General features: G+C 49.9%; 3 protein-coding genes across 39 annotated transcripts in view; 1 reads left to right on the top strand and 2 right to left on the bottom strand.

Moving 5' to 3' along the window:
* SNX11 (sorting nexin 11) overlaps positions 1-8524 on the bottom strand; it is a 10100-nt gene extending 1576 nt beyond the window's left edge. The window contains exons 1-7 of one of the 2 annotated variants that reach the window (XM_008271354.5): positions 8314-8485; positions 6205-6264; positions 5207-5261; positions 4678-4764; positions 4266-4366; positions 840-935; positions 525-737 (exon numbers count right to left, since the gene is read on the bottom strand). In XM_008271354.5, coding sequence (XP_008269576.1) covers positions 525-737; positions 840-935; positions 4266-4366; positions 4678-4764; positions 5207-5248 — 539 coding nt within the window. In that variant the 5' untranslated portion in view covers positions 5249-5261; positions 6205-6264; positions 8314-8485. Of the gene's footprint in view, positions 1-524; positions 738-839; positions 936-4265; positions 4367-4677; positions 4765-5206; positions 5262-6204; positions 6265-8313 lie in introns of both variants that reach the window. The other variant, XM_002719318.6, reaches the window with a different exon arrangement.
* Positions 8525-19378: 10854 nt separating this feature from the next.
* Positions 19379-43235, top strand: CBX1 (chromobox 1). 6 transcript variants are annotated; one of them, XM_051825606.3, is made up of 7 exons: positions 19399-19520; positions 20943-21113; positions 26080-26157; positions 36603-36779; positions 37094-37271; positions 37856-37950; positions 41738-43235. In XM_051825606.3, exons 3-7 carry the CDS (start codon positions 26138-26140, stop codon positions 41880-41882), a joined length of 615 nt encoding a protein of 204 aa, XP_051681566.1. In that variant the 5' UTR covers positions 19399-19520; positions 20943-21113; positions 26080-26137; the 3' UTR covers positions 41883-43235. The 6 variants fall into 6 exon arrangements, with proteins under 6 accessions (XP_008269577.1, XP_089174230.1, XP_051681566.1 ...); XM_089318104.1 differs by lacking the exon at positions 20943-21113 and having other exon boundaries at positions 19381-19520; XM_017349170.4 differs by lacking the exon at positions 26080-26157.
* Positions 43236-50400: 7165 nt separating this feature from the next.
* NFE2L1 (NFE2 like bZIP transcription factor 1) lies at positions 50401-62329 on the bottom strand. Of its 31 annotated transcripts, none has more exons than XM_089318089.1 (6): positions 62231-62329; positions 59662-60653; positions 54933-55148; positions 54462-54551; positions 54088-54246; positions 50401-53515 (listed from the first exon to the last, which is right to left on the bottom strand). In XM_089318089.1, the coding sequence occupies exons 2-6, from the start codon at positions 60169-60171 to the stop codon at positions 52154-52156; spliced, it is 2337 nt and encodes a 778-aa protein (XP_089174215.1). In that variant the 5' UTR covers positions 60172-60653; positions 62231-62329; the 3' UTR covers positions 50401-52153. The 31 variants fall into 31 exon arrangements, with proteins under 31 accessions (XP_089174215.1, XP_008269581.1, XP_069916907.1 ...); XM_008271359.5 differs by having other exon boundaries at positions 62107-62280; XM_070060806.2 differs by having other exon boundaries at positions 54933-55115; positions 62107-62280.
* Between the last annotated feature and the right edge of the window lie 6450 nt (positions 62330-68779).

Below are 68779 nucleotides of genomic sequence, written 5' to 3'. Positions count from 1 at the left end.
ACACACTACTTGGTGGGTAACCTTTGAAAACACACTAAGGGAAAGGAGCCAGCCATAAAAGACCACACACTGCGTGACTCTGAATTTTCTAGAACTGGCCAATACGCAGACCCAGAAGGCACTCGTGGCTGCCAGGGGCTCGGGATCTGGGAGGAAAGGGCAGTGACCCCTCAGGAATACAGGGTTCTTTTAGGGCAATGAAAATATTTTAAAATTGACTGTAGTGATTGACAGCTGACCAACTCTGAATATACTAAAAACTATTGACTTGTCTTAAGTTTTATGGTATATGACTTTTATGTCAATAAAGGGGAGGGTAAAGAACAGAACACGTTAGAGAGCTCGCCCTGTCTTTCTTCTTGCGATTTAACAGGAGTCCCTACAACCACATGCTGGGTTAACACAGACCCACGTCAGGAAAGGCCGCCGGCGCTGTGACGTCACCTCCCCTGAGGGGATGCCCCACGGTACCGGCTACAGGTTACAGTAATCCTAGCTCAGGGGCATCAGAGTGTTTCAGTTACCTCCTGGGCTGGTCTCCTGTCGCCAGGTGAGAAGAGCTCTGCCTCTCTTCTTGGGCCCAGCCACAGTTTGACATAGCATAGCGCAGAATGGCTTCAGAAACCGTCACCGAGCTTCGACCTTGGACGCAGGCTTCTATCTCGGGCACCGACAGCTGGCTTTGCAGGAAGAGGTGCAACTGGCTGTCTGACAGGAGGACCACACTCTGCAGGACCCTGGGAGCACGACACAGAGCGTCACCGAGGGGCTGCCCCAGCTCCTGCAGGGCTGCAGGCTTGTATGTGCAGTGCCAGTGCCAGCCTGGCAGGTCCACTCACTTTTCGAGGAAGTGCTGCAGCCCTTGGCGTCGCTTCTCAATGAACTCATCTGAGCTGCCAAAGAAGGCTGACTTCCCAGGAAGTTCAGGTACAGGCCTGTGGAGTCACATGTAGGACCCAGGATAAGTCTAACACCCGAAACAGTCCCTCCAGCCCCTGATCGAAGAGGCCCAATCAATACAATGACCTTTTACTAAGGGGGAAGTCCCTTAGTCCCAACACTGGCTGGCTGCATGCCACGTCAGGTCCTGTGCTAAATGTTTATGTTTAATCCTCCCTAAAAACCCCAGGAGAAAGACATTAGTGTCCCAGCTTTAGAAGATCAGAGAGGTTAAGTAAATGTCCCATCATCAAACAGCGAGTAAGGAGAAAAGTTAGCATTTGAATCAAAACCTATGCTGTCACACTACATTGTCTATGACATCACTCCAAAAAGGTAAAAAAAAAAAAAACTCCAACATGGAGAATCCTGGTGCTTCTCTGTCAATTATAACTATCTACTTCAGTCCCAGGAGCTCATAGGCTGAAAGTAGTTGGGTCGCTGGAAGTCACCCTCCAACTGTAAACATCTCTTTCTTTAAAACAAAACACACACACACACACACACACACACGCACACACACAGGTAAAGTGACAGAGAGAGAAACACAGAAAGCAATCTTCCCCCAACTGCACCTACAACCACCACGGCGGCAGGAACCCACATACTTGAGCCGTCACCTGCTGCCTTCCCAGGTGCATTAGCAGGAAGCTGGATCTCAAGCAGAAGTGGGACTTGATCCCAGGCATTCCGATATGGGATGTGGGCATCTGGGTAGTGGCTTAAGCCATTGTGCCACAACACCTGGCCCCTCCCTTACCTTTCTTATAAAGTACAGAACAACATTTTAAAAGCCAGGCCAGGCTGAAGAAGCCAGGATTTACCAGAGGAAACAAAGGAGTTTCAACCAGCTTATGAGGACCTGCCTCGCGGCTACAGCCTCATCAGTCCCACAAGTCAGCCCGCTGGCTGGGGCACTCCTCCAGGCTGCCGTCAGCTCCGAGCCCTCAGTGACCGCCGTGCAGTGGAGTCACTGCTCCCAGGTCTCACTGAGGAGTGTGAGTGAGCAATGAATAGCAGCCTTGCCTGAGGCTCTCGGTATGGCTCTGCAAAAGAACTCTGTACTAAAAAGGAAAAAAAAAATCACAATTTTCACATGTCAGATGGGCAGGAACATTACCTACCAAATAAGTTCAAGTGCTTAAAATTTTCTCATAACCAGTGATAAGCACATTTAAAATGCTAGCAGTATATTTATCAAGCACTAGACTAAGATACATTAAAAATTTTTTTTAAACATTTTTATTTACTTGGAATGCCTTTGTGCTTTTTGTTAGGTTTATTGTTTTGAAAGGCAGGGAAACAGGGGCCAGTGTTGTACAGAGCAGGTGAGGCCGCCACCTGCAGCGTTAGCATCCCACATGAGAACTGGCTGGTGTCCCAGCTGCTCCATTTCTAATCCAGCTCCCTGCTAATGGCCTGGGAAAAGCAGCAAAAGGTGGCCCAGGTGTCTGGGCCCCTGTCACCCACGTGGGAGACCTGGAAGAAGCTCCTGGCTCCTGACTTCGGCCTGGTCCAGCTATTGCAGTCATCTGGAGAATAAACCAGTGGATGGAAGATTTCTCTCTCTATGTCACTCCCTCCTCTAACTCTTTCAAATAAATAAGAGAATCCTTAAAAGGAAAAAAAAAGTAAGAAAGGCAGGGAGATGGAAAGAGAGAAAGAGAAAAGATCTTCCATTTGCTGGTTCACTCCCCAAATGCCCATAACAGCCAGGGCAGGACCTGGCCAAAGTCAGGAGTCAGGAGCTCAACCAAGTCTGCTACATGGGGGCAGGGACCCAAACCCTTGAGCTATCTATCACCTGCTGCCTCCCAGGATGCACTAGGATGACCCAGAAGTGAAATTAGGACTTGAACTTAGGGACTCTGACATGATACAAGTGTCCCAAGCAGCATATATCTACCACACCAAACACCCACTGCTATTTTCTTTAAAAAAAAAAAGTATTTATTTGAAAGGCAGAAAGAGATCTATCCATTGGTTCACTCCTCAAATGCCAACAATAGCAGGGGCTGGGCCAGGCCAAAGCCAAGAGCCAAAAACTCAATTCAGGTCTCCCACATAGATAGCAAGGACCCAACTATTTAAGCCATCATCTGCTGCCTCCCAAGGTGTACATTAGCAGGAGGCTGGAATAAGGACAGAAATGGGACTCTAACCCATGTGCTCCAATATGGAAAGTGGGTGTCCCAAGTGGCATCTTAACCACTATACCAAATGCCTGCCCCAAAAAAAGAAAAAATATTTTTGATGTTTATAGGGCTTTGTTAGATCAAAATATTAGAAATGAGAGCTCTATCTTTACTTTTTTCATTTGCTTTATTTTTTTTTAAATGTTTTTGCACCAATATATATTTATTTTTTTTATTTTTATTATATTTTTTTATTATTATTTTTGACAGGCAGAGTGGACAGTGAGAGAGAGAGACAGAGAGAGAAAGGTCTTCCTTTGCCGTTGGTTCACCCTCCAATAGCCGCCGCTGCAGCCGGCGCACCGCGCTGATCCAATGGCAGGAGCCAGGATCCAGGTGCTTTTCCTGGTCTCCCATGGGGTGCAGGGCCCAAGCACCTGGGCCATCCTCCACTGCACTCCCTGGCCATAGCAGAGAGCTGGCCTGGAAGAGGGGCAACCGGGACAGAATCCGGCGCCCCAACCGGGACTAGAACCCGGTGTGCCGGCGCCGCAAGGTGGAGGATTAGCCTATTGAGCCACGGCGCCGGCCTTTCATTTGCTTTAAAAACATGATTTAAGAATGCATTTCCTAGGACAAGCACTGTGGTGTGGTAGGTTAAGCCTCCGCCTGCAGTGCTGGCATCCCATATGAGTGCTAACTGGAGTCTTGGCTGCTAGACTTCCAATCCAGCTCCCTGCTAATAACCTGGGAAAGCAGTGAAAGATAGCCCAAGTGCTTAGGCCCCTGCAACCCATGTGGGAGACCCAGAAGTTTCTGGCTCCTGGCTTCGGATTGACTCAGCTCCAGTCATCTGGGAAGTGAACCAGCAGATGGACGATGTGTCTGTAACTCTGCCTCTCTAAGAAATAAATCTTAAAAAAAAAAAAAAAAAAGATTGTCTTTTCCAGGGCCAGGACTACAGAGCAGTGGGTTAAGCTGCCACTTGCTATGTCAGCATCCCATTTGAGTGCCAGTTCAAGTCCTGGCTGCTCCACTTCTAGTCCCGCATGTGGGAAAGCAGCAGAAGATGGCTCGAATGCTTGGGCCCCTGCCAGCCAAGTGGGAGACCCGGATGGAGTTCCAGGCTCTTGGCTTCAGGCTGGCCCAGCCTCTATGAGTCTCAGAGCTGAGAAGGAAGAGTAAACTTACACCAAACCAGCGTTTCTCTGTAGCTGCTTTCTCAGCCACACAAACTCACGGTAGCGGCGCCGCACACAGGAAGTCTTGGCGGTGAAGGCCTTGCTGTTGGTCTACAAGAAGCACACGGAAAGGGTTTAGTGGGAAAAGACCACGTTTACGTGGCTCTCCCATCATCACTCTCACCGAGGAGCCAAGCCATCAGGCCACGGTCCTAAGCACAGGCCCCACCTGGAACCAGGCCACCAGGAAGCCCGACAGCAGCCCACAGGCACAGCTCTAGCTGTCTTTTCTCCCTCCCCCCTCCATCGTCCAAGTCTTCTGTCTCCATCTTGCCAGAAACACCCACAGACAGGCTCCAGCTTGGCATAAACCCTCAGCCCTGGATACTGCAGACCCCAATACAGAAGCCTGATGCACTCACATGAAGGAATATCTTATAATCCACGTAAGAATTCCAGGAGCCCTCATTCTGCACACGGGGGTCCTGAACCCGCACTGTGATCACCTCCTGGGGGTAAGAAACGCCGCTTCAGCTCAGCCGCACGGCTTGGCAGCTTTGGTGACGCAGGTTGCCAGACTGTCCCACTCAGCACCAACTTTCATCCATTTGTTCATTCATTCATTCAATTCAACAGGTATCTACTGCACGCTCACTATGTGCCAGGCACTCTTCTAGGCACTGGCAATAGACATAGAAAGAAACAAGAGTCAAAACCCATGCCCTGGCGAGCCCTACATTCCAGTACATTCCCACCACCGACAGGAGTCAAATGGAACCTCATTACCCAGCAACACCTCCGCCACTGACAGCCTTCTCTGGGCTTATTCTGAGCTCAAGAGAACCACTTATTCTGAGCTCACCAGAACTGAGCACGGATTTGTCTCTGCCCTCCCACCTCCTCGAGCCCCTCTCCGACGCCTACCCACCTGCTCCTGGAGACCACTCTTACCTCCTGCTCCTGGGTCTCCGACATCTTACACGAAAAGCCCATTGGAAGAACACATCTGATGAGGGACAGAGGACACGGGACAATCATGGTTAGTGTGCCTCTATTCTTAGCACTGTTGGCCTGGGCAGAACTGTGAAAGGTTTTCACAGATGTCTTCCTGGGGACACCCCGAGAATGTTTTTCATTCTTATAAAATGTAAAGAGCAAAGAAACAAACAAACAAAAAATCCCCCACAATAGCTGTGTGCGGAGCCCTGGGGGATTTGCCTTCCTTCTCAGACTGCTGTCAGGACCCTTCACCAGGTCACTTCCATGCAAAGCACCGTGGGGTCTGAGGAGACTTTGTCCCAGGCAGCCAGAGCAGGCAGGCTCAGTTATAAAAGTTTTGCCTCTAGGGCTGCGGGCACAGCAGCATGTCTGATGGGCACTGAGAACACAGCTTTGAGAGGGAGCCTAACAGCGCCCCCTCCCGGCTGCTCGAAGACAACTCTCCCCACCGGTGCTCCCGCGTCTCTGTTTCGCCAAGTGCCGTCCAGCTCCCCAGGTGAATCACAGAGCCAGAGTGCTTCAGGTGGCCCCTGAGTGGGCCGCTCAGTCGTGACCCTGCCTTCTCGAATCCGCTCTCTGGAACCTGGGCCAAGAGCTATAATGATTTCCTCCCGCAACACGCCTTCCGGTCTGTAGCGCTGCCCAAGCGCCCCACAGCTGCACAGGTCGACTCAGGCTGCGCTTCGCTCCTTTGTAAAGATTCATTAAAGACTGAGCTCCTGATGTCCCCCAGTGTGGCAGTTTACACGGAGAGCGACATCGCCCACTCCGCCAAGGGGACCATGAAGGTTGCAGCACAGGGTTACTCCAGTCCAAGGGGGCCCATGATGTCACCTTCTGTTAAAATACAGCACTAATCTTGTTACTCCTAGAACCACTCCAACAGCAGCCACCCCCTTCTCCTCTCCGAAGAGCGGAACAATAAGGTTTAATTTCCCTTTCCAATTTACCTTGAAATGAAAACTGATTTCAGCCAATATGTACTGCCAACAAATGATCCCGGCTGGCTCCTGGGAAAACAAGACTATCTCTAAGCGCTCCCTCTCCCCCACCCCGCCCCGTGCCCATTCGCAGACCCACTCATTCTTACAGTCCCACAATTAATTTTAAACACATTCTCTTATTAGTTCTGCCTTACCATTAGAAGGGTGTGTAATGAGTTTCCTCTGTTTTATGTTTTGCTAACACAAGGCTAACGTCTCAAAAGAAGGGGAGCTCATTTACGCCATGAAATTAGCAGAGCAAACAGCTTTTCCGATTCTTTCCAATATACCAGAAGGTCTCTCTACAGACAAACACTGCACGCAGAGGCAAAGCTGCACAGTGTATGACAAAACTGGGCCACACCACGCTGCAAACCCCAGGTTTTGCAACCTCAATGCCTTCTTAGACAGCATTCTTGCTGACAGTCGGATTGTTCACCTGATACAGTCTCCACCTCCAAGAGGTCCGAATAGAAAGTAGGGAATTCCAATTCCTTAACAACCCATGTATAATATTCCAGATGTGAGCAGGCAAACGGCCGTGACCAAGAAGAGCAGACTGACCTGCCGTTAACAATTAACCTTCTCAGATTAAAAAAAAAAGTTTTTCTTCTCTTTTCAGGCATTTGATAGACAGCAGAGTGAATTATTCTAAAGTGTCCTCTCACAAAAGTAACACCAGGAAAAGATGATGGCAAGAAAATCACAGTTCCCCACACAGCTGGTGCAGTGTACAGGCACACACATACACACGCACGCACACTCAGCCTTGAACAATCTGACAAATTCAGGACCATAACTGAATTCATATCTCTAATTTCAAAAAGAAGTTTGTATAGGGTCCTGCACTTCGCCATACAAGCCCTCCTTTCCTTTGGGGCCGACACCACCAGCAGCTATGCTGTGACTTAAAAAAAAAAAAAAAAAAAAAAAAAAAAAAAAAAAGATCCTGACAATGCTGTATCCTTAAATCTAAGGTTCAAAGGCACTGAGGAAGTTTCTGTTGTAACTTTCCTTAAAAACACTGGGACAAACACAAAAACCTGGACTCCAAGCAGTAATTTCTAGCAGCCTCCACTCTCTGGCGGCCTCCTTCCCCTGGAAACCACGTCTCAGAAGAAAATAAAACTCAGTTGCCTTCGGAGGACAAGCAGGAAGTTCACTTTGACATCTGTGTGTCATGCAGATCACGAGCCTGTGAAGGACGCCCTCCGCCAGTTACGCTCGCTAACTACATTTCCTGGGCCCTTCAATCACATCCGAGGCTCCCTGAACTTTCTCCACCTGCGCCAACACCAACAGCTCAGGTGAGAACCCGGGACTTTGCTGTTTACAAAGGTGGACTTGCGGCAAAGTTTTCTAACGTCATGCCGATTCAAGGTAGCAATCGAAGGCTTAGCATGTTCTCTCCCGTTTAAACCCCTTCGGGAGGCAGGGTAAAAAGCAAATCAAGTGCTGAAAGTAGATGGAGCCATGAGATGCTCATCCCTTCCAACTCATTCTTGAGCTCTGGGTGCCAGACGAGAGAAGGCAACCCAATAAGCTCTCCTTCCTAAACGCCCACGGGGCTGGAGGGAGCTCCCAGCGTGACGGAGCTGTGTGAGATTCCAAGCCAGCAGCCCGGCCCACCCATCGGTCCCGCGGGTGGCCTGCTCCCTCCCCTTGGGAGGTAAGTAACACCACAACCCAGCCTGAGTCTCTGATGTCTGGGTAAAACACCTGCCATTACCCCCTAGTCCTAGTCGCTAGAGTAAACGCCCCCCAAGCTCTCTGTACGACGGCCACACCCCCTCCATTCTTAACGAAGTAGGAACTGAAGAGCACCACAGCTTTCTTCTCCTTTCCGGATTAAGCCGGGGAAGGGGAGAGAAAGATGCGTTATACTTTAAAAGTAAGCTGAAATGTCAGGTTTGCTTCCTTGGATCTCGGGCGTGCCCTCGCCTTCATCCCAAGGGGTGAGCCAGCCCCCTTCCGGGATGTCAGGCACGGCCACCTCTCAGGTGCCACGACGGACGCCCCCGCCCGAGCCCCCGCGGGCAGCGCCCACGCCCCCGGGCCCCGCCCACGCCCCCTCACCTGAGAGCAGCACCCGCTCCCCACGGCGACACGGCCAGCGCCCCACCATACAGCCAGAGCCGCGGCTTCTCCTTCCGGGTGAGTCGCCGGGCCCCGGTGCACGATGGGAAGCGGCTCCCGGCACGCCAATCCCGGGAGCCCAGAACGCCCCGCCCCTCGGGCCCGGGCTCTCGGCGGCGACTCCCGCGGGCCTCGGTCGGGGCGCTGGAGGGTGGACGAGAGCGGGGAACGGGCCCCGACGTCCAGTCCAGGCTCGCGTCCCTCCCACCGTCTCCAGGTCCAGCCAGTCAGCGGCCAGGGAGCGTGGTTCTCGGCGCGCGAGTGGGCCCGGGAGGCGCGACGCTGGGGCTGCTGCCCGGAGCGCGGGAGCTTCGGTGAACCCGCTGGACTCCATCAGGGAGTGTCCAGCTCAGACTGAGTGCCAGAGCGAGAAGCGGACTGGAGAGTTGTCAGCAAGCCCAGAGAAGGCGCCTGCGGCTGGCGGGGCGGCCGAAAGCAGCTGAATATGTTGAGGTCGCTCGCGGTGTTTTTTGTTTGGTGCTTTTTTGAAATGCAGAGTTACAGAGAGAGAGACCTTCGGTCCTTGGGTTCACTTCCCAGATGGCTGCAAGGCCAGGCGGAAACCAGGAGCTTCTTCCGGGTCTCCACGAGGGTGCCGGGGTCCAACCAAGCACTTGGGCCATTACCGGGGAGCTGGCTTGGAAGTGGAGCGGCCGGGACTCCACCCTGGCGGCTTAGCCACGGCCCCCCGTGGCGGTGTCTTAAACAACCAGTTTGAAGATGTTAGCAAAGATATTACCAAGGAACAATACAGAGCCTGAAGTGCAGCACCCAGCAGTACACCGACCCCGTGTCCTTGGATTAGTCCTGCATCCTTGGAAGCCTGCTATGGCAGATTCTTCATGGGGGTAGCTCAGGAAGTTCCTGGTCTCAAGATCCCTTGGTTTATTATACTCGCAAAAAGTATTAAGGGACCCCCCCCACAGGAACTTTTTTTTTTCTTCAGGATACCAAAGTATATTTGTTTACATAGGAAAGGACCACAGTTGTGTACAAACTGGCAAATAAACACAACAGGGCCAGCAAACACCCCACTGAATCCAAACAGTGAGATGGAGGAAACACGAACATATTCAAGATTTCAAGCAGGCCGGAGAAGCGGGCTCATTCGGCCGAGTATAGGAAGGCAGAGAGGCTGCCCAGCAGCAGTGGGTCTCTCTAGAAGGGCAACAGGCAGAACCATGAAAGTTTCCATGGGTCTGTATCCCAAAATTATTCACAGAACTGAAATCACTACTAACGCATAAATCCAGGACATACTTGGAAAGCAGCATAGCACAGATCCATAGGACGTGAAGTCCTTTTCCCATGGGCTACTTTTGGTGTTTTTTTTTTCCTAATTTTTAAAATTTATTTATTTATTTGAAAGAGTTACACAGAGAGAAGGAGAGGCAGAGAGAGGTCTTCCATCGCTGGTTCACTCCCCAGATGGCCACAACAGCCGGAGCTGCGCCAATCCGGAGCCAGGAGCCAACAGCTTCTTCCAGGTCTCTCACGTAGGTGCAGGGGCCCAAGGACTTCAGCTGTCTTCTACTGCTTTCCCAGGCCACAGTAGAGATCTGGATCAGGAGTGGAGCAGCCAGGTCTCGAACCGGCGCCCATATGGGGTGCCGGTACTGCAGGTGGCGGCTTTACCCACTATGCCACAGCACCGGCCCCCATGGGTTACCTTTGCAACCACCCTCGAAAGTGGCTTTTTATGCAATAACAAACTGTAAATTCAGCAGTACTTAATCTTTTTTATATAGAGACCATAATTGTTCATCAAAGCAAATACTAGAAGAAATCTGAGACCACAATACTATTAACAAAGGAGAAAGGAAGCAATGACTTTCTTCTATGCTAATAAAAGGGAAAAAGCCAATTCTTGGTGTGCCAGGCTTTGTCCACATACAAATCACTGGGTACTGAGCTGGGCTGGGGCTGCTGGGCCTCGGACCCGAGGGGCCACACTCAACAGGGCAGAGAGCACTTGGGCCATTTTACTAAAGGACTTGGTTTTTGTTTGTTTGTTTGTTTTTGTTTTTGCTTTTTAAGAAGCATTCCAGATTTTCCCTTCCACATTACCAAACTTGACAAGGCGTCAATTTCCACTGTTCAGGGTCTCAACAACCCGTGCCGGCAGGTGGTAAGTGAGGTCCTGTCTTCCGCCCCCGGACCACGAGTTCTGTACAGGATCCAGGCGAGCCTGGCACGGGGGAGCCAAGGCCCATCCTTGAGAACCCACACTCAGGCCACAGGTTTGGAGAGCAGAGGAGGGGACAAACAAAAATGAAAGGAAAAACAAACCTCCAAAACTCATTTTACCTAAACAAAGTTAACAGTTCTGGCTGGCCCCATTTTAGTTGCGGATTCGGCCCTGCAGAGAGTTTGAGTAAGACAGGAAGTCACTTCCATGCAGGTCCTCGAGTTTCCCCAGTCTCTGCGACTGCTGGGTCTGGGGCTCACTATTCAACAGCAAATGACAGGATGGAAAACAGGGTGTCGCCCTCCAGGCCACGCCCCAGCAAGCAGCTGGCCACGCCCCCGTCTGCTGCTGGAACAGGTCGAGGGTGTCCCTGTCCTCTATCGCCAGCTGTGCAGGTGTGTCTGCTTTGTTAATTGGTTACCCATCAAACCTGAATCTAATTTGCCTCATTGACAAGCCCTGCCACTCCTGTAGGCCTTCATCAGCTTGCTTAGTGGGGTGTGCCTCTGTGCCTCTTGTTTTGTTTTGTTTTAAGATTTATTTATTTATTTGAAAGGCAGAGTTACACAGAGAGAGGAGAGGCAGAGAGAGGGAGAAGTCTTCCATCCGCAGGTTCACTCCCCAATTGGCTGCAATGGTCAGAGCTGTGCCAATTGGAAGCCAAGAGCTTATTCTAATCTCCCACATGGGTGCAGGTGCCTAAGGACTTGGGCCATCCTCTACTGCTTTCCCAGGCCATGGTAGAGCTGGATCAGAAATGGAGCAACCAGGTCTTGAACCGGCGCCCAGATGGGATGCTGGCTCTGCAGGCGGCAGCTTTACCTGCTACATCACAGCACCAGTCCCTTAAGCTATTATATCTTAATATTTTTATAAAACACAACTTTTCCAAAGGAAAAAATAGTATTCAGTGGCACTGTATTAGAATTTTGCAAATCTTGTTCATGGCTGGCTGGGTTTAAAGAAGGCAGCGGATTCTCATATTTGCTTTCCCATTTTCTCAAAACAATGACATGTTGTTTGCGTAGGTGAAAAAAATCCAAGTTGGGCAGGCTTTGGGGGGTTAGGTAGCGGGTTGGCATGGCATGGTGGCTCAGCAGGTAAAACTGCTGCCTGCAGTGCCAGCATCCCATATGGGCACAGGTTCAAATCCCAGCTGCTCCACTTCCTATCCAGCTCCCTGCTAATGTTCCTGGGAAGAGCGGAGGAAGATGGCCCAAGTGCTTAGACCACTGTACCCACATGGGAGACCCGGAGGAAGCTCCTGGTTTCTGGCTGGCCCAGCTCTGGCCATTGTAACCTTCTGAGAAGTAAACCCAAGATGGAAGATTTCTCCCTCTCTCTCTATAACTCTGACTTTCAAATAAATAAATCTTAAAAGAAAATCCAGATACACAATTGGAAAAGGGAGGAGTATTTTTAACTTTTTCTGACAATTGTGAATACTCTTCTTAGATACTATCAAAACTCAACAAATGGTAGTTTCTTTTTTTTAATATTTATTTATTTGCAAGGCAGACTTATAGATAGAGAGAGGTAGACAGAGAGAGATCTTCCATTCTCTGGTTCACTCCACAAATGGCCCCAATGGCTGGAACTGGGCCAATCTGAAGCCAAGAGCCAGGAGTCTCTTCCGGGCCTCCCACATGGGTGCAGGGGCCCAAGCACTTGGGCCATCATCTGCTGCTTTCCCAGGCCATAGCAGGGAGCTGAATCGGAAGTGCAGCAGCTGGAACTCTAAGCAATACCCATTTGGGATGCTGGCATTGCAGGCCACAGCTTAACCTGCTACACCACACCGCCAGCTTCTGCCCATCTCTATGTTTTTAAAACAGTAGTTTTGAACATTTCATATGAGCTCAAGCCTTATCATGTCTAAAATGCTACCTAGTGACATAAGTGCCTTTCCAGCAGTGATGCCTTTGCAAGAGAAAAACCAAGCAAAGTGAGGGCTTTGGGCACAAGATGTGAGGAGTGTACATTTTAATTAGAGTCTACTTCCTACCAGCAGATGGCCTTGGGAATCTGAGCAATGGAGATAAGAAAGAAGAAATGACTGTTAAGAATATTTGCATTTTAAAAGATGATGCTTGTTAACCTCAAAGGAATAAACTTAACAATAAGATTTTTAATTAGTAGTCAGAATGAAACAGAATCTCAGACCATGTGGAAGAAAATATTTTAAAAGATCTGTACTTTCCAGCCGGCGCCGCGGCTCACTAGGCTAATCCTCCGCCTTGCGGCGCCAGCACACCGGGTTCTAGTCCCGGTCGGGGCGCCGGATTCTGTCCTGGTTGCCTCTCTTCCAGGCCAGCTCTCTGCCCATGGGAGACCAGAAGTACCTGGCTCCTGCCATCGGATCAGCGCGGTGCACCAGCCGCAGCACGCTGGCCGCGGCGGCCATTGGAGGGTGAACCAACGGCAAAGGAAGTCCTTTCTCTCTGTCTCTCTCTCTCACTGTCCACTCTGCCTGGCAAAAAAAAAAAAAAGATCTGTACTTTCCCCACTCCTTAAATCACATCTGGGGAGCATGGTCTACTGTACTGAAAATAGTTATTTTCCACTGAGTGCCAGCTAGGTGTCATTCCCTTTATTCAATTACTGTTTATCCCACAGAAATGCTGCAAAGCAAGTCCAAAGCTCTGTTTTCATGTTTCCAGATTTGTGTGGAGGCTGTGGCTCAGAGAAGTTAAGCAGCTTGTCCAATGTTCCGCAGCCGGCAAACAGCAGAGACAGAAGGGAAGCCAGTTCAGCCTGACTGCCAAGCCCTTGTCCTGTTTTGCAACATCACACTTCCCTACCCCACATGATGGCACAGATACATTTCCTGTGGGCATGAGCGATGTTACTTCAAATACTGTCTTGAGCAGAATTATTACGATTATGCTGTTAACCCTAACAAAGGATGACTCAAGGGTCTGAATAACTTAAAATGTCACTGCTCATATGGGAGCAGAACTAAGCCCATTTAGTTATTCTTAATTTTCACATTGGATATATTTGTTTGTGAGTTTGATATCCACCCCAGCAGAATTCAGGATTAGCATAAACCAGTGGTGCCTGGCTATTTATAAAGAGAAAATACTCTTTGCTTTCCTTAATTCAAGAATGGCAGAGAGTACCAGGGCCGTGATGACTCAGCTTGGAAACATGGACCTAAGTCAAAGGACTTCAGGTCAGAGCCACAGATCTTATTGGCTCTAAGCTGAAAAGCACTTCCCTCAGCCCAGCTTCCAAAGTGACCACCGCAGCTGAGGGGACGGCCAAGTAGGGTCAGTAACATTGCAGGCAGAACTGTAGATTTCCTGTTAGAGATGCCACCTGCCTTCACCTGGCCAGCTCTCCTCCCAGGCCAGGTAGGTAATGGAAGTCAACAGGGTGCCTTCCCCAGGAGGTTCACACTTCCCTTAGGATGTACCCCATGTGAAGAGAGAGGTCTGGGCCTCTTAACTTACAAGCCTAAAGCCCACCAGATTGTTATCAAGCCCCTTCCGTCAGGTTCTATTTGCCTCTCAATCAGAAAACATTGTTGTGGCTTAGACAGCACCTTTCTTGGGTCCTCTAATAATGACTCTGTCCTTTGTTCTAGACCCTGTCTAGCCCACTTGGGTCTCATTCCTTTGTAATAACAGCCTCTACTCTAACATCAGTGGCTCTGCTCCCAGCCTGTGTGTACTGATGGTCCTCTCCCCCACATAATGTTGTATGATTATTCAGGATTTCTCTACAGACAAACCCCACTACCTGCAAAAGTTGAGTGGCCCTTCTCCTGGTCTTGGCTGAGATCAGATTTAAACCACGTCCATCAAACAATCCTCACAAGGGTCCAGAGACCCCCCTCATTTCCTCTCCTCTATGAAATCCTTTCATTACCTGGTTAGTGCCACTCTCAGGATCACTGGTTGCTATTCTCACCCTGACTTGTATACTACAGTGTCTGTTTAAGTGTTTACAGCAGATGATAATGGAATGAACCAAGGCCTTCAGCAACCAGGCAGTCAATCAGATGCTTCTCCATCCATACATGCCTGTCCCTGCGGAGCCCCAAGATACCCCCAGCGGGCCCCTGTAGATGACGTCCCCAGTCAGCAGGAAGTAGCCAGAGAGACTCATCGTCGCCCCCTTTCCTATCATCAAAAGGTCGGGATGGTAGCTTTGGGATCCGCGAGGAGGGAAGGCCTACACTTCCGGGAATGGAGAAGTCCCTACCTGTACTTGTGGAGAAGAAAAGTCCTTGTCAAGGTCCCTGCGGGTGCCTAAAGGTCAACCAATGAGGATCAGACCTGCCTCAACCTTTAACCCCCATGCCCTGAATCTATAAAAGGAGCGTTCCCAATCTCTGACATGCGACTTCCCCAGCCCCCACTCTGTTGCTCTGTTGGGACTGGGGAACCTCGCCTGGGAGCGGAACCCCAATAAAAGCCTGTGAATTAATTGATTCGTCTGCCTGGGAAGATTTGTTGCACTGGACACCTTGCAATATGGTTTAAGAAAATGGTGACAGAGAGAGGGAAAGACAGAGAGAGAGGTCTTCCATCTACTGGTTCACTCCCTAAATGGCTGCAATGGCCGGAGCTGGGCTGATCTGAAGCCAGGAGCTTCCTCTGAGCCTCCCACATGCAGGGGAAAAGCAGCAGAAGGTGATCCAAGTTCCTGGGCCTCTGTCACCCACGTGGGAGACCCGGAAGAAGCTCCTGGCTTCGGCCTGCCTGTCCTGGCTGTTGCAGCCATTTGGAGAGTGAGACAGCAAATGAAAGACACCTCTCTCTGTCTCTGTCTCTGTCTCTGTCTATTCCTCTCTCTTTCTGTAACTTGCCCTTCAAATAAATAAATATAACTTTAAAAAGGGGGAAAAAAAAGAAAAAGAAAATGGTGACTTTATGCCTAGTAAATCAAGACCTAGGGAATGTGAAGGCTGAATTTCAGTATTAGATCATAAAAAAGAGGGATTTAGGTTATTTATTTATTTATTTGAAAGGCAGAGTTTCACACACAGAGAGAGATTGAGAGATCTTCTATCCACTGGCTCACTCTTAAAATGGCAACAATGGCCAGGGCTGGACCATGCCAAAGTCAGGAGCCAGGAGCTTTTTCTGGGTCTCCCAAGTGGGTGTAGGGGCCCAAGGACTTCCTGCACACCAGCAGGAAGTGGAGCAGCTGGGATCGAACCAGAACCCATATCGGATGCTGGCACTGCAGATGGTGGCTTAACCCACTGCGCGGCAGCACTGGCCACAGGATTTAGGTTCATCTCAGTGTGGTTACAGAAGCCAGAATTAAGGAAAATAGGGAAGCAGAATTCAGCTCAGTATGAGGAATTAGGGATGGCAACATTTTATGCAGGCACAAATATGGTTTGGGAATTAGAAATAAGATCAAGCCTTGGTTCTGCTACTTATTGGTGAATGTCATCAGACAGGTTGTACAAACTCTGAGCCGTCTCTGAAATTGGAAACAGTAATTCCCATCTCCCCATATTGTTGTGAGGATTAAATAACATCAATCAGGAATTTAACATAATTCCTAGCACTGGGCTAAGAATTCAATAATAGTAGTTAATATTATTACAATTCATTTTCTCATTATTAAAGTCATTTAAAACAGTACAGTTCAGTAGATTAATTTTTGCTTCTTCATGGAAACACAACCCAACTGTCTCAGAAAGATAAGCTATCTTCTTTGTGCTCTTGAAGCTCTTTTGCTGGGCTGGATTTCTTACATGGCAATTCTCTAGCGCCTTGCACAGTGCATGTCTCAGCAAAATTGTTATACAAAGGCAAACTTGTGCATTCTGGGTAGTGTAGCTTTATTTTCCCCTTTGCCCCTGAATGGGATGCTTTAGTGCTGGTAGTAAGGTAGGGAGGATGCACTTTCTCCTGGTGAAAGTTCTGTTTAGTCCATTTCTCAACAGAGAAAAGCAGAATTAGGGAGAGAGTATAAAAAAAAAAAAATTCTGGAACTAGCCTTGTGGCACAGCAGGTTAAGCCACTGCTTCTGATGCCATCATCCAATATATCTGCATGCAGTTTGAGTCTTGAAGTTTCACTTTTTTTTTTTTTTTTTTAAGATTTATTATTTGAAAGGCAGACTTGAGAGAGAGAGGGAGAGGCAGAGGCAGGGAGATAGAGATCTTCCTCCTGCTGGTTCACTCCCCAAATAGCCACAATGGCCAGGGCTGGGCCAAACCAAAGCCAAGAGCCCAGAGTTTCATCCGGGTCTCCCACATGGGTGTGTGGGCCCAAGCACTCGGGCTATCTTGTACTTCTTTCCAAGTGGCTGCTATGGTCAGCGTGTTGCGGCCGGCGTGCTGCACTGATCCGAAGCCAGGAGCCAGGTGCTTCCTCCTGGTCTCCCATGCGGGTGCAGGGCCCAAGCACCTGGGCCATCCTCCACTGCCTTCCCGGGCCACAGCAGAAAGCTGGCCTGGAAGAGGAGCAACCAGGACAGAATCCGGCGCCCCGACCGGGACTAGAACCTGGTGTGCCGACGCCGCAGGCAGAGGATTAGCCTAGTGAGCCGGGGCGCTGGCCAGTTAAGCCAGCTTTTGTGAGGCTGTCATCCCATCTGGGTGCTTGTTCATGTCCCACAGCTCCATTTCTGATCCAGCTCCCTGGGGTCCCTGCCTCCCACATGGGACACCCGGATACAGTTCCTGGCTCCTGGCTTCCACTGGCCCAGCTCTGGCTGTTGTGGCCATTTGGGAAGTAAATTAGCAGATGGAAGATCTCTCTTTCTCCTTCTCTCTGTAACTCAAATAAATAATTTTTTTATGGCCTTGTGGCATATCAACCAAAGTTACCACTTGGAACTCCCGCACTCCATATCCCAGGGCCTGGTTAGAGTCATGGCTACTCTGTGCTTCCAAACCAAACCTGGGCTACTCCATGCTGCTCATATAGCTGTCCACTAAGGTGCCTGCAAGGCAGATGAAGTCCAAGTACTTGTGATCCTTCCACCCTTGTGGGAATCCTGGATGGGATATTTCTCTCTCACTCTCTCAAGATTTTATTTATTTATTTGAGAGGTAGGGTTATGGACTCCCCAAATGGCGGCAACAGCCAGAGATGGGCAGATCCAAAGCCAGGAGCCAGGAGCTTCTTCTGGGTCTCACACACAGGTGCAGGGGCCCAAGTGCTTGGGCCATCTTCTACTGCTTTCCCAGGCCTTAGCAGGGAGCTGGATCAGTTAGAGGAGCAGCCGGGACCGGAACGGGTACCCAAGTGGGATGCCAGCAGTGCAGGCGGAGGGTTAACCTACTGCGCCACAGTGTCGCCCACTCCCTCTTTTTCTTTGAAGATTTGTTATGCAGTTGCAGAGAGAGAGGGAAATCTTCCATCTGCTGGTTCACTCCCCAGATGACCCCAACCCAGGGCTGGGTCAGGCTGAGCAGCCAGGAGCCAGGAGTTTCTTCCGGGGCCATCTTCTGCGACTTTCCCAGGCAGGCACATTAGCGGGAATCTGGGTTGTAAGTGGGGCAGCCTGGACTCCAACCAGAGCCCACATGGGATAAAGGCTTCCATCGAAGGCTGCAGCTTAATTTACTAAACCACGACTTCGCCCTCAGATGGGGATCTCTGTTGTCTCCCTCTCTCCTTTACTCTGCCTTTTTTTTTTTTTTTTTTTTTTTTTGACAGGCAGGGTTAGAGAGACAGAGAGAAAAGTCTTCCTTTCGGTTGGTTCACTGCCCAAATGGCCACTACGGGAAACCAGGAGCCAGGTGCTTCCTCCTGGTCTCCCATGGGGTGCAGGGTCCAAGCACCTGGGCCATCCTCCACTGCCTTCCCTGGCCACAGCAGAGAGCTGGACTGGAAGAGGAGCAACTGGGACAGAATCCGGCGCCCCAACCGGGACTAGAACCAGGAGTGCCGGCGCCGCAGGCAGAGGATTTGCCAAGTTAGCCGCGGTGCCGGCCTACTCTGCCTTTCAAATAAATTACATTTTAATAAAAAGGTCAGTATTAAAACTGTATGTTGGGGCCGGCGCCGTGGCTCACTAGGCTAATCCTCCTCCTTGCGGTGCCGGCACACCGGGTTCTAGTCCCGGTTGGGGCGCCGGATTCTGTCCCGGTTGCCCCTCTTCCAGGCCGGCTCTCTGCTGTGGCCAGGGAGTGCAGTGGAGGATGGCCCAAGTGCTTGGGCCCTGCACCCCATGGGAGACCAGAAGAAGTACCTGGCTCCTGCCATCGGATCAGCGTGGTGCGCCAGCCGCGGCGGCCACTGGAGGGTGAACCAACGGCAAAGGAAGACCTTTCTCTCTCTCTCTCTCTCTCTCTCTCTCTCTCTCACTGTCCACTCTGCCTGTCAAAAAAATTTAAAAAATAGAAAAAAAAAAACCCTGTATGTTGGCTCAACCAATTAAGGGGAGGAATTCAGGAAGTCACGACGAATGGGAAGTAATCATTGAGCTGCACAGATTTGAGGAGGCAGAGATCGGAGATTACACAGGTTGAAAAATTTGAGAGAGATCTGAAAAAACTGGCGATGGATTTAAGATTCAGAAATTTCGAGGCTGTGACTCGTAGAACTGTGCATAAGTGGCTGATTTTTGAGACCTAGCACTAAGGACTTGCTGCCTGCAGCGTTCTAAAATAGGGTCTCTCTGCCTTTGCAGTTTAAAAACTAAAATTCCCGCACAGCCACGCAAGCCGGGCGCGCGGAGCGGGACTCGCACAGCCCTTCGGGACTTGTAGTCTTGGACGGGCACCGAGTCCCATGGTGCCTTACGGCGGGTCGTCGCGCCTGCGCGGTGCAGACGGCGGGCAGCGCAGAGTGCGAGGCTCTTTTGTTCGGCTGAGGGGAGGGCCGTTGGCCGGGGCCTGCGGTACGCCGCTTCAGCGAGGGGCTTGACTGCAGCCACCCGGCTTGTTGCTTTCTGGGCGCCACTCCCCCCCGGCCGGCCCGACGCGACGCGCCAGTAGCGCGACTCCGATTCTTCTCGAGCTCTTGGGCGCTGCTTTGAGGTAAAAAGCCCGCTAGAGGCGGGGGGAGGGGGCGCGGCGGCGGCGGCGGCGGCGGCGGGAGCCCGGGTCAGGGGCCGCGTTGTCGTGGCGGTTGGGAGCGGGGAGCGCGCTCCGGTCCGGCGCCCTGTTCGTGTGTTCCCGCGCGGAACGCTCTGTTTGGCGCGGAGAGGCCGAACGCCCGCTGCGTGAAAGATGGAGAGGGCGGGGCAGTGAATCCCGAGCGAGAGACTGGAGAGGTTCGCGGTGGGCCGAGCGCTTGAGGGGCGCTTTTCCGGGCCTGGGTGGGTTGAGACAATGCGTCTGCGGGTTTGGACTGGAGAAGGGAAAACTTTGGGCGACTGAGGAGAGGTCGTGGTTGGTGTTTGGATTAAGCGTCGGGCGGGGAGGAGGGGACGCCTGCGGGACCTCGGGGTTTGCAAATGTAACCTGAGGATATTGGGCTGGGCGACGGCTGCCGGAGGAATTTGGCTTGCGGAGCTACGGCGAAGTAACTTGGCGTGCATGGGACCAGGGGACCGGGCAGCCCAGGGTGTGCTAATGGAGGAAGATTCGTGGAATCCATTGGGAGAGAGATCCCAGAATTGGGAAAGACGGGTGCTTGCCGGGAAGCGGGGCGGGGGGAGCTGTTGGGGTAAGCAGGGCGACGTCCTGCGAATATTTCTGGAAAGTGTGGAAGAGAAAAGGAGCAAACTGGCCGCCCTTGTCTCCTGCTGGGGCGTTGCAGTGCGGGCCCGTGAGAGTAACGGGTGCGGAAAGCATGCAGCACTTGGCCTGCTTCGCCGTCCCAGCGTCTCTGCTACTTCCCCGAGTTTGTGTTTGGGATTGGTGCTGGTCTCACAGAGCGGGAGAATGGCAGGAATGCGTGGAGATGTTAACAGTAAGGAATGGAGTGAGGTCGGGAGAGAACTTGTGAGATGGGGTGGGAGAATCATTGTGGGAGGACATTTTTTCCCCCTTAGGGTCGGGTCGTGTGTTTTTAGCCAGCCTTTCTTTGTTGGAAATTCTGAATACAAAGTGAGCAGTACTTTACCCCTTTTCCAAAGCCACATGTGAGGGCTTCGTGGATTGTTGTTCTGTTTAGGCATGTATTGGCTTAACCCAGTTGAGGTGGAATTTTTGTTTTTTTAAGATTTATTTATTTTGAAAGAGATACAGAGTGAAAAGGAAGAGACAGAGAAAAAGAGATCTTCCATCCCAGTGGAATTTTTCTTATAATTTTTAAAAAAGATTTATTTATTGAAATGCAGAATTACAAGTAGGTAGAGCCAGAGAGAGGGAGACAGAGGTCTTCCATCCGTTGGTTCACTCCCTGAATGGCCGCAACGGGCCGAGCTGCGCAGGTCCAGAGCCAGGAGCTTCTTCCGGGTCTCCCACGTATGTGCAGGGGCCAAGGGCTTGGACCATCTAATGCTGCTTTCCCAGGCCATAGCAGAGAGCTGGATCGGAAGTGGAGCAGCCGGGACTCGAACCGAACCGGTGCCTGGATGGGAAGCCATCGCTGCAGGCCTCAGTTTTACCCTCTACACCACAACGCTGGGCCCCAAGATGGAGTATTTTTTAAAAGATAAGTTATACTAGAACCTGTGGCAAGAGGTAAGCTATCTCCTCTGTTGTGTCAAGAATTAATGTCAACAGTTTGAAATAGTTCTGAAAGGTCCACAGTTTTTGGAATTGATTTCAAGAACACAGAGGAAATTAGTGCCTAGTACCTGTGTTCCTCCCTAGATACCTCACAGGCGTTTACATGAAAGTATGATTGAAAAGCACCGGTGTTGGAGCTGGTACACCTTAATGGAGCTTCTGGGCAATTGGAGGATCTTCAGTCATTTCCAGTTTTCCCTGTGGCGATATTTTTCTTCTATGACTGCTGTCTTAAATCGCCTTTCATTAAAAATGTAAATATTGTGTAGCCTACTTGCTTCTTTATTAGAGGCGACCAAGTAAGGGTACCCTAGCCTTCTACTTTTTTTTTAAATACAGAAATTAAAGGAAGCAATGTTGTTTTTTCTTTCCCCATTTTAGGGACTAGGAAAATGTTTTTTTAAAGTGCTTTAAAGCGGCAGCGCTGTGGTGTAGTAGGCTAAGCCTCTGCCTGCGGTGCCAGCGTCCCATATGGGTGCCAGTTCGTGTCCCAGCTGTTCTGCTTATGGCCTGGGAAAGTGGTGGAAGATCGCTCAAGTGCTTGGGCCCATGCATATGGGAGACTCAGAGGAAGCTCCTGGCTTCAGATCGGCCCAGCTCCGGTGGTTGTGGCCATTTGGGGAGTGCACCAGCGTATGCAAGACCTTCTCCCCCCGTAATTCTACCTCTCAAATAAGTAAATTAAAAAAAATCTTTAAAAAATAAGTGCTTTTAAAAGAGCGCTGGTTACTTTTTGTTATCTTCTAGTAGTTTCTCCAGCCAAGTTTCTTTTTTTCACACTGTATCTGTCATGATATAACAGATTTTGTTTTAAAGGCAAGTGACTATATTTGTAGTCTGCCATAAGATGGGGCTATACCTCTTGTTCATCCTGTGTCTGGTACATAGTATGCCATTCAGATTGTTGATAGAAGAATGAATAGGGCTTTGAAATCCTTTCTGAGAACTTCATGTGTCAGTCAACAGAATTATCGTGCAGTTACCTGGTAGCTTGCCTGTCTTCCATTTATGACGTTTGGCAAAGTAAAACTTTTGCCTTTGTGGTGCATGTCTTAGCCTCAGTTTTTAATGTACTCGTCCTGGTATTCAATATAGAAGAGGTTATGCAGACCGTGCAATTGGCTGTTGTAAATACCTTAGGACTGGGGCCGGTGCAGCAGGCAAAGCCGCCTCCTGCAGTGCCGGCACCCATGTGTGCGCTGGTTTGAGTCTAGGCTGCTCCACTTCCGATCCAGCTTTCTGCTGTGGCCTGGGAAAGCAGTAGAAGATGGCCCAAGTCCTTGGGCCCCTGCACTCACGTGGGAAAACTGTAAGAAACTTCTGGCCCCTGACTTCAGATCTGCGCAGCTCCAGCTGTTGTGGCCAATTGGGGAGTGAACCAGCAGATGGAAGACCTCTCCCTCTCTCTCTCTCTTTTTTTTTTTTTATAAATTTTTTTTTTTTTTTTTTTTTTTTTTTGACAGGCAGAGTGGACAGTGAGAGAGAGAGAGACAGAGAGAAAGGTCTTCCTTTGCTGTTGGTTCACCCTCCAATGGCTGCCGCGGCCGGCGCACCGCGCTGGTCCAATGGCAGTAGCCAGGTACTTCTCCTGGTCTCCCATGGGGTGCAGGGCCCAAGCACCTGGGCCATCCTCCACTGCACTCCCTGGCCACAGCAGAGAGCTGGCCTGGAAGAGGGGCGACCGGGACTAGAACCCGGTGTGCTGGCGCCACAAGGCGGAGCTAGGCTAGAGCAAGGAGCTGGGAACTAAATCTAGATCTGCTCCTCATAGTGTGTGTTAGACAGGAGTGAAGCTAGGAGTTGGACCCAAGTACTGGATAAGGGGATGTGTGCTTCCCAAGTGACATCCTAACTGCTAGGCCAAACACTTGCCCCTCCCCCACATCAGTATTTGAATTATGTAACTTGTGTTAACCTTTTCCTGCATTTAGTGTTTATGGCTTGATGACCAGAAGGGGGATGGCTTAATTTGTCTTATAAAATTGTTACTTTCTCATTAATAGAGAACTAAAATCTTGAGGGCCTAATAGAACTATGGTATTTGAGAGGTTGATGTCAGTGAGTAGGGTTTGTTTTGTTAATCTGCAGACACTTTGCTTTCTGCTTTTAATGCCCCCGTAGTCATACTTTTTAAAGTTGTATTTATTTGAAAGGCAGAGTTATACACTGTGAAGGAGAGACTCAGAGATCTTCCATCTTCTGGTTCACTTTTCAAATAGCTGTAACAGCCGAGGCTGGGCCAAGCCTCCTGAGCCAGGAGCCTGGCACTCCATCGAGTTCTTCCATGTGGGTGGCAAAGGTCCAAACACTTGGACCAACTTGTGCTGCTTTCCCAAGAGTATTAACTTTATTTTTAATTGAAAAGTACAGAGGCTGGCATTGTAGTGTAATGGGTTAGAGCACTGCTGGCAATGCCAACATTCCATCTGGGCATCAGTTCAAGTCGGGGCTGCTCCTCCTCTCTTTGTTTTGTTTTGTTTTGTTTTTAAGATTTATTTATTTGAAAGGCAGAGTTACAGAGGGAGAGGTCGTCCATCTACTGGTTCACTTTCCAAATGGCTACAATGGCTGGAGCTGGGCTGGTCCAGAGCCAGGAGCTTCTGGGTCTCCTATGTTGTTGCAGGGGCCCAAGCTTTTGGGCCATCATGTGCTGCTTTCCCAGGCATAGTAGCAAGAAGCTACATCAGAAGTGGGGTAGCCAGAACTCGATTGAGTGCCTGTATGGGATGCCAGTGTTGCAGGCAACTGCTTTACCCATTATACCACAGCGCTGGCCCCTGTTCAACTTCTGATCCAGCTCCCAGGAGCATTAGCCTGGGAAAGCAGCCAAAGATGGACCAAGTGCCTGGACTCTACCACCCACATGGGGACCCAGATGGAGTTTCAAGATCCTGGCTTCAGCCTGGCCATTGTGACCATTTAGGGAGTGAACCAGTAGATGGAAGATCTAACTCTTAAATAAAATAAATGTCTCAAAAAATACTAATTGTGTATATTCATGGAGTATATTTTTATGTGTCCAATATAGTCATAATTCTGTTGTAGCTTCCTGATCCATTTTATTTCACTTGAAACCTTTGAAAGATTTGCTTGAAGCATTACTCAGGTGTCCTAACATTTGCAGATCTCTGAAACTTCTCAATCAAAAGCTATATCTGTCGTTAAATTCATGTCAGCACACTCGGGATTAGCCAAGTTTCTGAACACATCTCAGATAAAATTCAAAAGATATTCATAAAATAGTATGCTAGCAGTAGATCCTCTGGAATTCAACGGCAGGGGTTCCTTTAAAAATGAAACTCCAGGACACTGTGTATGTGGCACAAGTTCTTATTTTCTGCTCAGTCAAGTTTTCCATCTGGAAAGCATTTGCTTCACAAGCAGCCACAGCTAACAAACAGACTAAAAGCAGTTCAGAAACATGACTACCACCTGATATATTATACACATGCCTTCACCTGCCCTTTGATGACTGATGGGTGGTTGCTGATTCTTTCAGCAAAGGTACTTCTTCCTTGTTTCTGTTTAGGACTTATCAATTAGATTCATCTTGTTAATAATTCCCTAAAAAATGATGGCTTTGAACTTCTAGCCCCTATTTTCTGAGCCATCATCCTTATTGCTCATCTGGGGTTCAGCAGTTTGCACAGGACCCAGTCCTACCTTTGACTGAGTGTCCAAGTAAAAATAGAAGCAGAATGCTTTGGGAATCCTAAGAAAGGAGAAAGAATATTTGGCTAGGTTACATAAGCTTCATGGAGGAAGTAGCAGTTAAGCCTGGTTTTTAAAATTTATTTATTTATTTGAGAGGCAGAGTTACATAGAGAGGGAATGACAGAAAGAAGTCTTCCATCTTCTGGTTCAATTTCCAAATGGCTGCAACGGCTGGAGCTGGGCTAATCTGAAGCCAGGAGCTTCAGCCTGGCCTCCCACACAGGTGCAGGGGCCAAACCAAGTCCTTGGGCCATCTTCCACTGCTTTCTCTGGCCACAGCAGAGCTGGATTGGAAGTGGAGCAGCTAGGACTCGAACGGGTACCCATATGGGATACCTGCTGTGCCACAGTGCTGGCTCCTTTAAGGGGTTCTTGTAATGCAGTAGAACTTTCAGTGATTGAACTAGGGTAACTCATCCTGTTTTCCATCCAGGCTCCTAGTAAATGCTTACTAATTTAATTTGACTTTTTTAATAGATAGCATTAAAAGCTAACAGAACTTCAATTATAAACTTTTATAGCCATTAATTGACTAGGTTTTAAACTTAAGCTAGAGGGGAAATCGGGAATGGAGAAAAGGAATGAAGTAGGGAGTGATGTGCACAACAATTGTCATCTGGTTCTTGCCTACCACTCTCCGTCTAGTCACTCACTTTTTTTTTTTTTTTTTTAAGATTTATTTTATTTACTTGAAAGAGTTACAGAGAGAGGTAGAGACACAGAGGTCTTCCATCTGCTGGTTCACTCCCCAGATGGCCGCAATGGCCAGAGCTGTGCCAATCTGAAATCAGGAGCCAGGAGCTTCTTCCAGGTTTCCCGCATGGGTGCAGGGGCCCAAGGACTTGAGCCATCCTCTACTGCTTTCCCAGGCCATAGCAGAGAACTGGTTTGGAAGAGGAGCAGCTGGGACTAGAACCTGCCAATATGGGATGCCAGCGCTTCCGGCCAGGGCTTTAACCCACTGCGCTACAGCAGCAGCCCCTATTTTTTTTTTTTTTTTTTAATTTTTAAAAACGATTTATTGATTTATTTGAAAGAGTTACAGAGAAAGGAGAGACAGTGAGAGATCTTCAGTCCACTGGTTCACTCCCCAGATGGCTGAAATGGCCAGGGCAGGGCCAGGCAAAAGCCAGGAGCTGCATCTGTTTCCCAAGTGAATGGCAGGAGCCCAAAGACTTATGCCATCTTCTGCTGTTTTTCTCAGGCCATTAACAAGGAGCTGGATCAGAAGTGCAGCATTCCAGATGTAAATTGGCACCCACATGGGAGGCCAGCATCAAAGGTGGTAGCTTTACCCACTATGCCTCAATGCCTGCCCCTCTTTCTTTTTAATATTTATATTTATTTGAAAGGCAGAGGGAGAGAGAGACACAGAAAGAGAAATATTCCATCTGCTGCTTCACTCCCCCAATGGCTGCAAACAGGTGTTGGCCAGGCCAAAGCCAGGAACTCCATCATAGTCTCCTTCACGGTTGGTAGGGGCCCAAGTACTTGGGCCATCTTTTGCTGCCTTCCCATGGCATTAGCAATAAGCTGGATCAGAAGTGGAATAGCCAGGACTCAAACCAGTACTCTGATAGGGGGTGCTCGTGTCCGAAGCAGCAGCTTAACCTGCTGTGCCACAATGTACAGTCCTACCAGCTACATTTCTTTTCCTCACGCAAAGCAAACTAATTTCCTTTAGGACTTTGAACCTAAAGTTGGAGTGCTTTTCTGATTGTTGCCAAGGTGTCTCCTTACCTTTCTTGTCTAACATCATTAATATTTTTGCTTATTGTCTGTGCTGTGCTGTGCAAATGCACACGTACAGACATACCCACTAATGCTCACTGACTTGTCCACATTAGAATGTAATGTCTAAGAGACTAAGGATTTTGTCTCTCTTTTTCAGCCCATTTCCCCAATATTTCACACAATAGGTACCCACAGATATAATTATTAAAATATATAAATACCATAGGAACATGTAAACAGAATTAGTCAAGATAGGACTTTAAGAAAGGCCTTCTAAGGAAGTGGCAGTTAAGGAAATTGGATTAAGTGAAAAATGGGTCAAAGGGCAAGGTAATTGTGATTGATAAGTTAGATGCAAGGGTCTTCAGCTCAGATGCCCACAGATCATATGAAGAGATCTTCATTTTGAAATCAGTAGGTATTGTTGAGAATTAATTGAATTAGGAGTTCTCTAGCCAAGAGATGATAGTAGTTTGAAATAGTGTGGAAGCAGTGGGGAATAGAAAGATATGAATTGGAAGTTATTTAAGATATAAAATTAACAAAATTAATGAGAGACTAGATAAAGGAGAATGAGGAATCAAGGATGACTACCATATTGTTATTTTGAATGAAGTATGAATTCTTTCAGTCGGGTGAAAGCATAAACACAAGGATGCTTCAGACAGGTCATGGACCAACTGACCCATGTGGCAATGTGACACTCGGGCCAGACCTAAGCTGCCCCCGACAAGGAATGGCCATTCATGGCGAAAGCTGCTGACCTCTTCTGGCCCCTCCCTCCTTTCCTGCTTGTGGGTAATGTGGTGGGGGGGCAGGGGTACAGAAACCTCTTGACTTCGCCCCTTTGTGGCATTGCTGGGGTGGTCTTCTGACATGATGAACACCCCTCACTCTTGCCCTGTTGTCTGCCGTTCCTGAGTGGGCGGACCCCTCTGTGGTGCTGGGGGACTGTCTGACAGTTTGCCCCTGCTTAAACCTTTGTGGTGCCCTGCCCCCTAGAGCCGTCCAGGTTGTTTTCTCCTCAGGTGCCCGAAGCTGAGCGGAGGTGTCCATTCTTGTCCCCGCTGCTTCCTCTGGGTGTGCCGCTGCAGTGTCTGCCTATGCGCCTCAGGAGTGTTAGGGGGTTCAGGTGATGAGAAAAAGAGGCCTGCCGGCCTGCCATTGTCTCACCGTCCCCATGTGTACTGGGGAATCATTCGGCTTAGTGTGTGCATGCCCGTTTGTTCATTTGCTAGGGTGATGTGTACAGTTGTGTTGAGTGATTGCTGTGTGATGCAGTCCAGCTGCTAGCTCTCTCTTGCGGGTTGCCCTCCTGGGGCGTCCTGCATTTAGGGATGGACAGTCGGGGTGCCCAAGAGGCTCAGGCAAGTATAATTGGCAAGCCCGGTCAGCCCAGCCGCTCGGCCATGAACACCGGAGATGCTATTTCTTTCTTTCCTCAATTTTCTTTTCCTTTCCTTTTTTTTTTTTAAGATTTATTTATTTATCTGAAAGGTTACAGAGAGTGAGAGAGCTGCTGGTTCACTCCCAGACGGCCCCAATGGCCTGGGCTGAACCAGGCCAGAGCCAGGAGCACCCTCTGCATCTTCCACGTGAATTTAGGGGCACAAGCACTTGGGCCATCCTCTGATGCTTTCCCAGGAGCATTATCAGGGAGATGGATCAGAAATGGAGCTGCTGGGGCTCGAACCTAGTGCCCATATGGGATGCCAGCACTGTAGCACCCCCCCTCCAAAAAAAAGTTCGTAGAGATTTTGCAGTATATTTTTATTAAAAAGTTTATTTTATTTAGTTGAAAGGCAGAGGAACAGAGAGAGAGAGAGACTGATCTTCCGGCACACCAGCCAGGCTGGACCAGGCTGAAGCCAGGAGTTCAGACTCTATCTGGGTCTCTCACGTGGATGGCAAGGGCCCAAACACTTGAGCCATCACCTGCTGCTTTCCCAGGTTCTTTAGCAGGAAGTTTGGTTGGCTGTGGAATAGTCAGGACTCAAAACTGGCACTATAATATAGGGTGTGTATGTCCCAAGCAGTGACTTAACCTGCTGTACCACAAAACTAGCCCCCACAATATCTTTTTTTTTTTAAAGATCCATCTGTGGGGCTGGCACTGTGGCGCAGCTGGTTAAAGCCCTGGCCTAAAGCGCCAGCATCCCATATGGGCGCTGGTTCTAGTCCTGGCTGCTCCTTTTCCGATCCAGCTCTCTGCTATGACCTGGGAAAGCAGTAGAAGATGGCCCAAGTCTTTGGGTTCCTGTACCCTGCGTGGGAGACCTGGAAGAAGCTCCTGGCTCCTGGCTCCTGGCTCCTGGCTCCTGGCTCCTGGCTCCTGGGTTCGGATCAGCACAGCCTGCGGCCATCTGGGAAGTGCACCAGCGAATGGAAGATGGAAGACTTCTCTCTGTCTCTACCTCTCTCTGTAACTCTATCTTTCAAATAAATAAACTAAATCTTTTTTTTTTTTTAAGATCCATCTATTTCATTTGAAAGGCAGAGTTACAGAGAGAGAGAGAGAGAGAGAGAGGAGAGAGAGGTCATAGACAGTGAGAGAGAGAGAGAGAGAGAGGTCTTCCTTCTATTGGGTCACTCCCCAAATGGCCGCTATGGCCGGAGCTGCACCAATCCAAAGCCAGCAGCCAGGTGCCACCTCCTGGTCTCCCACAGGGGCCAGGGGCCCAAGCACTTGGGCCATCCTCCACTGCCTTCCTGGGCCACAGCAGAGAGCTGGACTGGAAGAGGAGCAACCGGGACTAGAACCCGGCACACATATGGGATGCCGGCGCTGCAGGTGGAGAATTAACCAAGTGAGCCACGGCACCGGCCCCTATCTTTTAATTTAATTTTCGTGAACTTTTTGAAGCCCACATAGGTAAAGGCTGATTCTGAAATCATAACTTCTTTTTTTTTTTTTTTTTTTTTTAAAGATTTATTTATTTATTTGAAAGGCCAGAGTTACAGAGAGGGAGGGAGGGAAGTCTTCCATCAGCTGGTTCACTCCCCAGTTGGCCGCAAAGGCCGGAGCTGTGCCTTTCTGAAGCCAGAAGCCAGGAGCAGCTTCTGGGTCTCCTACATGGGTGCAGGATCCCAAGGAGTTGAGCCATCTTCTGCTTTCCTAGGCTGTAGCAGAGAGCTGATCAGAAGAGGACAGCCGGGACTCAAACCGGCGCCCATATGGGATGCTTGCACTGCAGGTAGTGGCTTTACTCACTGCGCCACAGTGGCGGCCCCATAACTTCATAGGACTGTACTGTATGAAACAACAAAAATTATTTTTGTCCATGTTTGGTCTTAAGAAATCTTAAAAGTTTTTTCATAGATAAATTAGTTTGTTAAAAATTTCCATTGTTTTTCTCAACTGCCTTATCTCTTCCTTGGAAGATAAATCCTTTTTGCTGTTTACTACACCAGCTTTGTTACTTTATGTGGTCCTGGCAGGAAAAAAAAGTAACATAAGAAACTTATGCACATTAGGCTTATTAGACATGATTTCTCAGTTTCTAATAGCATGTCTGTTTCAATCTTCCAGAAATGAGATCTTGGTTTCTCTGTTTTATAATTATTTGCTCATTTACAGTAGCCATACCTGTGGTCCTTGTGTGTATTCTGAATAACTCAACTCTTTAGAGAAACCCAATCATGAATTTTGACCATATACATAGGACAAAATTGTTTTTTCTCATTGAGTTTTCAATGCATTGAGTTTCAGAGAAGAGAGCTGTCCTTAAACAGTACTTAAATATAATGAGGAAGCAAGGCCGGCGCCGCGGCTCACTAGGCTAATCCTCCGCCTAGCGGCGCCGGCACACCGGGTTGTAGTCCCGGTTGGGGCGCCGGATTCTGTCCCGGTTGCCCCTCTTCCAGGCCAGCTCTCTGCTGTGGCCCGGGAGTGCAGTGGAGGATGGCCCAGGTGCTTGGGCCCTGCACCCCATGGGAGACCAGGAAAAGCACCTGGCTCATGGCTCCTGCCATCGGATCAGCGCGGTGCGCCGGCCACAGCGTGGCGGCCATTGGAGGGTGAACCAACGGCAAAGGAAGACCTTTCTCTCTGTCTCTCTCACTGTCCACTCTGCCTGTAAAAAAAAAATAATAATAATAATAATAATGAGGAAGCAAGACATTTATACAAATATATAAAGACACAAGCAGCCCTCTGTATCTGCAGGGGATTTGTTCCAGAACTCCCTATGGATACCAAAATCCATAGATATTCAAATCCATAGATATTCAAGTCCTGTAATACTGGGGTACTTGAAACAATTTGTTATATAAATGTTATACTGTATTGTTGAGGGAATAGTGACTAGGCAAAAATGTCTATATGTTCACTACTAATGTAATTTTTCCCCAAAATATTTTCCATCCTGGTTGGTTGGATTGCAGATGCAGAACTCACAGATATTGAGGGCTGCCTGCAGGTAATTCCAGAGCTCATGAAAACTGACATCACAATAATCCCGGAAAAACAAAAGAAAAAAAAAACAACACAATAATCCTGTGAGAATCTTTACATCTGTTTCATGGAGGAGGAAACAGAGTTTACAGTAAATATATATGTGACTGCCTGTAGACAAAAAGTTGTTTTGGAAAGGTCAGAGAAGGGAAAGTTACTGGAGGCTAAGCTTTGGAGTCATGCCGGTTTGTTTTGCCTACACTGGTATTTGGGTGAGCAGATCTTTCCTTGGGTAACAGATCACACAGGAACTGTAATCATGTTTCTGGTGCTGCTTTTGGCTTCTGGTAAAAGGGACACCAAAGATCCTTCAGTTGCTTTTCCAATTTTTGTTGCTGCTCAGAAATGTTGAGTGAATGATAAAAATGAAAATTCAAGAATATTGATTGGCTTTTCTCATTGCTCCAGCCTTTTTCTAAATTTTGTGGAGAATATAAGATACCTGCCTTTTAGCTAGCTTTGAGAATTGATTGACGCTTACAGTAATGTATGTAATTTTGCTTGCAGTATGTAGTTTTTGCCAGTCTTGTAGCAGTGGCTTTTATCCAAGATGTAAGTCAATCACCTATGAACCTTTAAAAGATGCAGGTACCATGGTCAAAGCAGCAATCTTTGCAATAATAAAAAATAGGAAACAATCTAAATTTTCATCACTAAGTAGAATGATTATTAAAATATGGTTGTCTATACAGTGGAACACTATGGCAGCAGGAGGTAGAGATCAGCTAGAGTCTGTACTGACCCTTGTGATTCATAGTAAGAGGATCAGATGGGTAGTATTCAGTGCTTTCTTTTTATGAGATATATAATTATTAATTTAGATAACAGAGATAAAATAGCTCTGAATTCTGAAACCATAGAGTATCTTTTCTTAACTGTAATTACTTGAAAGAAGAGTTACTGGGGGACAGTTAGCATTTTGGGGTGGTCCATAGTCATTGCTTCCCTTCTGTCTATTGAGAAAGGGAGTGTTTTCCAATTTCCAGGTCCAGATTAATGTAGGAAATTGTAGTGCTTTTTACCTAAAGGTGGTTGTCAGGTTTTTTTTCCTCTGTACTGTAACCAAAGATTGACATGAATCTTGTTATCCCTTCAACTGACAGAAAAATACTTGTCATATGTCAATTAGAATTCTGAAAGCCTGAAAGTGTCTCCAGGAAGAACAGTCCTTAAATCAGAGGCACAATAACACTAGCCAAGAATTAGCCAAAAATTACTACATTCACAGGGGCCAGCATTGTGGTGCAGTGGGTGGTGCTCATCCCATATCAGAGTGCCAGTTTTTGAGTGCCAGCTGCTGCTTTTTTTTTTTTTTTTAAAGATTTATTTATTTATTTGAAAGAGTTACGCAGAGAAGGAGAGGAAGAGAGAGAGAAAGAAAGGTCTTCCATTTGCTGGTACACTCCCCAATTGGCTGCAAAAGCCGGAGCTGTGCTGATCCAGAGCCAGGAGCTTCTTCCGGGTCTTCCGACACAGGTACAGGGGCCCCAGGACTTGGGCCATCTTCTACTCCTTTCCCAGGCTGTAGCAAAGAGCTGGATGAGAAGTGGAGCAGCTGGGACTCGAACTGGCATCCATATAGGATGCTGGCACTGCAGGTGGCATCTCTACCCGCTATGCCACAGTGCTGGCCCCTGTTCTACTTCTGAGCTAGGTTCCTGCTAAGGGGCCTGGGGAGGCAGCAGAAGGTGGCCCAACTACTTGGGCTGCTGACACCCATGTCTGGGAGTAATACGAAATTCCTGGTTCTTGAATTCAACCTGACCCAGACCTGGTTGTTGGAGCCATCGGGGAGTGACCCAGTGGCTAGAACAATGATCAGTCTCTTTCAAATAAATAAATAATTTTTAAAAAATTACATTCAGTACACATTGTTCAATAACATCATTAAAGACTTGTCTAAGCACTTACCCTAACAGGTAAAATAAACAAAAAACATTATTTTGTGCCACTCTGCAAGAGTTCAGAATATCCTTAGTGGAAGATGAAATTACTTTTCTGATGGAGACCATTTCTTTTTTTTTTTTCTTAAAGAATTATTTATTTGTTTATTTATTTTTATTTGAGAGGTAGAGTTATAGACAGTGAGAGAGAGAGAGACAGAGAGAAGGTCTTCCTTTTGCCGTTGGTTCACCCTCCAATGGCCGGCGTGCTGCAGCCGGCGCACCACGCTGATCCGATGGTAGGAGCCAGGTGCTTCTCCTGGTCTCCCATGCGGGTGCAGGGCCCAAGCACTTGGGCCATCCTCCACTGCACTCCCTGGCCACAGCAGAGAGCTGGCCTGGAAGAGGGGTAACCGGGACAGAATCCAGCACCTCGATCGGGACTAGAACCCGGTGTGCCGGCGCCGCAAGATGGAGGATTAGCCTAGTGAGCCTCGGCGCCGGCGCTTATTCTCTTGAATCTCAAGTACTCAGCACAGTATCTAGAATTTTCAAATGTTTATAAAGTCAAAATTAATCATAGATACAAACATAGGACTATCTGAGAGTGTAACTCTAAGTATCTCTAAAAGTTACAAATGACTCATAATAATCCTGACATTAATGAAAAGTTTGTTATCTCTCATATGGCCAATAAATATTCTCTTTCTAAAATGCATTTCTCTATATATGCCAATTTTAAAGTTTTTAGAATAATTTCTACTTAATTCCTTTTCCCAAGGATGCCAGGAATGACCAGTTCAGGCTAAGTTAGTATTATTTCAAATTCAAGTAGAGTACTGATTCTTTCTCCCTTGTCTTGAACTGTCAGTCATTCTCTTAATTCTTTTGTATCTCATTCTGTGCAACTGTGGTCCCTCATTTTTGTGAGATTTTGGTCAGTTTTACTGACCAGTTTTGCTTTATTGGTATGTTATGGCGCCATCTACTGACAAAAATTGGTAACCTAAGGCTAAACCCAGAAATCAAAAGATGAAAGACTGAAATAAAGATTTTTATAGGGGACTAGAATTTTCTTTCATTTATTTGAAAGGCAGAGAGAAAGAGAGACATATATTAAGAGAGAGAACTTCCATCTGCTAGTTCACTTCCCAAATGCCACCAGCAGCTAGGGCTGGGCCAGGCCAAAGCCAAGAGCCCAGAACACAATCTGGGTCTCCTACCTGGTTGGCAAAGATACAAGTATTTGAGCCATAATCTGCTGCCTCCAATGATGTACATTAGCAGGAAACTGGATTAGAAGCAGAGTAGCCAGGACACCAAACACCCACCCCAAGGGACTAGAATTTTAATATTGCAAACACCCCTAGGTGTAATAATATTTGTTTAAAGCTTTATTTGATATGGATATATATATATATATATATATATATATATATATATATATATATGGGATGGAGAGGGGGTGAGAGAGCAAGTACTTCTCCATCCACTGTCCTGTTACCAAATGCCTGCAACAGGCTGGTCTGGGCCAAGGAAAAAGCTGAGAACAAGGAGCCTAATCCAGGTCTCCCACATGGTTGGCAGGAACCCAGTTACTTGAGCCACTGCTCCCTATTCTGGTTCACTTCCCAGGGTCTTTATTAGCAGGAAGTTGGAGGCAGTAGTGATCCCAGTCACTTTGGTTGGAGTCATAGATGCCTGCCCTATTGTGGTTTTGTTTTATGACTTATTTACTTATTTGAAAGGTTGAGTGACAGGGAGAGGCATCTTCCATCTGCTTGTTCTCTCCCCAAATGGCTGCAACAGCTAGGTCTGAACCAGTTGGAAGCCAGGAACTCCATTCTGGTCTCCCACATGGGTGTCAGGAGCCCAAATACTTGGACCGTATTCTGCTGCAGGAAGCTGGATTAGAAACAGAGAAGCTGGGACTTGAACTCATGCTCAGATATGGGATGCCTTTGTGGAAAGTGGCAGCCTAACCCCCTGGCCACAATGCTGGTACCGAAGATGTATTTTTTGGGGTGGGGGGTGCTGTGCCACAGTGGGTTAAAGCCCTGGCCTGCAGCACTGGCATCCCATATAGGTGCCGGTTCAAGTCTCAGCTCCTCCACTTCTGCTCCAGCTCCCTGCTGATGTGCCTAGGAAAGCAGTGGAGGATGGCCCAAGTCCTTGCGCCCCTGCATCCATGTAGGAGACCTGGAGGAAACTCCTGGCTTCAGATCAGCTCAGCTCTGGCCATTTGGAGAGTGAGCCAGTGGATGGAAGACCTCTCTCTGTTTCTGTCTCTACCTCTCCCTGTAACTCTTTCAAGTAAATAAAATTAAAAAAAGAAAAGAAAAAAACTTAGATTATATTTGTGGTTATCACCTGTACACACACACACACAGTTTCCAAGTTATTGCAGTACTCCAAAGAATTTCATGGTCATTCTATCATTTTGTGAGTCTTCTTTTGTCTTATCTGAACTGTAAAAATAAACTGAGTAGAATAAGAAGTTCATAAGAAACTTGTAAGGTGTAAATTTATAGTGGCATTCAGGAAAGACTGCATAATGAATAAGAGAACTTTTCAGAAGAGAGTATTGTAGTAATACAGAAGAATAGGGCATATATGCATATGCAAATGGAAAAATTAAGATGCTTAATAGAGCAAACTATTTGCCCACAGTAAAAAGTCAAGTCCATTATAGTGGCAAAATGGAAGACATACAGGGCAGATATTATGATATAGTGGATTAAGCCATGGCTTGGGGTGCCTACTGCCTCTATCAGAGTGCTGATTTGAGTCCTAGCTCCACTGCTTCTGGTCATCCTGGGAGGCAGCAGATGATGGTTCAAGTGCTTGGGGCCCTGTCAAAAGGAGTTTCAGGCCCCTGACTTCAGCATGGCCCAGCCCTGACTATTGTAGGCATTTAGGGAGTGAATCAGCAAATGGAAAATCCCTCTCTCTCTTTCCACCTCTCCACACCCACCTACTCCCCCATCCCCCCATCACTGCATTCAAGTAGATGGAAATTTAAAAAAAAAAACTCCTTTAACAAAAGGAAAATAGAGAATAGGAAACAGTATGGATCAGAGAATTATCTGTATATAAGTTTGATGTGGACATATTATTTTAGAAGGATTCCTATTTCAGTCTAATTTAGTATTTTAGGGACCATAGCATATAAAGTATTTTTTTTATAAAGTTTCTATATGTATTTTTAAAGAGCTACAGAAAGAGATTTTCCATCCACTGGTTCATACCCCAGATGGCCACAATGGCTGGGGCTGGTCCAAGCTGAAGCCAGGAGCCAGGAGCTCCTTCCAAGTCTTCCGCATGGATGGCAGGTGCCCAGGCGCTTGGGCCATCCTTCACTGCTTTTCCCAGCGATTAGCAAGGAGCTGGATTGGAAGTGGAGCAGCCTAACTTGCACCCATATGGGATGCTGGCCCATGTATATAAAAGTTTTTAAATGAATATGCAAGAATAAAAAAGTTTTATCAGTGCTAACTCTGTAGCTGAACATTTCAGAAAAGGTTTTTATATGTTGAAAATAGGCATAACATTATAAGTAGCATGCAGTATTAAAGTCCCCTCTGATCTCCATGATTTTCCAAACATTCAGATATTTATCTAACCCTAATGCCCATTTTATTTCTTTTACCATTTTAGCAGCGTCACCCTTTACACCAGAAAGCTGGCGGGCACCATGGGGAAAAAACAAAACAAGAAGAAAGTGGAGGAGGTGCTAGAAGAGGAGGAAGAGGAATATGTGGTGGAAAAAGTTCTTGACCGTCGAGTTGTAAAGGGCAAAGTGGAGTACCTCCTAAAGTGGAAAGGTTTCTCAGAGTAAGTTTCATTGACACAGGTGAATTTAGTCATCAAGTGTTTATTGGGAATCTAATGATACACAGCTGTGATAGATGCAGTAAAAAAATGAATCATGGCTTTCATGGTTTATGGTCTGACAAGAGTATGACCTACATGTATAGTGCGAAAAAGCAAGATAGGGATTTCTTTGCAAAGAAAATTGATTTTGTCCTGGGCAAAAAGTAGCTGTTCATTAATATTAATTCCTCTTGTCCTCCCTGTATTTATATCCTTTGTATAAGTATACTTACTTTGAAGGAACATGACTTGCTGTACCTTGTGGTTGGTTTCAGTGAAGACAATACGTGGGAACCAGAAGAGAATCTGGATTGCCCTGACCTCATTGCTGAGTTTCTGCAGTCACAGAAAACAGCACATGAGACAGATAAGTCAGAGGGAGGCAAGCGCAAAGCTGATTCTGATTCTGAAGATAAGGGAGAAGAGAGCAAACCAAAGAAGAAGAAAGAAGAGGTAAGGCTAGAAATAAGGATTTTTCCTAGTCCAGAATTGATAGTACTGTCAAAGAAGCTTCTGAAGACCAAATAATTAAGTTTTGTTATGTCTCCTCAGATCTTAGCAAGCATTTCCTCTCAATCTCCTGTGAAACCCTATGATCTACCCTCATTATCCAGGCTTTAGGAATAACAAGTATAATACTTTTTGAGGACAGATATAAGGGCAAATGAAACGATTCCTGTGAATAGATAGCTTTAATCATTTGATTAAGCATATGATTTGTGGTAACAATTTTGATTTATCCAACACCTTAAGGTCAGTTGTCTTTTGAGGGTGAAGAGAAGTCCTGGAGAGACAGTCGTGGTAAACATTTAGTCTGCTGTTTGGAATCTATTCCTTTTCATATATGGGAAACCTCAAGCATTCATACCTTGATGAATCACTCCAAAGGATTCCAAAAGGCCTGTTACTAGGAGCCAAAGTATCGATGATCTGTTAGCAAAAGGGTATGCAATTGCACTAAGCAGACATGGGAGTGACTCCAGTCTGGATGACAGTTCCACATAGATCAAACTGCTCTACCTATCTGGTTTTTACAGTCAGAAAAGCCACGAGGCTTTGCCCGGGGTTTGGAGCCGGAACGGATCATTGGAGCTACAGACTCAAGTGGAGAACTCATGTTCCTGATGAAATGGTGAGTCTGCAAGAAATCCCCATCTGTTCCATGCCAGAAGAAACGAGCTGGACCTTCGAAATTCCAGTTGCCCAAGTGTGAAATCTTTAAGATGACATAGTCCTTCGATAGTGACCCTCGGCCTGACTGCCACAATGAACTCATGAGTTACAGGTAGGGGCTCTTAGGATTCTTGATCTTTGCCTGGTTTTTTGAGGAGGTGGGAAAAAAATCCAAATTGTAGAGGGTGAGGGAAGAAATCACATTTCACTTTGTACATGATGAAAGAAAATATGAAATGTGACTGGACCACCCTCCCCTTTACCACCTCCTTAAAGATCTGGCTGGCTGCAGGATCACAGACTCTTCCCAGCGTTAGGAAAGAATTTTTGTAGCTCTTCCTTTGTCCTTGATCAATCCTTTCTAGTTTGTGTAAATTGTGCAATTCCAGGATAAGCCAGCAGGGGTCAGCAGGACCCCTTTCCTGTTCATGAGCATAGTGCAAGGCTGCCTTTTCCATTCATTCTAAGTGTAAATATGGTTTTAGTAATGCCCCATCAAACTACTTAATGAAGACATTTATCTTGAAAATCTTACAGTTTTTAAAGAGATTTATTTATGTATTAGAGGCAGAGAGCAAGAAGTCTTCCAACCACTGGTTCACTCCCCAAATGGCTTCAATGGCTAGAGCTGGGCTGATCCAAACCCAGGTGCCAGGAGCTTCTTCCGGGTCTCCCATGCAGGTGCAGGGGCCCAAGGATTTGGGGCATCATCTACTGCTTTCCTAGGCCATGGCAGAGAGCTGGATCAGAAATTGAGCAGCCAGGACTCGAACCAATGCCCATATGGGATGTCACACTGAAGGTGGTGGCTTTACCCACTACTACCCACTACACCACAGTGCCATCCTCAAAATCTGTCGCTTATGGGAGATTTGATACCAGGAATTATTTAGCTAGAATGCATGTTCTCTGCATGTGATCATGTGAATTAAAGTAGTTTATATTACTTAAGACTACATTCCTTTGGTTGACTCACTACTACGTCTACAAATTAAGATTGAATGTTGGGGGGCCAGCGCTGTGTCATAGCAGGTAAAGCTGCCCGGCTGCTTCACTTCCGATCCAGCTTTTTGCTATGGCCTGGGAAAGCAGTAGAAGATGGCCCAGTCCTTGGGACCTCACACCCTCATGGAAGACCCAGAATAAGCTTCTGGCTCCTGGATCCTGGTTTCAGAAGGGCCCCGCTCCTGCCATTGCAGCCATTTGGGGATTGAACCAGAATATGGAAGACTGCTCTCTCCCTCTCTTCCTTCCTTCCTTCCTTCTTGCTTTCTTTTTACAGATTTATTTATTTATTTGAAAGAGCTACAGAGAGAAAGAAAGGCTCAGAGAGAGAGGTCTTCCAACTGCTGGTTCACTCCCCAGATGGCTGCAATGGCTGGAGCTGTACCATTCCGAAGCCAGGAGCTTCTTCCAGGTCTCCCATTCGGGTACAGAGGCCCAAGGATTTGGGCCATATTCCACTGCTATCCCAGGCCATAGCAGAGAGCCGGGTCAGAAGTGGAGCCTCCCTCTCTCTGCCTCCCCTCTCTAACTCTGCTTTTCAAAAAAAAAAAAAAAAAAAAAAAAAGATTGGATAATGGAGTATAAAACTTTTTTAATGATTTCTTTTGGAGAGCGGAGGTATTGGCCCATTTCCAAAAACTGACAGCATTCTGGTCAATGAGATGGAGTGAACTTAACTCAGGGTGTTGTACATTTGTCAACAAATGATAGCATGCTTCAGGTCCCCCATATCTGTTTTCTTTTTTTAAGATTTCGTTATTTATTTGAAAGTCAGAGTTACACAGAGAGAGGAGAGGCAGAGAGAGAGAGAAGTCTTCCATTCGATGGTTTACTCCCCAATTAGCCGCAACGGTCGGAGCTGTGCCAATCTAAAGCCAGGAGCCAGGAGCTTCTTCAGGTCTCCCAGGCGGGTACAGGCGCCCAAGGACTTGGGCCATCTTCCACTGCTTTCCCAGGCCATAGCAGAGAGCTGGATTGGAAGTGGAGCAGCCAGGTCTTGAACTGGTGCCCATATGGGATGCCAGTGCTGCAGGCTGGGGCTTTAACTTGCTGTACCACAGCACCAGCCGCCCCCCCCCTCTCCAGTACCTGTTAATAGTAGTACATTTCCCTCCTGTTCTCTTGGGTCCATTGCTCAAAACTACTTTAAGAGCTTACTCTTTTCTGGTTTTTGGGGCTGTGTGGCTCCAATTCCCTGGAGGTTTTGGGGATACCTTATCTGCTGCCTGCTCTATACTGCTGCTTTTACCTAGGGCATTCTCAGTGACCTGAAGATAAGCATGTACTCATGATTCCATTATAATGAGTGAAATTTTCATACTTTAGAAACATTTTAGGAGCCAACATAGTGGCACAGAAGTTTAACTCCCAGCTGCTCTGCTTCTGATCCAGCTTTCTCCTAATGTGCTGGGAAAGGCAGCAGAAGATTGCCCAAGTACTGGGGCTCCTGCCACCCACGTGGGAGATGAGGACAGAGTTCCTGACTTCCAACTTCAGCCTGGCCCAGACCTGGCTGTTGTGGAGGAGAGAACCAGAGATGGAAGATTGATCTCTCTCTCTCTCTCTCTCTCTCTGTTTCTCTCTGTGTCAGGCTTTCAAAGAAACATGTCTTTTTTTTTTTTTTTTTTTTTTTAATGAAAACATTTTAAAATCCAGAAAAACATAAAGAATTATATAACAGCTCCTATTTTCTGCTTCCCATTACAAAATACTTGGATGTTGTATGAGATGGGCATTTGGTAGTATCAGTAGTAAAGATCTCTCCATGGGCTCTTATCAGCTGGGATATGGCTTTTGGAAAAGTAAGGTAGCCCTCCTTTTCCCTAAGAGAATCTGGACAGTCATGCTTTTTAAGATTTATTTATTTATTTGAAAGTCAGAGTACACAGTGGGGGGGGGGGGGTCTTCCATCTGCTGGTTCACTCCCCAGTTGGCTGCAATGGCTGGAGCTGCGCTGATCTGAAGCCAGGAGCTTCTTCGGGTCTACCACGTGGGTGCAGGGGTCCAAGGACTTGGGCCATCTTCTACTGCTTTTTCAGGCCACAGCAGAGAGCTGGATTGGAAGTGGGGCAGCCAGGACTCAAACTGGCGCCCATATGGGATGCTAGCACTTCAGGCCACGGCATTAACCCACAGTGCTGGCCCTAGTCATGCTTTCTTTAGCCCTTCGCAGAGGTTCAGATAGAATAGATCACCAGATAGCCTAGCTTCTGACAAAGGTATCCAGAAGGGTTTTTCAACAAGAGAAAATCTCTGACGATGTCACTAAAGCTGCCAGTAAGTGCTGCTTGGGTCATGTTTTCACTCTTTTCCAGCTTACTTTTTTTTTTTTTTTTTTTTTAATTTGACAGGTAGAGTTATAGACAGAGAGACAAATAGAAAGGTCTTCCTTCCATTGGTTTACTCCCCAAACGCCATGGCTGGCGCTACGCCAATCCGAAGCCAGGAGCCAGTTGCTTCCTCCTGGTCTCCCATGTGGGTGCAGGGCCCAAGCATCCTCCACTGCCCTCCCGGGCCACAGCAGAGAGCTGGACTGGAAGAGGAGCAACCGGGACTAGAACCCAGTGCCCATGTGGGATGCCGACATTGCAGGCAGAGGATTAACCAAGTGAGCCATGGCGCCGGCCCCTCCAGCTTACTTTTTTGGAATCAATATTTTTGAAGCAGTATTCCCTGGGTAATCCAAGTTAGGAGACTACTGTCACCTGGTATCAAAATCTCTCTGTGCTTTGTTTCTACAGGAAAAACTCTGATGAGGCCGACCTGGTCCCTGCCAAGGAAGCCAATGTCAAGTGCCCACAGGTTGTCATTTCCTTCTATGAGGAAAGGCTGACGTGGCACTCCTATCCCTCGGAGGATGACGACAAAAAAGATGACAAGAATTAAGTCTCTTGAGTACCAGCCCCGTCACATCCGACTGTGGGTTTCAAGTGAGGAGGGAAGAAGTTCTACTTGTCTTGACACCATAGAGGTGGCTTGAGAAGATGTCCTTTGAAGAGCCAGTATAGTTTCTGTGCCCTGCAGCAGCCCAAGTGCTTTAAGCTGTTCCAAGCTATGTAGTTCACACACCCATCCCAGTGGAGGGGAATGGGGAGAAGTGTTTCAAGGCAGCCCATTCTGTGCTTTGCTGAGAGAAGCAAAGGGCCTTCTATGAAGGACAAAACTTGCAGAATTGGGTGTGTGGGAGAACAAAAAGATACTGTAGGTCTTCAAAGAGCATCTCCACAACCCACAGCCTTCTTCCCAATAGTGTTAACTCTGCGTTTTTACAGCGTAGCATGTGTGTAGTTTTTGGCTATTACTGGTGTATTATTTAGGGGTGGGAGGGATGGGATAGGGAGAAAGGGAAATGGGTTGGATCATTTTGATTAAAATTTGGGGCTTGATTGGGGAAATGATGAAACAGTAGAGAACAACTAACTGAAGATTTGGTTCTATGTCCAGGATATTTTACCTTTTCAAAAAAATGTCATTGACACCATAAATGGGGACTGCGAGAGACTGTTTAAAAGCTGTGAATGCCTGAAACCTGTAAGCCAAGGTGTTCCCTGCCTGAGCTTAATGTCCCCCACAGAGGACTAAGCCAGTTCACAAGTTACCAAAGCTGCCGTTTTGGAGATGGAGACTGACTGGGGAGGGAGAATGTACACAGGCAGATAGAGCATTCTGTCTCAGAGGTGCTAATTCTTGAAATTAGACAAGAAGACCCTTTCTTTTCCAATTATGAAGTTGTATCAGCTTATCCATCCAAACCACTGGCTGAGGTATTGGAAGAGGGGAAGAGTACAGGAGCTGGCAGAGTAGGAAAAAACAAGGACCCATACTCTTAAGGTAGCAAACTCTTGAAGCCTCTGGTTTGTTTTGAATTTTGAACTCTGAAACCATGGGTGGCAGGGTTCAGTCACTGACAGCACAAGTTTCATTGAAACTATTCAAGGGTTGAATTTCAGAAGCCCTGGTCTCAGGAGAAGAAGAATCATTCATACTGGGGCAGTGGTTTACTTTAAAACACCAAACCGGTTTTTTTTTTATCCTAAGAATTAACGGAGACCCAAGATGTTCCGTCTTGATTCCTAAGATCCATCAGTTCTTGACATGGTCTAGACCTGCATCTAGAGCTGCATTGTAAAAATCTCTGTAGGCATGTGTTAGGTTTCTGTGAAAACTTTGTTTAAATGTAAACTTCATACCACACTGTCAGTTTTTGTCTTAATAAAACTATAGATTTATATTCTCTGATTTCTGTCTTGATTCTTACCAGAAACCCTTCTTGCCCCTTACTCCTTGTAGGTTCAGTCTATGAGAGGAATGCAGATGGCTTCTACGTTGGAATGGTTTTTTCTTGAACATTGTGGGCTTGAAACTGTGGTGTCTGGCCTACATGTTCAAGTGGTCTGTCTCAACCATATTAATTCACCTAAATACTGATTATGTGTGATTGCAGTGTAGATGATCACGTTTGTCTTCAGTACTGCTAAAAGTTCATGATTTATTGAGCAGCTGTAACCTGCTGTCTCTTCCATACTAGGAAATAACACAGTTTGAGTAGGTTTAGCTCCTGGCTCCGATAGGTAAGACTGTAAAGGCAGCTTCTCCAGGATTTTCAGGAATTGGCCCCATGTTACAGAGTTAGAGTGTCATTCATTTTCTTAACGTCATTTTCTGCTTATAATTTTAGAGCCAAAATAAGATCCAACTTTTGTCGTGTTTAAAAAGGGAAGTAGTAGTTCCACTGAAAACAATTCGGTGTACAGTTGAACCTTTTTTTTTTTTTTTTTTTTTTTTTTTTTGGACAGGCAGAGTGGACAGTGAGAGAGAGAGAGAGAGAGAGAGAAAGGTCTTCCTTTTGCTGTTGGTTCACCCTCCAATGGCCGCCACGGCCGGCGCCAGCGTACTGCGCTGATCCGATGGCAGGAGCCAGGTGCTTCTCCTGGTCTCCCATGGGGTGCAGGGCCCAAGCACTTGGGCCATCCTCCACTGCACTCCCTGGCCACAGCAGAGAGCTGGCCTGGAAGAGGGGTAACCGGGACAGAATCCGGCACCCCGACCGGGACTAGAACCTGATGTGCTGGCGCCGCAAGGCGGAGGATTAGCCTATTGAGCCGCGGCGCCGGCCCAGTTGAACTCTTAGCACCAGCACAAAGCATTTGTTTCAGATAAGCTGATGGGTAGATGCTTCTTTTAAAAGGCCTCTTGGGGGAAGTTTTTGGGAGGCCTAAGTGGAGCTTTATTAAAGGTCTGGGTCATGGAGAGGCCTCACTGGGCAGAATTCTGTGTTTGCACTTGCAGTAGTTGGCGGTAGCACCACAGCAATCAGTGAGTTGAGTGAGTTTGGGTGAGCTGGGCAGAGGCATTCTGGTTGTGTTCTATACATCAGATACCCTGAAAAAAGATTTTCACCTTGGTGTTATACCCTAAATGGGCTGCTATTTCGTTTTTGCCTTAACCTTTAGAACCAACTTCATTGTCACTTCTGAACTGTTGCAAAAACCCCATGGTTTCCACCCAGGGAAGATAATAAAATTGATGTGCATGCACTGGAAACTGGGGTGAAGACAGATACTCAGAGTTTTATCTTGCAAAACTAATTATCAGAGATTCAAGGTTTAAGGATAAATTTTTCTTTAGTGGTTGTTGTGGTCACAAACGCAGGAATGTTAAAAGTAAGTAAGGATAGGTACAACAGATCTTAAGTCTGTTTCAGAAAGGGTTTGGGGAACACTTACTCAGGCAGTGTAGAAATGTGTTTGTTGGATGGCTTCCATGAAATACACTGTCATTGACTTCTCAATCAACGTTGAAAGGGAAACAGGTTAGGAAACCTTAGTTACTAGTAGAAAAGGAGTTCTTAATAATATGGTGACATTATCTGGAGGTGTGCCTGTAGTGACAGAGCTGGTCAAAATCTTGCTCCTCCTCCGTCCTCATTTGGGTTTCTATTTAGTATCAGAAGTGAATGGAGTCCTTTTTTTTTTTCTGAAAGAATTATTTTTTATTTATTTGAGAGAGTTACAGGGGCTGGCACTGTGGCATAGTGAGTAAAGCCACCACCTGCAATGCCAACATCCCATATGGGCGCTGGTTCAAGTCCCAACTGCTCCACTTCCGATCCAGCTCTCTGCTATGGCCTGGGGAAGCAATAGAAGGTGGCCCAAGTCCTTGGGTCCCTGCATTCACATGGGAAACCCAGAAGAAGCTCCTGGCTTCTGGCTCTGGATCAGCGCAGCTCTAGCCGTTGTGGCCAGTTGGGGAGTGAACCAGTGGATGGAAGACCTGTCTGTTTCTGTCTCTCCTTCACTCTCTGTGTAACCTCTGACTTTCAAGTAAATAAAAATAAATAAATTAAAAAAAAAAAAGAGTTACAAAGACCAGGGGGTCTTCCATTCTGCTGGTTTATACCCCAAGTGACCACAATGGCCAGAGCTGAGCTGATCCAAAGCCAGGAGCCAGGAACTTCTTCCAGGTAAGCTACACAGGTGCAGGGGCCCAAGGACTCAGGCCATCTTCCACTGGTTTCCTAGGCTAGATCAGAAGAGGAACAACTGGACTCAAACTGGTGCCCTTATAGGATGCCGGTGCTGCAGGCTGGGACTTTAACCCTCTGTGCCACAGTGACAGCCCCAAATGGAGTACTCTTTAACTGACAGTATGGAGGAATAGTGATTTCTACACTTTATAAGTACTGAGTTTTGGCCACCAATTTTAAATAACTTGTAGTAATTGAATCTTATTTCCAAATGTTAAACTCAGTTCTGTGGCAGTCGTATTCAGACTGACTCCATTTGATTAACTCTTGACCTTGCCGTGTTTGTCCAACACATTTTTGTGGTCTATCGCTTGTGACATTAGGAATCTGCATTTATAAAACAATCATAGCTCAAAGTAAGAAAGAAAATGATAGAGGAAATTGTTACATCAAAATTATTTGGCAGAACTAAAAACTCTGAAACCTGTATCTGGTTCTTTCTCCCAATAGCACCAGATCCTAAACTATGATGGAGCTGGAATTAATCCGATGTACAAGTTGGATCTTCTCATGAGGACATTGTTACTTTTTTAAGATTCATTTTATTTGAAAGAGTTTCACAGAGAGAGGTCTTCCATCCACTGGTCCACTCCCCAGCTGCCCGGAGCTTCACCGATCCAAAGCCAGGAGCTTCCAGGTATCCCACGTAGGTGCAGGGGCACAAGGACTTAGCCATTCTGTACTGTTTTCCCAAGCCATAGCTGAAAGCTGGATCAGAAGTGGAGTAGTCAGGACTCAAACCAGCACCCACGTGGGACGCTGGCACTGCAGGCAGCGGCCTCACTACGCCACAGCACAGGCCCAAGGACATTTCTTATTTAAAACTAGAGCCGGAGGGCTGGTGCTGTGGTATAATAGGTTAAGCTGCTGCCTATAGTGTCAGCATCCCATATGGGCGCTGGTTCGAGTCTCGGCTGCTCCACTTCCAATCCAGCTCTCTGCTATGGCCTGGGAAAACAGAAGATGGCCCAAGTCCTTGGGCCTCTGGACCCGTGTGGGAAATCCAGAAAAAGCTCCTGGCTTCGAATCGGCCGGACTCTGGCCTTTGTGGCCATCTGTGGAGTCGACCAGCAGATGGAAGATCTCTGCCTCTGTAACTGCCTTTCAAATAAATAGATCTGAAAAAAGGAACTAGAGCTGATAGTGAAGCCTTAGTATCTTACTCCCTCCAGTGTTTGACTTTTGCATCACTTAGTGACAGGATACTTTCTGAGAAATGTGTTGTTAGGCGATTTTGTCTTTGTTGACCATCATAGTGTACGTACACAAACCTAGATGGTTTGACCCACTACACACCTACACTACTATACGGTATATACCATCATTCACACAGCCTGTTGCTGACTGAACTAGACAGATAGCGCTACAGCTCAGTGTTAACCTAGGAAGAGTCTTGGCTTTTGGTAATGGTAGCAACATCCTTGTATTTTAGCAAGGGGACAAGAAAGTTCGATAAGAGGTGCTTAGGACCCAAGACAAGTATCAGTCTACACAACTTGGTTAGAATTTTCTCCAAAAGCTCCTGATTTCCTAGCCAGTATGTTTAAAGTTGTTTATCTCCTGTATATGCATGACTTTTAATTGACCTTGGCCATGTAAATTTCTGTTGAATAAATTGAAATGTCAGAAGCAAGTGAAATCTGAAATAGAACCACCCTGGGATGAAAAGTTGAGCCATTGAGCCTGCTGTGTGTGGACAAGCAGAGTGGTCGCAAGGGGTTTGTTTGTTTTTGTTTAGGTCAGTCAGCTAGCAGAGGTAAGGCAAGGCTGAACTAAGTTGAGACTACATGCTGACAGTTAAACTTTTATGCTTTTTGTTCAGCCTGTGTTAAAATATTCAGCAGGACTAGGTCTGCATTTTTGATCTTATGGGTATGGTGGTTTGTGTTAGTACCAAAGCCCATTTGCCCCGGGTGGATTTTTAAATCCTGGTTGACTTTGATCAAGCCTACTATTTGCTTGCTGTTTGCATAGCCCAGGAGTTAGGGCAACATTGAAACCTGGCTGTGGGACATTAGCCCATTGTTTGAGTTACTGCCTTAGCCTGTAGCTGAGGACTGGAAGGTCTGAGTCAATTGTATTAACCTGAACTTGTATTTAAAATGAGGCAAAAGTGCCAGCTTGTGTTCTTTTCTACACCTCTCCCCAGGTGAACTTAGTTTTTTTTCCTTTGTTTGAAATAGCAACTGGAATCATGTACAAAGTGTTGTTCAGCCCGTCTCTATTCTGCAGTCTGGGAGCCAGCTCTAAGGCCTCAGAAGGAAAAGGAGGCTTCTATCCAGCTGACGTTGGAAACGGTTCCAGCAGGGCCCCATACTATCACTGCTCAGGGACAGTTAGAGCACTAGTTTGTTTCTCAGGTGATTGAGGCAGACCTGAACTCCAAGCAGCTTTGGACAGAACAAGGACTAGAAATGGTAGAAGTTGCACACATGTCCCCAGGATCCACGCATGCTCGTTCTCTGCTACAAAGTTCAGAACCAGAGGCGAGCAGGAGGACTGACTGCTGGGAGAAGCAAGCAGACATGCAAAGGGTTACTCTTGCTACCCTGACAAAACAACAAGTCAAAGCTTGATGGGTCCCCTTTAGTTACCAAGCTTGTTAAGTGAAAACAAAACAAAACAAAACAAAAAACCAAGGTTTAGCCATCCATGAAGATGAAGCCTGTGGATTTTGCTAGAGTTCCACAGTTGACAAGGAAATTGACTTCTGAGAGGCAGACATAATCCTGTACCTATGTTTATCCATGGATAGCATCAACCTACAGACTTCTTGGTATTCCCCCCGCCCCCCCCTTCAGTAGGTCTGAGCTGCTTTCCATCAGAGCCCAAGGGTGAGGGTAGGAGACTTTAGGGAGGTGGGTATTATTTTTTTCTACAAGGCACTTGGTTAAACTACTTGTCCAAGAATCCTGAAGAGCAGCAAGGTCTGGTTTTGTAAAACAGGATGAATGAGGCCTGCCCCCTCAAAGAAGCAGGGCTCTATGGAAAGTAGCCTCCCATTTATGCATTTGAGTAGGTCCTGCTTTGCTTCCCCCAGCAAAGCTGAGGGAGTTAGCCATGGCAGCTAGGTCCTGACATTAAGTTATGTCTAGATCACTATTTACCCCTTAGCTTCATTGGGGAGATCCATACAGGGCAGAGGGTTAAACAGTGGGTCTACAGGGCTGGTGCTGTGGTATAGCAGGTAAAGCCACCGCCTGCCATGCTGGCATCCCATATGGGCACCAGTTCGAGTCTTGGCTCTTCCACTTCCTATCCAGTTCTCTGCTATGGCCTGGGAAAGCAGTAGATGATGACCCAAGTGCTTGGGCCCCTGCACCCAAGTGGGAGAGCTGGAGTAAGCTCCTGGCTCCAGATCGATCCAACTCTGGCCATTGTGGCCATGTAAGGGAGTGAACTAGCAGATGGCAACCTCACTCTCTGCTTGTGTAACTCTTTCAAATAAATCCACCAATCTTGGGGGGGTGGGGTGGAGTGGGCCTGCATCATCCCACATACATGCATGGAAGTCAGTTTAAATGAAGCCCAGGTCTTCAGAAGCAAAGCAGGCTTGCCTATACCCAGCCAAGCAGGTCACCAGAGTGCTTGGCCCTTAGTTAACTCTAAGGTCTGCTCCTCTCTGCCCCCCTGCAGGACCTCACTCCCTGGGTGCATGCATAGTGGCGGCAGCCCCTCCACAGGCCTTCCTGGAGTTCTCGCATCTTCTTGCTGCCAGGAAAAGCCTACAGGGCTGCAACACCCACTCTACCTGCCAGCAGCAAAAGGAGGTCAGCCCCGCAGCAGTGCTGACCAACCTGGCCCGAGGCCCTGACTAATCAGTGCGATCCCGGACAAAACACCTCTAAGGGGCCAATACACTCAGCTCCAAGCAGGGAGAACACTGCAAGGGAAAATGAAGGAACTGTGTTCAAACCTAAATTTCCTGAAGTTACAAAACAAGCCTAATTGTGTACCAAACAAAAACAACAGCAGCCTATTCTACACATCTATGAACAGAAAACTATTGCCTGAATTTTACTTGGTTACCCTTTAGGGTGGTTTCCTTTTTTTTTTTTCCCCTTTAAGAATCCTACTTTCTTCTGGTCTACGTCAGCCAACTCCAAAGTAAGAGAAAGCTATTTGACAACTGACCCTTCTAACCGAGTGGGAAAACCCTGTAAATTAAAGCATATGAGTAAGAAGTGAGTGTTTTCTTAGAGTTCCTCTCCATCTCTTAGGACAATCCTACGAGCATTAAAGGACCGAGATGCTGAGACGAACCAGATTACACAGGTAGCTGCAAGTTCATGATCACAGCCTGTACCTCTAGACTCTGCAGCTATGCCCAGGAGACTGCCAGGGGAGCACTGGCCACACACTCTCTGGGATGGGCACTTGGGACCTGCAGCATCCAAGAGGCACCACAGAGCCCCGCGGCTTCTTGGAGGGAGATTCTCGTCAGAGCAGCTTTTCCAGGACGTCTCCAGGCTGGCGCCTCCCGCTTCGCTCAGTTACGTCACAGTACTTTCCAAGGGCTAGCTGGTCCCACTCCTCAGATTTTCATCATCGCTACACTCCAAAGCTTTGCAACCCTTTGGCAAGTAAGGCCACTACAGAAACAAACCTAAAAACGCAATATGTAGCAGGTGGACGGTGACAACCCTCCACCTCTCCCAGCTCTGTGAGAAACAGGCCCAGAGGATTCCGAGCCCTCCCCGAGAGGATTGGGCCAGCAAGCCCTGTCAAGTACGGGAGGGTTCAGGGCAGGATTTGAGACTTCTTCCTCATTGTCAACCCCTGCTCTCCACTCACCTTCCCCCACTGGCAGCCTGTCCCCCTTGGAGCCCCTTTCCTTTACTCTCACAGTGGGGAAAAATTGCACTTCAGAACGAATCATCCATTTTATTTTATTTTATTTTGTCATGTGCTCACAGCATCTCGCTCTCTCCTCTCCCTGGCAGGTCACAGAGATAAATTAAAAATAAAATCTACAAAGAAAATAATTTATAAAAGCACTCCCAGGCTCACGCCTTCTATCCCTACTGCTCAGTTAGGATCGGCCCTCCCCGCAGGGGGAGGGGCTCAGTGCTTCCCCCCCAGCTCGCTCCTGGGCGTCTGGGGCAGACAGCACCCCAGAGCCAGGCCAGCATGGGGCAGCAGTGGCAAACAGAAATACAGTGTGGTCCTGGGACCGTCTGGCCCCCCTGGAGCTCTCCCTGCCTCTGCCGCTAGGAGCCTGGGCCAAACTGGGGCTGTGGAGAAGTTACTGTGGCAGAGCCCGGGGGAGGGTGCTCTTCAGCCCCCATTACATGCACTCCTCATTCTTCTAGAAAGAAACCCAAACAGAAAGCAGATGGAGACCTCGGGACAGAGGAGAACAATCCCAAGTGTCACACAGTTACACGGAGTCATTATGGCAAAGAGAACGTTTAGCAGCTTTGAATATTCGGGCATCTCTTTTTTTCTCAACACAAGCATTCTAGACCCTATAAGTGAAACAGGGCACAAGCCCTTAAAAATAAAATCAAAGCGCAAGAGATTCTAAGAGGACTAGATTTGTTGCTGGGTTTTATATAAAGATTTTTGTTTTGTTTTCTTCCCAGTGCCAAGCCCAGTTGTTGGCAGGCAGAGGCCTGCGGGAAGGTCTACTCCCCAGTGTTGTGCTGAATACTGCTTGGAGGTTGTTGCACTGGCTCTTCCTCCAGGTCATCCCCTGCCTCCATGCAGCCCCCAAACAGGAAGGCTACAGGCCCAGTACCCCTGCTCCTGAAGAGCTACAGGTGGCCAGTCAGGGGTGGGGACCACAAACACAGGATGGAAGAGGACAGCATTTACATGCAGGCTCTGATGGAAACAGCGGGAGCCTCAGCCCGCAGCTGGAGCCCAGAGGGAGATGGCAGTGGCAGGGCGGTGAGTGGCATGCTTGGTGTGGGGGCTGCTAACAGGGCCTCCTGACCCTTTCCTGTTTCCTCTGCCCTTTGACCCTAAATGTCCAAGCCAGTTGGGGTCCCAGTGGTTCCCATATGATTGACACATTATAGGCAATATCCCAGGTGCTCCCCTTCAGGGTTGCCAAAGCGCAAGGAGCAGAAAGAGTTAACAAAGCCCCTCCCCAAGCCCGTGTGTGCACCCCCCTGGGGTGAAATGGGGTTTATCACACCAGTTGACACCTAGGCCCACTAGCGTCCCTCAAACCTGCTGCCTGGAATCCTGGCCAGAGCCAACCCTAACCTGCCCTCCGACTGTCTTCCCGCTGGTGTTTTCGGGTTTCCTCCTTTCCAGGAATGAGACTTTCTCCTACTTCCTCCTCTCGCAAGTCCCTTCCCTCCCCGTTCGTCCACCTTCGCTCCGCACGCAGCTCCTCTACCTTCAGAATACCAGCACCACCCTTCCCCCACAGGAAAGGGGTAGGGCTGAGGACCCTGTCCACCCACATGGTCTGGCCACTCCCACTCCACCCCAGTGGGGGAAGGTGAGCCAGACAGCGCCCGCGCCCGCCTCTTCCTGTACACTGACCCGCAGTCATCCATCCCATCTGAGAAGATATATTGGGTAAGAAGGCATTAAAGTCCCCTCGGTAGGTCCAGGTCCAGGCCCAGCCCTTCTCCAGTTTCGGTCTTGGTGAGCGTCACCCCCTTCCTCCCCGGGCTCACTTCCTGCGGTCCTTCGGCTTCCTCTCCTGCCGCCGGGCCTGCTGGTCGGCCATCGTGCGGGGAATGAGGAGCACGCTGCCGTCCCCGGCGTACTGCAGCGCGTACTGGCTGGGCGAGTAGGGCCGCCCGTTCTCGTCGCGCAGCCGCCCGAACACCTCCTGGTACAGGCTCTGGACCTTCTGCTTCATCTGCCGCAGGGAGCGCAGGAACTCCACCTTCTCCCGCAGCAGGCGCGCCTTGTCCCGCTGCAGGTCCTCCACGTCGCGCTCCAGGTTCAGGATGGTGTCCAGCTTGCGCTTGCGGCAGTTCTGGGCCGCCATCTTGTTCTTGCCCCGGCGCCGGATGTCTCGGATGAGGCTCAGCTGGGCCTCGCTCAGCTGGTATTTGGACAGCAGCTCGTTGAACTCCTCCACGGGCAGGTTGATGATCTTGTCGTTGGTGAAGGGGATCTTCATGGCTCGGGCCCGATGCTCATCCCGGCTCATCTGCTTGTCCAGGAAGTCGGCCTGCTTCTCTTTGCTGCCTTTCTTGAGCGCGCTGGGTGGCGGCAGATCAGCAGCGTCGAGGGCACTGGGCGCCATGTTGTACGTGTGGTTGTGACCCACATGCTCCAAGTAGGGCAGGCAGGAGAGCTGAGACGGATCCTGGTAGCTCATGCGGCAGAACTTGGAATACTCGGGCTGGTAGCCCACGGCGCCCTCAGCTTCTTCCAGATCCAGGGTCTCAGAGTCAGAGCTGTAGCCGACAGCACCTTCCTCGGAAAAAGAGGAAGAGGCGGAGGAAGAAGTGGAGGAGGAGGAGGAGGAGGAAGAGGAGGAGGAGGAGGAGGACGAGGAGGTCGAGCTGCCCTCAGAGCTGCTCAGGGAAGATGGGCTATGGCTCGAGTCCAAGGAGAGGCCTGAGTCAGAATCAAACTCGTCCTCCAGCTGCGAGGCCTGCACGGGGTTGAAGCCTTCCTCGATGGCCAGGTCCATCAGGCTGATCTCGTCCAGCATGGCTTCATCCAGCAGACCCCCGAGCGGGTCGGGCAGCTCTGGGCCTGCTGTGTCATTGGCTGTGCCGTTGAGCTGGGGTGGAAAGAAGAGCCCTGCCAGGTTGGTGGAGCCGAAGGTGGAGTTGAGGCTGGTGGAATTGCTGGGGACCAGCGGCAGCAGCGTGGAGCTGCCAGCCACAGACAGGCTCTCCACCTCGGGGCTAAAGAGCGAGAAGTCCTGGCTGCAGCCCCCCAGGGACGCCTGATGCAGGCTGACATTCTGATTGATGGGAGTGTTGGGGGCAAGGCTGTAGTTGGTGCTCAGTGGGTCTCCAGGAGGGGCACTGTACAGAATTTCACTTGCTGATGAGTTCACTTCCATGGCCTGGGAGGGGAGAAGAGCACCACTGTTGACTAGGAGCACACGCCCTCCCGGTGTGCCGCGCAGGCTCCCTACAGAGGCCGCTGCAGGGGAAAGGCCAGAGCCGGGAAGCAGAGCCTGTGCCAGCTCCGGGCCCCACTTGGTCCACCAGGCCTGGCAGTCACAAGAACACCCAGACCGGAGTCGACACCCAGCCACACCAGCTGGGCACAGCGCTCCCGGGTTCCTCCCTCTCTCCCTCTTGAGATGACGAAGGGCTGGCCTGATGACCCTGAGGGCGAGTGAGCCGGTGGTGGCTGGAGAGCGCTATGTGAGTGACTGCTGTCACCAGTGCCCAACCCAGGACGCAGCCACAAAGCGACACACGGAAGCAGGCTCGGTCCTGGGTCCAACACAAACCCCACTCTGATTTGATCTCCCACTACTCCAAGACATGTGGGTAGGCTGCCTCTAAATGTACCCAATTTCCTATGGGTCAAAAATGTTACTCTCACTCCCCCTGCAAGTGCAAAAGCAACCGAGTGTAAAGACGCTCCATGCACAATGTTAGGCCTGTTCCGGCCTGATGACCCTACCTGCATTTCCATGATGGACATGAGATCTTGCCACTGTTGTTCCAAATCAAATGGTGACTCCGTGCCCGTCAGGAGGGGAGACAGGAGGTTGTTCTCAAGAGCTGGGGGCTCACTTTCACTAGGCACGACTTCTGTTAGACTGGAAACATCTGCTGGGAACTAGGGCAGAACAGAGGCTTTAAGGGGGACAAGGAGAGACCACCTTCCGCTTTCCTCCCAGAGACTACCACCTGCTTCTCTCTTCCTTTGAATCCTCCACCAGCAGCCAGGACAAGGCCAGAACCCAGAGCCGGCCCGAGCCGGCCCCTCAGCCAGCCACGGAGGGACCGCGCAGGCTGCCCGGCTCGCTCGTGGGCTCTCCCTGTCCTGCTCACCTCAGCATTCTCCCCAAAGGGGCAGGTGGCCTCCAGCAGCCTAAGGCACTCTTCCAGGGACAGGGCCGTCTGGTCCTCCCCACCAGGCACCTGTGGCAACAGCAGCTGTAAGTTGACTGACCTGGCCTTGGCTGCCTGGGGCTGAAGCCTCTTCCCCAGCACAGCTGCAGGTCTGCAGTCTCCCTCCCATTCCTGGGCCAACGGCTGGCCTCGACAGGAAGGACCCTGGAGCAGGAAGATGCTCTGCCGCGCTCCCCCCGACCCGTCTGTTGCCAAGGCCTGGCCCACCTATGCCCCCTCTGCCCGTCTACATCTGCTGCCCTGACTTGTAGACCCCAACCCAAAAAAGACATTCCGATCTACCCCGCAGGCACAACCTGCTTTCCTAAGGGAAAGTTTCTGGAAGAAAGCCAGCCTGGCTGGTGAGTTTTGGGGGAGCGGGGAGGTACGAACAGGCAGAGGCGTGGGTACCTGTGCAGGGAAGCTCTCCCCAGTCTCTCCATCCACTAGCAGGTTCCGTGCCAGAGCTTCCGCACCCTCGCCTGCCCAGGTGTCCTCCTGCTCGCCTCCATCTCGCAGATCCTTATCCACATCCTGCTCCTTCTGACGATGACTATAGTCAAAAACCTCACGCCCAGCCCCCAGATCAATATCCTGTCGCCAAAGGATGTCAATCAGATCTATGTCCTGAAAGATAGATCACCATGACTTTAGCTCTCGGGTCCTAAGAGGCCCCTCCAGGTCCCACCCCACAAAAGGCCCCTCTCAGGATCACCCCCAACTGATGCTGGGGGAGCCCCTCCCAGCCTTCCACGTGCCAGCCTTCACCCCAACTCCTCTGCACCAGTAAGGCTTCATTCATCCACTTTCAGGTACTACACCTCCCTCCCCCACCAGCACAACCATCCCCGTACAGGTCTGCAGGCTTGGGCTCTGCACCAGGGACACACCCAGGCCACGAGGCAGGGCCACCTCCCCCCTATCTAAGAAGGGAGAAGCAGGAATCACATCTCATTTTAGGAATGGGAATCCCGTAAAAACTTGGTTTGTGGGAAGCTGGCCACACAGCAAGCAAGGGCGAACTCTCAGTGCAGAATTGCTTAGCAGTGCCCGGGCTTGCATCAGCCTGTGGTGCCGTTTCATTTGCATATAGGGGTGGGGTGGGTTGGAGAGGAAAATCCCTGCATTTCCAACCACCTGATGCAACCACTGACATGGGCAGGCCTTCCGAGTCATGCCCCTGGCCCTGGCTCACAGCAGAGTAAGGCCGAGCGCCCCCAACTCTCAAACCCAGGCTCACCTCGAGATCCGTCCCTGCCAGAATCCCCATTCTCAGCTGCTCCGATCCCAGGGGAACCTCAGGCAGTCAGATGATCCCACCAGGCACCCCACCCCTACCAGACCAGCCCCGCGGTAGCCCCTCACACCACTCTTCTCACGCCTTCCTCACCACACCCCAGGACTTGCCCAATCCACATCAGTCAACCCACTCAAGGACATAATCCCCATCACTGCTCAGCTCCCACTCCACCTTGGGTACCAGAGTGCCTCCTGCCTGCTCTACCCTGCACCAACTGCCACCCCCACTTGCCACCAGCGCAGCACCCCAATAAATTGAGCCATTTGGGCTTTCCATATATGCCACCCCCATGGCTGAGCCCTACCCCACAAGCTTAAAGAAACCCTGAAGTGTTGCCTTTCACTCAGGGCTTAAAAATCAAACACTTTCCAGAAAGCAACATCCTTAGCTGCGACTTACCCCCAGCCCTAAGCGGGTATCCCTTCCCAACCGTAACCCTCCCAGATCCCAAGACCTCCCGGAGGTACCTTTCCCTTCAGTTTCCCACATACACCAACCTGAACAGAGGCCCTGGACCCCGGAGCAGAGGGGGGCTGGGCCACCCGGTGGCCAGCCAGCAAAGAGTTAAGGGGCCGGCTGCCTTTGGCATGGCCCCCACCACTGTGAGAGCTGCGGTCCAGGCGGGTCATGGTCTGCGAGAGGAGCCCCAGGGCAGCTGGTGCCGGGAAGCCGGACAGGGGGCTGCAAGGAGCTCTCGGCTTGCAGGGAGCACACCAGGCTGGAAGGGTGGCCCCTTGCTAGCTCCAAGGGGCCCGAGGAGGGTGCCCCGCCCGTGCTGCTGCCTGGGCGGCCCAGCCCAGCCCCCTTCCTCCATCCTTGAGCAGCCCCCTCCCACCTCACAACCCCAGCTCCACTCCGGCGCCTGGCAGCCCCCACCCTGAGCTCACCGCAGAGGCTGCAGTGAGACGGGACTCCCACCCCATGCTCCGTGCTCAAGCTGCAGAGGAAAGCAAGCTCCCGCCTGGGCCTATCCTCCCGCTCCTCCCTCTCCCCCTCCCCACGCCCCCCAAACTTGTTACCTAGGCTGCAGCAAGGAGCCAATCCCCTCCCCCTCCCACCCCGCAGGTCACTGCTGAGGCTGCAGAGAGCCAATCCCCTCCCCCAGGTCAGCAGCTGGGCTGCGGAAAGAGCCAATCCCCTCCCACTGTCGTTACCTAGGCTGCGCCGAGAGCCAATCTCCTCCCCCAAGTCTCCGCTGGAGATGCGCAAGGAGCCAATCCCCTCCCACCGCCTGTTACCTAGCTGCGCGCTGCAGCCAATCTCTGCACCCGGGCGCTGGAGAGGCTGCCGCAAGCACCCGGCCCAGCCCTGGGCCGCCTCCGTCTCCTTGAGGAGATGCACCCAGGGGCGGGCAGCCCCACCCAGCCCAGTCAGTCAGCTGGGGTGGCGCAGTGAGCGAGCCCTGGGGGAAGGGGTGCCGCTGTCCTCCCTCCTGTCGCATCTGCTCATCCAGCCCCCTCAAGACTAGGCAGACACTCCTCCCGCAGCTTCTCCGGGAACCTAAATTCTTTGCTGGGAAGTAGAAGGAGTTTTCCTGTTCCTGAGGCTGTGGCTAGTCCTCCAGGGATCACAAGCCGGGCTGGGCAGGAACCCCCAGCACCCGGCGCCCTCCCAAAAGCCAGGAGCCGCTTGTCACCCTAAAACAGGCTAGACCAGAAGTAAAGGGAAAGGCATTTTCTCACACGTGCAGCGATGTCAGGTGCTGGCCAGGCCCAGCCACGCTCAAGAGCCAGAGGCAAAACCCTGAGGCCCAGCACTAAGGCAGACAAGCGCTCAGCAACACCCTGGCCACAAATCATGTCCCTCCCTCCCAGAGTCCCGCGGTTTTGTTCAAGAACATTCTCTGACCCCCGGACCACACCTCTCCAAGCAGGAAAGAAACCCTACAGAAACCTCCCTGGATAGCTCCCTCCTCAGAGCTGCTCCCTGCAGCCTAAGGTCAGGGCAGAGACAGTATGTTCTCCTGGTCTCCGCCTGCTCCCAGCCGGCAAAGAGCTGTAAACAGGCCACCCCCTGCTCCGGGCACAGTGCCAACCTTGAGGGGAATCCTATCCCTGACAAGGGCCCAGCGATGGCTGCCCATCGAACAGGCCTGGCAGCGGGGAAGCACTGGCACCCCAGGGCTGACGCCGGCTCCAGCAGGGCCTGTCACATGCTCTGGACCCGGGTATTTTTATCCCTGAGTTGCTGAGGAAATGTTGTCCCAGACACACAGTGATCCTCCCCTTCCCCCTGGTGCTGACCCACCCCTACCTCCCAAAGGGAGTGATGGAGGCCTGGGCAAACACAGAGCCTTCCCAAGGGCCGAGAGACGGGGAAAGCAGAGCTCACCCCATTCCACCCACTCCTCCCAGTTACAGCCAGAACACCCCATCCAGGACAGGTATCCCGGGGCCCCCGAGTCCAAGTCCAGTTCCACGCACTCCTGAGGCCACAGCACGGAAGCAGAGCCTGAGATACACTTCTACAGACCACTGGCCCAAGACTAGAGCCCACCTGAAAGACAGCGGAAGACAGAAAGAAGTCGAGTCCTCAGTGTCACTACAGATCTCAGACAACAGACTCTAAAAGGGAAGAAAAGCTCCGGCTCCCATGCGCAGAAAAATCCCAGTCTCTAGGCCGGGGACGAGGCAGCCGAGCCGAGGGCAGGGTTTCTCAGCTCCAGCACTGACAACGGGGTCACATCACTGGGGCTTGGGCTGTCCTGTGCTGTTCATGCCTGGATTCTACTCACTAGGCACTACCCCACCCTACCAGTGTAACAACTACGGCTGCCTCCAGACAGTGCCTGGGCAGAAGTCGCCCCCAGCTGCGACCACTGCCTGGCCGAGCAGCAGCCACACTCCCTGACGGTCGCTGCCGATCACAGGACTGAGCCCAGGAACAGGCTGCGACACGGAGGGAAGCAAGACGCGGCTAGAGCTGGCGGGCAGAGGAGCCGTGCTCCGCGGCATGTCAGCCCTCTGGTGTCCCCACCTTGGGAAACCCAGCCCAGCACGAAGCAGCGTCTCCCTCACCAACAGCCAGGGAAAGGCAGCAGGCCTTCTGTCAAGCTCCTAAAGGCTGAGTGGCAAGCCAGATCTGAGACAGGGCTCAAAGCAGTCTTGTGCTGGTGGGACAGGAGCAGCAGTCGCCATTCGCACCGTTAAGAGCCACGTGACAGACGCTAAAGATCTCAGATAGCTCCCAGCCAGCTGGCCTGGGCGCAGAACGCAGTTCCTCTTCTAGCTCCCAGCCCCCCTGCCCTCCCCCTGCAGTGGGCCTTCAGCAAGAACAGGAGCCGTGGCCCTCTCCCGGCCAAGAATAACTGTCCAGATCTACCCCTTGGCTCAGGCCCAGGAGAGCTGAATTATCGGACCTTACAACAGGCCTGACCGCAAAGCAGGAGGGCTTTAGGATATATATGTGTATTTCCATGTGCGGGGAGGTACAAGGCGAAAGTCCACAAAGTATTTGTGTCTTAGCAACAGATATACACGGCATCAAAGCCCATCACAACATGACTCCCTCCCCCACCCCAGGCCTCCAGCAGTCATGTTGAAATCCAAGCAGTAAACACCCTGGCATGTCCTAGGAACCTCCCACTGCCCTGACAGTACATTTAGAGGTGGGTCCATGGTTCAAAACAGGGAAATGCTCCCAGCCCCCAATCCTAAGGCTGGACAATCCGGCCCATTCCCATCCATGAACAATGCCCTAAGACTTCCCTGCCCCACCCCCACTTTTCCCCCACCCCAGTCTGTCTGGTTCTTTACAGAGCTCCATGCCAGGACCAGAGTCCTTCAGGAACAGCCCACCCCCCAGCCCCAGGCCCCACCCACTCACCACAGGGCCACTAACCTCTTTGGTTAAGTCTCCACTGACTGGAGGGGCCACGGCCCCCAAATCCTCCAAATCTTCACTGAATCCCTGCTCCGTTTCGCTCTCTCGCACCCCGTTGTCTGGGCCTGTCACATCCTGGAGGCCACTGGAACTCTCGAGGGCGAGGCCTGCGCTGGGCTGGCTGCCAGAGACAGACCCCTCTGGGTCCCGGTGAACCAGCCAGGCGTTTACCTCAGTGGTTGGCACCTGGAACCTGTCCAGGGCCCTCACCTGACTGAGGAGCCGCCGGGCAGTGAAGTAATTGTCCAGGTCTATGCTCTTGGGGTGGATACCATAGCCATCCAAGGTATTCCTCAGGTTGTGGAACTGGGTCTGAGTATAGGCAGAACTGGGCCCCAGGATGATCTCCCGGAGCGGGGGAAGCTGCGAGGTCAGGTAAGTATCCACGTCCACCCGCACCCCAATCAGACTCAGCAGAATGGTGAACTGGAGAAGTCCTTCCGTTAAGTATTTCTTCAGAGAAAGCATTGCTGAAGGACCAGAATGTTTATGCTTTTTGGTTTTTAAATCTTCCAAAAGACAAATCAAGGCCACTGCTCTGGCGCTCCAGCCAGCAGGTCTCCCTCCTCAGGGCCAAACACTGCACCCCACCCTGGCAGGTCACCGGGGCTGAGCTCCCCGACGGCCGCAGAGGACAGCACAGCCCGTGGAGCCAAGGCCACACTCCAGACCACATTCACTTTTCCCTTCGTGCCACCTCACCTCTGAGAGCAAACGGCTCCTAACCCAGTCCAGGCCTCGGGGCCCACGCGACTTCCTTACTCACATCAGCCGGCCTCTCTGTAGACTCCACTGCACGCTGTTCTCAGCAACAGCTGATGGCCTTTTTTTTTTTTTTTTTTCCTTCTGCCTCCTAAGGTTTATTTTCTTTGGCTGGAGCTACAGGCCTTTTGTCTTGGGTCAGAGTGTCCCGCCTCCGCCACACTTACCAGGGGGGTTTCCAGAGAAACCTGAAATGGGAATCAAGAGCAACAGGATGAGGCTCCGAACTTTTCACACCATCGCAGGGTAAGAGACTGCTCACGGGAAAGGCGGGCAACGCATTAAGAAAAAGAACTTCCACAGGAAAACTTATCACTTGTGTTCTCGCAAAATAAAGAAAGAATAAAGCCACCTGTTAGAACGGCCACCAAAAAGGAGGGTACCGACCCAAAAGGGTCTGTTCTAAGATATTAAATTTGAAATATCCTAAAAAGCGGCTTGCTTTGGAAAAGCAGGCGATGCCTGTGGCACCCAAATATCTCAAATATCATTCTTTGTCTAATATACCAACTCCCCCCACCCCCACCCCGGCACATTACAGCTTCTATTTTCAGCACGAGAAGACCATTTCCTATCTTAAAGGAAAGTTCTCCTCCCGGAGAGAAAACTGCCTACAACCTACAACCTCTGCCCTTCCAGTTCTAAAGGGGAGGGAGGTTATTAACAAGTGAGAGTGTGAGACACCGGACCACACTTGGGCCACCCCTTCACACCAAAGAACGTCTTTCATTTCCCAACTTAGAAATCCTATTTTTTTTCTATCAGCCTCCAATTATAAGGGGGGGGGGGGGCACCAGAATTTGGTATCCCGAGGCTGCACAGGCAGGTTTTATCTTTATTCCTATGACCTTCTGAGCCAAGCTGAGGATATGGCCAAGTCCTCACCCCAGACTGCCAAGTGGGGAGAAGGTTAAATCTGCCTTTCGGTTTCTGGTCTCCATTAATCTCATAAACCAAGACATCCCCCTCTCCTCTACCCCATCCACCCGCTTCACGCTGAAGGGGAGGCGAGAGCTACAGACACACACACAACACACGCCCCTCTCCGCTCAGAGTAAACACAACTGCGACCCAGAATCCCTGCTTACGCTACTCTCCCATTCGCACGCCATTTATCACTGAACTCTCCAAGGGGCCGATTAAGTTCCAGAAAGCGGGCAAAGTCCCTTAAAGATCTCGAGGGAGGGCCAGAGGCCCTGGCGAGAGTCCGGTCCCACCCTGTCCCGGGTACCCGAGTCCGGCGGGGACCAAGTCGCCATGCCCACTCTCGGCGCCTCGGCTTCGAGCCTTCTGGGGCGGCGAGCGAACAAGTGCTACTTTGCTGGCCTTGACCCACCCTTAAAGGAAAACCTCTCCCCGCCCTCCGGCCCTGTGGCCCCACCCCGCTCCCTACCCGGGCCTCACACCACGCCTTCTCGGGCCCTCGACCCTCCCTAGTCCATCCCACCCCAGAGCCGGCTTTCTCCTGGGCGCCGCGGCCCGTCCACGACAGGCCTAGGACCCCAGTCCCGCCAGACACCTGGCTCGGCCGCCCAGCACCCGCCTCCTGCCCCTCAGCCACATCCCGCCGCCCCTCACCCCATAAGCCTCGGCCCCGGGGCGCTGTGCCCCTCCCTTCAGGGAAAGGAATGTGCCCGATACCCGCTGCTGAGTTCAGCGTCCGCCACAGCAGGCCCTCAGCCTGAGTCCGAGGCCGCCGCCACCGCCGGCCGGCCTACAGCTCCCCAGCCTCCGCTTCCCTCCCCGCCCCCTCCTTCCACCTCACTCGGAAGCCCGCCCGCCACGGCCATCAGAAACAGTTTCTCCAATCAACTAGCAGAGACCGCGGCCGCCGCCGGATGTTGCTCTGACTGACAGCAGAGAGGACCCAATAGTTGAATGGGTCTCCTCCTCTCTGGGCCCATTTTCCTAAGACTGACATGACCCACGGCCCAATGGATATCTAGGCCCGCCCCGCGTCCTGGGCCCACCAATGAGTGGAGCAAAGGCCGTAGGGTCCGGCGTTCTGGACTACCCCGCGGCGTTTGCTCGGCGGGTGGTGTTGCAAACTGTGCGCTTCTAGGGCATTCTGCGTTGAGGAACTGAGAGCCTGAGACAGGGGTCGGGAGGAAGTATCGCCACCCAGGCGCGGAATTTTTCCCCGCGAGGGTGCCCACGGTGACTTGCAAAAGTCCAGTGAGACCCGAGGGTGGTCGAGACGGGGCACGGAGCATGTGGTTCATATGGCGGCGACGCTCTTGCCGCCATCTTGAGTGCTGGCAGCGGAACCAGGTCGTCCGGCTCCCCTTCCGTGTAGGCCTGGGCTCAGCCACCTGGGCAGGCGGGATGGTGCGTTGTACCGCCCAGGCAAGGGTGCTGTGGGGACTGCCGGGGAGACCGGTGGTCTCCACCTTGGTGGAAAGAAGCGGTGGTGTAATAGCGATTTTTGTCATGATAGAAACATCTCAGAACTTAGTTTTGCTGCTCAAGAACTTTGTCCAATTTCCAGAGTTCTCCAGTGAAGTCTAGCCACATTTCAAAAACATGTTTGTGACTCCTCAACGTTGTTGTTGTTGTTTAATATTTATTTATTTATTTGAAAGAGGTACACAGAGAAAGAGAGGGAGAGAGGTCTTTCATGTGCTGGTTCACTCCCCAGTTGGCCACAATGCCTGGAGCTGAGCTGATCCGAAGCCAGAAGCCTGGAGCTTCCGCCAGGTGTCCCACGCAGGTGTAGGAGCCCCAGGACTTGGGCCATCTTCTGCTGTGGGATGCCAGAGCCACAGGCGGAGGCTTAGCCTACTGTGCCACAGCGCTGGCCCCGTTAATTTACAACCCCCCACATCAGCTTGCAAGTCCCAAGGCCTTTCTGGAGAGATTCTGATTTAACTGCGGTGGCTGCCTGGGTCCTGACACCCGGTTTAGGGAGTCACTGAGTGGCGGTTTTTACTGTTCGCTTCCGAAGCTCATGGATAGTGGGTATTATGAAAGGACCTTTCTGTGTATTTGAAAGGCAGAGGGAGCAAGAGAAAGAACTGCCATGTTGGCCGGCGCCGCGGCTCACTAGGCTAATCCTCCGCCTAGCGGCGCCGGCACACCGGGTTCTAGTCCCGGTCGGGGCGCCGGATTCTGTCCCGGTTGCCCCTCTTCCAGGCCAGCCCTCTGCTGTGGCCAGGGAGTGCAGTGGAGGATGGCCCAGGTGCTTGGGCCCTGCACCCCATGGGAGACCAGGAAAAGCACCTGACTCCTGGCTCCTGCCATCGGATCAGCGCGGTGCGCCGGCCGCAGCGCGCCGGCCGCGGCGGCCATTGGAGGGTGAACCAACGGCAAAGGAAGACCTTTCTCTCTGTCTCTCTCTCTCACTGTCCACTCTGCCTGTCAAAAAAAAAAAAAAAAAAAAAAAAGAACTGCCATGTAGGGGTTCGCTCCCCAGATGGCCTGCACTGGCCAGAGCTCCGCTAGGCGGAAGCCCAGGGTCTCCGATGTGGAGATCCTAATACTGAGCTCTCTTAGCAGGGGTCTGCTCAGGACCTGGGGCTGGGAATCTAACCGAGGTTCTCCAGTATGGGATATAGACATCTTAACCACCAGGGAAAGCACTTGTTCTGCCGTGACTTTTTTTTTTTTTTTTTTTAAGAAGATTTATTTATTTGAAAGGCTGCATTACAGAGAGGAGGAGACAGAAATCTTCCACCTACTGGTTCACTCCCCAAATGGCTGCAGAGGCTGGAGCTGGGCTGGTCCAAAGCCAGGAGCTTCTTCTGGGTCCCCCTCGTGGGTGCAGGGACCCAAGGACTTGGACCATCCTCTGCTGCTTTCCCAGGCACATTAGGAGGTTGTCTTACCCGCTGCGGCGCAGTGCCGGCCCCTGCCATGAACTTTTTGAAGTACCCTGGTACACCAGTATGCATTCATTGAATCCTTACAAAACTACCCAGGCTGGTTTACTGTATGAAAGACTGGCTCAGGGCCCAGCGTTGTGGTGCAGCGAGTTTACCTGCCACCTGCAATGTCTGCATACCATGAGTGCCTGTGTCAGTCCCGGCTGCTCCACTTTTTTTTTTTTTTTTTTTTTTTTTTTTGCAGGCAGAATTAGTGAGAGAGAAAGACAGAGAGAAAGGTCTTCCTTCCGTTGGTTCATCCCCAAAATGGCCGCCACGGCGGGTGTGCTGCGGCAATCCAGTGCCAGGAACCAGGTACTTCTCCTGGTCTCCCATGGGGTGCAGGGCCCAAGTACCTGGGCCATCCTCCACTGCCCTCCCTGGCCACAGCAGAGAACTGGACTGGAAGAGGAGCAACCGGGACAGAATCCGGCGCCCCAACCAGGACTAGAACCCGGGGTGCTGGCGCCACAGGCGGAGGATTGTCCCAGTGAGCCATGGCACCGGCCATCCACTTCTTTTTTCTTTTAGAGTTAGAGAGGAGAAGTTGGGGAAGGGGAGTCTTCCCTCCGGTGGTTCACTCCCCAGATGGCTGCATCTGCAGGAGCTGGGCCTAGCCAAAGCCAGGAGCCGGGAGCAGCTTCTGCATCTCCCATGAGGGTATAAGGGTCCAAGGACCTTGTGTGAGGAGTCAGGTGGGTTAATAGGGTGATCCCAGTGGAAATTTGGGGTGCTTTCCCCCAAAGGTTGTCTTTAGCAAGGTCAGAAGTACCTGCCTACCCACTCTTGGAATGCTTCCACTTTTACCATAAGAATAGCAAGGGAGTGGTGATTCTACCCTCCAGCGGCACAGCTCACTGTAAACCAATTAGGTAGCCCCCCCCCCCCACTTTGGTTTTTTGTTTTATCTGAGCAAGCGAGATAGGGTAAAGGATTGTAAATTAGGTCTTGGTGGGCTTTGTCCCCACCTTGTAACTGAATGAAAATCTGATTGTCAAGATTTTTTTCCCAAAATTGTGCTTAAAAACCCAGCACTTTGGGTTTTGTTTTGTGTTGTTTTTTTTCTCTCTCTCTCTCTTGGAATCCCTCCTCCATGCCACTCTGGCTAGAGGGCTTTTACTCTAATAAATCTTGCTTTTTAAATCTCTGCTTGTCCGCTTGGAAATTCTTCCATGTGAGACAAAGAACCTAGGTAGTAATATGCTCTCCACCGCTGTTTTCCTGTAACACTTGGGCCATCGTTCACTGCTTTCCCAGGCCATAGCAGGGAACTGGATTAGAAGTGGAGCAGCTGGGACTGGAACCAGTGCCCATATGGGATGCCGGCACTGCAGGCGGCAGCTTTTCCTGCTAAGCCACAGCACCAGCCCTAGGCTCCACTTCTGATCCCTCTAATTGGGCAGATCCCTGCTAGTGGGCCTGGAAAGCAGCAGAGATGGCCCAAGTGCTTGGGCCCCTGAACCCATGTGGGACACCCAGAAGCTCCTGTCCGCTGGCTTCAGACTGACTCTGCTCTGCCCGTTGCAGCCATTTGGGGAGTGAACCAGCAGATGGAAAATCTCTCTCTCTCTCTCTCTCTCTCCTCTCTCTCTCTTCTCTCTCTCTCTCTCTCTCTCTCTCTCTGTAACTCTACCTTTCATATAAATAAATATGTATTAAAAAAAAGTGGTTCAGAGAGCACGTTTTACTTATCCATCTTACTGCTCTTCTCGCAGTACATATAGGAATATAAACTCCATGAGGACTAGAATTAAGTGCATTAGCGTTATGTATCCTTAAAACAGCAGTGAGTGAAATAGGCGCTCCCTAAATACTCACCAGTTGAAGGGGACTCAAGTAGACAGGCATGTGATTGGAAGTTCCTGTTAAAAGCAGAAATTCACTAGCCACACCTCGGAGCAGGGCTACCTTGCAGGACGTGGCATGCTGCAGTGAGCATTCAGCCCATGAGCGAATGAGGCCATGGAGGAAACTGTTGCTGATGGGTAAGAGAGAGGGAGAAGTTTAAGTGTGACCATTAACTCTCAGATCAGGGGAGTTAAGAAGAAAATACTAAAAGATACCAAGATACCAAGGCTCAACAGGAGTTACAGTCCTTAAGTACAAGACTTTTGGGGGATGGTAGGAGGACAGATAGCATAGTAAGAGCAGTTGGTGTTAAATAAACCTAATTATTAGTATTATTTGTATTTATTTATTTATTTTGAAAAACAGAGCTCACACGCACTGGTACACTCCCCAAATGCCCACAACAGTTAGGGCTGAGCCAGTGCCAGGAACTCAATCCCGATCTCCCACATGGGTAGCAGGGACCCAATTACTTGAGGCATTACTGCTGCTTCCCAGGGTCCACATTATCAGGAAGCTGGAGTCAGGACCTGGAGCCAGGAATTGAACTCTCCAATGTGGTATGAGGGTGTCTTAACTGCTAGGCTAAACATCCTTTCTGGTTGTTTGACATAGCAAGTATGGAATAATTTTTTTAAAGACTTATTTATTTGAAAGGAGGAACTAGATCTTCCATTTGCTATTCACTCCCCAAATGGCCACAAAGGTCGGGGGTGGGCCAGGCTGAAGCCAGGAGCCAGGAGCTTCATCTGGGTCTCCCACATGGGTAGCAGGGGATCAAGGACCTGGGCCGTCTTCCTCTGCTTTCCCAGGCCATCAGCAGGGAGCTGGATTGGAAGTAGAGCAGCTGCAGAACTCAAACCGGTGCCCACATGGGATGTCAGGCCTGCAGGCAGAGGCTTAACCTACTATGCTTCAGTGCTGGCCCCTGTTTGTGTTTCCTAAGCGGACCTGTTGCCTCAGATGAGAAAAGTCATATAGGGATGAAAGACTAACAAGAAAACATACATACACACTCACTAAAATGAAATGCTGCCGCTGTACACGGGGAGACCACACTGGGAAGATGAGGTGTGATTCTGTTACACTACTTCCAGAGCTTAAATCCATGCGGCACTTTTTTTTTTTTTAAAGATTTATTTATTTACTTGAAAGTCAGAGTTACACAGAGAGTGAGGAGAGGCAGAGGTCTTCTATCCAATGGTTCACTCCCCTGGCCGCAACGGCTAGAGCTGTGCCGATCCAAAGCCAGGAGCCAGGAACTTCTTCTGGATCTCCCAAGTGGGTGCAGGGGCCCAAGGACTTGGGCCATCTTCTACTGCTTTCCCAGGCATAGCAGAGAGCTGGATTGGAAGAGGAGCAGCCGGGTCTCGAACCGGCGCCCATACAGGATGCCAGTGCTTCAGGCCAGGGCATTCACCCACTACACCAGAGCACTGGCCCCCACTTGGCCACTTTTTAATGACCTATAAGCACGTTGGCTAGCTCTCTCCTGTCTCCTTTCCCTTCCACCTGGGGTCCTGGGTGTGGGTGGAGGGGCCCATGTTAGGAAGGCAGTAAGTTGAGTGGAGAGATCCGGTTTTGTCCACAGCTAACTTTCTTTTGGCTTCGTTTACAGTATATAAGTGTGTGTTGCCATTATTTGAATGTTGACTTGGAGGGAGATGGATCAGGAACTGTATTACTGTGTTAAAGGATGCCTGGGAAGTAGCTGGGGAAAGTTTCTGGTTCAGCCATTTCACCTGGTGAGGAGGAAAAGGGAGAGACCTAGTGGCAGGGCTGAGGAGCCCACAAGCAGAGACACTGCCTCCCTGGCAGCCGCGGGGGATTAGGCCTGGCAGGGAGTGGCGCCCACGATACTTAATGCTCCACGACAGAGTGTAGAGACCAAAAGGACTGCTTTCCACTGTCTCAAGGTCCAGATCAAGCCTGAGCAGCTGCAGACCTTCCCCAAACCTGCTGATTAACCTTGTAAAACCCAGGGCGTGTCCTTCTTCACCCAGGAAGCCACCTTCTCCCTGCCCCAGGCCCTCCCCCACTCCCTCTGCCTGGGACAGCTGTTAATAGGACAATTACCCAAGAAGCAAAAGAAAGATCCCATGCTGATGTGTCATCAGTCCCGGTATATCCATTAAATCAGACTGAGACCGCTGGAGAAAGTGAGCGCATGCGCTTGCTCCCCAAGGGTGAGGCTGACGGCCGGCTGTAAAACCAGACCTTGCCCTGGCGACTCCAGGCTGCCCAGGAGAGAGGAGAAGGCAGCGGGAAACCAGAAAGGGGGTTGGTTGAAACGCACAGGGACTGGGGGAGGGTCATAAAAAGACCCAGCAAGCTCTAACACACACACACATGGATATCCTCACTCCTAGCGGGAATATCTGTGTCAACTCAGCGCCCACTATGGGAAAAGCTGCTGCTGCTGCCCCCAGCAGGCACGGCCACCGCCAGTCCTCCCTGGAGGGTGACATCTGCCAGGAAATCCTCAAAGAGCGGTGGGAGGGCAGCCGGGCTGGGCTCAGGTTTCTTCTGGACTAGCAGGAATTGCTTTCTCCCCTTAGGGGAAACCCAGTCTTTCTGCCATTCTGGTTGTCTTTTTTTTTTTTTTT

Source organism: Oryctolagus cuniculus, chromosome 17 (assembly GCF_051225735.1).
Source record: "Oryctolagus cuniculus isolate XC-2025 breed Fujian yellow rabbit chromosome 17, ASM5122573v1, whole genome shotgun sequence".
Lineage (NCBI taxonomy): Eukaryota > Metazoa > Chordata > Mammalia > Lagomorpha > Leporidae > Oryctolagus > Oryctolagus cuniculus.
This window is presented reverse-complemented; position numbering and strand designations above follow the sequence as displayed.

What these genes read in the sequence shown, in the direction of transcription:
- CBX1 (XM_089318104.1), top strand. Translation starts at nt 26,138, where the DNA reads ATGGGAGGCCAGCATCAAAG. An exon ending in ATGGGAGGCCAGCATCAAAG is followed by an intron (nt 26,158 to 36,602) that starts GTGGTAGCTTTA and finishes TTACCATTTTAG; the next exon opens with CAGCGTCACCCTTTACACCA. An exon ending in AAGTGGAAAGGTTTCTCAGA is followed by an intron (nt 36,780 to 37,093) that starts GTAAGTTTCATT and finishes GGTTGGTTTCAG; the next exon opens with TGAAGACAATACGTGGGAAC.
- NFE2L1 (XM_089318089.1), bottom strand. Translation starts at nt 60,171, where the DNA reads ATGCTTTCTCTGAAGAAATACTTAACGGAAGGACTTCTCCAGTTCACC. An exon ending in GGGAGAGCTTCCCTGCACAG is followed by an intron (nt 54,552 to 54,932) that starts GTACCCACGCCT and finishes CTGTTGCCACAG; the next exon opens with GTGCCTGGTGGGGAGGACCA. An exon ending in TGTCCATCATGGAAATGCAG is followed by an intron (nt 53,516 to 54,087) that starts GTAGGGTCATCA and finishes CTCCCCTCCCAG; the next exon opens with GCCATGGAAGTGAACTCATC.